The sequence below is a fragment of the Notamacropus eugenii genome, chromosome 3 (genome assembly GCF_028372415.1).
Source record: "Notamacropus eugenii isolate mMacEug1 chromosome 3, mMacEug1.pri_v2, whole genome shotgun sequence".
Classification (NCBI taxonomy): Eukaryota; Metazoa; Chordata; class Mammalia; order Diprotodontia; family Macropodidae; genus Notamacropus; species Notamacropus eugenii.
The window spans coordinates 35,470,527-35,542,615 of record NC_092874.1 but is presented as its reverse complement, the minus strand read 5'-3'; the positions used below and the strand labels follow the sequence as shown (position 1 = coordinate 35,542,615).

The window sequence follows — 72,089 nt, the reverse complement described above, 5'->3', positions numbered from 1 at the left end:
TGAACAGCTCGACACAAGTAACCACTCTGCTGTCCTGCATAATATAAGGATATTGATTCCCCTGCCTTCTGCACTGCACTTTCAAGCACTTTATACCTGTCAACTATGGGTTAACGAATTCCCTCTTTTAAAACAAATCCCTTTTCTTTTTCATTGCTATTTTGTGCAAATACAAAGAAAATTGGTCTGTTGCCATGTACCCAGGGGGCTCTCAATAAATATTAATTGGTGAGAGTAGCAGTGATGATTTCAAAGATAAAATAACCATATACATTTGAAAAACTTCATTTGTATGGAGAAACTCTGTGCTCAGAGATAGCTTCTCTTTATGGGATCACATCCGAGCGGGCTACCCCAACCTCAACGGAATAAATACCCAAAAGACAAGTTTTTAGTTATTGTACATCTTTCAAAATAGACAATTTTCTGTGCAATAGATTGTTACTGAAACCGTTTCTGTTTTTCGTTTGAGTGGCTAAACTGAAATGTAACACACAGAAGCCTTGTGCTCATCTTTTTGGCATTTGGCTGATGACAGTTATGTCGGTAATGCCAGCGTCTGTGAATTTAGAGCTGGAAGGTTAGGGATGATCTGCCAGGGCAACCTCCTCGCTTCAAAATGAGATATTCTAGGGGAAGAGAAATGAAATCAAAATCTTTCTACCTGAAGAAAAGGCTGGATAGTAAGTAAGTATCTTCATGTTGATGGAAGACTTCAAAACTCATCATGGGGGTGGCGCAATAGTGTGTCTTAGTGTGTCTTCACTATATTGGGATAGGATGGGACCTGGACCAGGGTTTGAATTGGTATAGGGAACTCCCAGGTGAGAGAACTGTCTCTACCAATGGAGGTCATTATCTTGTCTACAATTTATATTCTTAGATGAGATTAAGAGATTTGCCTAAAACCTTGGTTCTGCAACTATTCACTAGGCTAGCTATTCACTAGGCTGCACTGCCCCTCGTAGCAGACACCAGCTAAATATTTCTTACTATTTGCTCCTCTTGCTTAACTAGTTAGTTGAACTACTCATTGGCTAGCTGTTTTCATTGTCTCTTGAAGTAAAAATAAAAGGAAAAACTTACAATTATAGGAAGAATTCAGATTATATATGAAGTGACACGTATTGTGACACCATTTTATGAGACAGAAATGCAGAAGTGACTGTGGACTCTTGATGACTACGCCAGCAGAACACATGCTCTAATGATAGAACATGTATAAGATACATTGGAAACCTTAAGCACCATATAAATGCTAGCTATCAGTGTCATCCTCACCACCACCACGACCACCACTACCACTATGATTTCTAGGTCCTACCCATTTGTTAAGGTTTCACGTATAGTCCTGGTGATGAACTCTGCGTGTTTTGTCCAAAGATCAACCTAAATTTGGAGAGGCTCACCACTAGGTAGGCCACCAGAGGATAAAGAGGCATAAAGTGGTGACATGAAAGCAAACATGGATTTGGAGTCTGAAGACCTTGGTTTTACAACGACTCTGCTGTTTGCTGTGTTTGTGATTTTGTGAGCAGGTAAAGCAGTGGGTGTAAAGTCATACGACCTGGGTTCAAATTCTAGCTTTGTGTCTTAACATCTGTGTGACCTTGTTCAAGTCACTTAATCTTTTGGAGTTTCAGCCCCTTCATGTAAAATGAGGGGGATGGCCTAGCTGGTGTCTAAGAACACTTGCAGTCCTGTGATTCTGTGACCAAAGTTGGCGAGTTCATCCTAGTATCAAAAGACTATACCTACACAGAAGAAATCACAGATTCTCGTAGTATGTATTTAACTTGAACAAAATGTATGATATGATAAGCTTAATGATAGTGTTCTGGAAAGAGGATGGGGAGTTAGGGAGGGAATTAGAAAGGAAATGTGTGGGAAAGAAGTGGAGACTGGAGATTACCTATGATTTCTTACGGCTCCTCGTCGTCCTAAAATTCTGTTTATTAAAGGAATGTCCAAATAGACATTTAGGGCCAACACAAAGTTATGAGAATTGAGAAAAAAACCCCAAACCCAACAAACTATGGAGCTAATTGATGGGAAAAAGACATCTAATTCCTTAACTGAGCTGGTTTAACATTTTGGTTAAATCGTTGCTTGGGAAAGGAAAACATGCCTTTTGCCAAGTCCTTCACCTAGTTTAGAGGACAAGCTTTAGGTAAATGTTTATAATTTTATTAAGACCCTTGGAAAGAGCTAATGTCTTGGCTAAATCCTGACAACACACAGGCAGCCCCTGCTTTATGTGTGCCTGATTTACATATTTCCCTTGCATTAAAATAGGCACCCTGATTTCTTCTTCTCTTCGTAGGCCTTGCTTACCATTCAGAATTTCCCCGTCCCCCATCCCTTTCCTCTCTCTCTCCTGAACTGTTTTACACCATTTCCTGGGAATTTATCACAACCTTGTTTATGTCTCACCCTACCCCAGAGTAATGTGTTCAAGTAGCAGGTCTGGTAGTGGTAAGATAAAGCAGGAGGGGAGACACAATTTTCTTGTGTCTCCTACAGTTCCTCAACATCTATTTATTGTTGTGGCCATATTCCCATCCCCTATTCTAATCACCTCCTGTGGTATAGAGACCCTTCCATGCTTTACCCACAGTTCTACTTTTTACTCCAAGTCCTATGAAGATATGCTTAGCAGAGTTTGACAATAATTTTCTTCAAAAATGAAGAGGAACAGAATCTACACTGCTTCATGTCTTGCCTTCAGAACAGTCAAAAGTACTTTGTTGTTCTTTTAACACATTTCATCTCCCATCTCCATGTATTTGCCTAGGCTGTTCTCCATACTTGGAAGGTACTCTTTTGTCACCTCCCCCTTTGAGAATCTCTAGGTATTTTGTCCAGCTCAAATTCTATCTCCTATCCCCTACAAATTGCCTGGACCTCCTCCCTGCCCAAATTGTCCTGTATTTAGCTTAAAGTTTAAGTGTCTGTGTTATCTCAGGTTACAGAATTCGGCCTCTTTGAGAGTAGAGGCCAATGGCTTTTATTTTTGCATTCACTTTATAAATGCTTGTTGATGAGTTAGTTCATTGCTTCATTCCCTTGTCTTCAGTGTCTAGACATTATCTTGAGTGACTTTGAGAGATGAAAAGAAAATAAGAAGATGGGCATGGAGGGAATAAATGAGAGAGGAGAGAACTTTTCAGTTCAGTGACTTCTAGATTGCCACTAGAATTCAAAGAAAAAAAAAATTCCATATCCCAAATGCAATATGTTTCCATCAAGGACAGGCTCCTGGGGAGAAACTCTAAGAGTGGGTCCAGTTATGTTGAGCCTGGAGAAACACTGGTTGGAAGCTTTGTGTAGGGACAGCAGAAGAGGGAGCTAGAGGGGAGACAAGAGGTGACTGGGAGTTTCAAGGACCCCTAGGTGTCCTTGGTGTGGCCTGTGGAGGTAACTCCCCTTTCTCTCACTTTTTCTAACCAGCTTCTACAACACAGGTAGAATAAAACAATAAAACTAGTTCGCTAAGAACTTCTTTAGTTTTAAAATGGTCTTTGAGAATTCCTGTATATCTATATTCTCAATTCCATGACAAAGCTTGCCACTTAAAGAAGTCTATGTGGAATTATTTCTTTTTTTTTGAACTTAAAGATGTTGCATTTGGTGTACCATTTTATCATTTTAGAATGACTTTCAACATTTCTGGCTTTTCCTAAAAGTAGAATGTCTTAGAAATGTTGACAAGATTGAGTCCCCCCACTCCCCATCTCTCCTCCCTCCACCCCCAGGCAAAACATTTTATTTTAAAATTCTCTATTTCATCATCACACAAAACTTTTAAGTTATCAGAAGTAGATAACTTCATTTTCTTATAATAAAACTGATAAATACTTTTATAAGGAGAAAGTATATGAGGGGATGTTCATAAGCTCATAGAAAGTTGAAAACTGGAAGGGACCCAGAAATCACCTAGCTGACCTGTTTCACAGGCTGTCTTCCAACAGGTTGCATCCCATTCATAAATTAAAAAAAAAAAAGATACTCAATATCCCTTAAAAGATATAACAACAGAGATAGCCTTGCAAAATGACCTTCTGACCATTCAAATCAGGTGAAGCATAAAATAGGGAGATATGTTCACCACTGGGATGAAGAATATCCAACACAAGGTCTAAAATGAAGAGGGAATCCCTATGGATAGAGATATAAAGATATTCTTATTAGCAAATGACATCATGCTGCTTGCATCAGGCCCTGGATTATTTTAGAGCTTCTTGGAAGAATTTTTTTAACTGTTTAAAAGAGTTTGGCTTAACCATCCACACAGGAATAATTAAGTGGATGAAGAGTGTTTATTGTCCACATTGTGACATGAGATTAGATGAACAACCCATAGAGTTCATTCATCAGTGGATAGCTATTGGATGAATCATACAAATAAAAAAAGGATTAAGCTTAGATTTAAAAAAGAGGAGGAGAATAGGCAAGATTAACTTTGTTGTTTTACTCATGTCTGACTCTTTGTGGCCTCATTTGGGGTTTTCTTGGCAAAGATACTGGAGTGGCTTGCTTCTCCAGCTCATTTTACAGATGAGGAACTGAGCTTAAGTAACTTGACTAGGGTCACATAGCTAGTAAGTGTAGGAGGCCAAATTTGAACCCAGCAAGAGAAGTCTTTCTGACTCCATGCCCAGCCCTCTATCTGAGGTGCTACTTAGCTGGATTAACTTTGGGAAATTGCAAAGCTTTTTTATTGACACCAAATAACCCAGAAACAAAGGCCACTCACTTTAATACCAATATTCTGTTGGTGTTGTGTTACTATGGGTTATTACAGTGTGGGCAAAACTGAAAATGAGCATCACTCAGAAGGAAAAGGAAAAACAAATGGTTGATGTGAACAGGCTACATACAATACTAAGTCTGTTCCCAAAAGAGAACCATAGTGAAGGATACCATAAAGGAAATATATAGTCAAAAAGAAAATGAGGTGGTCTTGGTGATAGACACAACTGATGACCACAGCACATCAGTCAACAGTCAAGAAACGTTTCTTAAGTACTTGTTATGTACCAGGTACTGTTCTAGGCACTACAGTTACAACTAGAAAGATAGACTCTGTCCTCAAGGATGATGCATGTAAAAGGAAGCTGAAAAGGAAATGGTGGAGAGGAGAGGAGAATGTGCTCCACTAGTTTTCCTGTAATGTCAGAAGAAAGTGAGGAAGACCTCTACCATATTGGGTAGATCATCTCTGGTGAGCATTCGAGAAGGCATAAACAAAACTCATACAGAATAGATAGGCAGGAATGCCCTGATTTCATCAAGGGTGGTGGTGGTGGTGGTGGTGGGGATGGGAAGGTGGCGATATCTACTTTAGTGAAATCCCAGATCCACTGGAAAACCTTGTGTCTTGAAGACATTTCAAGGTTTGAGTAGTCAAAAAGGTGAAGTACATCCCCTTGGTCTTCATTATGTAAGATTTATGTGATGGCTTTGGGTCATCGCTGTCCACTGCAAGATTTGGATTAACTTCATTTTAGGGGGAATAAAGATCATTGACTGGAGCAACTTGTGATCATTAGTATGTGGTCGAGATGTAGAACACTTTCTGTTCCAGGACATTAACATCAAGCCGGCTGATGGTGTCCAAAATCAGGTCATGTAAAGGATCACAGAAATATTAGCTTCTTTTGGAGAGTGCATAGAGCACTGGACTTGGAATCAGGAAGACCTGATTAGTGTCTCTAAATGATTTCTTCTTCTTCCTGTAAATGTGTAACATGAGGGAACTGGAGTTTGTGACCCTAAAGTCCTTCTAGCTCCTGGATGCAGGATTTGATGTGAGCTCAAATCTGGCCTTAGACTTTTACTATCTGTATGACCCTGGGAAAGTCACTTAATCTGGCTTCCTCAGTTTTCTCAATTGTAAAATGGGGATAATAATAGAAATTATCTCAGTTTCATTCTGAGGATCAAATATGAGAATATGTGTATACCCTAGATGTGCACAGTACCTGGCATAATAGGTGCTTAATAAATGTGTGTTTCCTTCTAGCTCTAAATCTATGCTTCTGTGATTCTTACATTATGATACCTCACTTCTGTAAGGGCTGAGGGCCACCCAGGAACCCATGGACTAGCATAATTCTGTATATTGTGTCTATGTGGGAATTTTAGTCGTTACCCACATTTTTTTTCAGGCAACTGTGAGAGAATTTAAGGCAAAACTTCGTTTCCTACAATGCTTGGAAAGAGAGATTGGTTCAGAGTGAAGCATGGTCTCTAGGAGCTACTCTCTTAGCTCCTAGCATTGTAGGAAATGAGATCTTATAGATATCCCTTGTGCAATATTTTTCTGCGTTAGAGATTCCCTTTACCTGTGTAGATAGCTAGCTACCCTTCTGTAAGTTAGATGACCTTAGAGATCTGCTGTTCTGAAAATGTCATTACCTTATGGCCAACTTGATTGGAAGCTTCTTTGTATTCAGTTGGCTTGGTCCTTGGCTAAAGAAGAGCCTTTCAGGGAGCCATTCCTGAAAGACTTACCTGCCTGTGAGGTACTGTATCCCCTCTCTCAGTCTGTAGATTTACTTTTGGGGAATAAGCCTTCTTATTTATTAATTTTGTAGTAAGATGGTATACAGTGTCCAAATAATGGTGGTACTTCTTGGGAGCGCTATAGAGCATTTGGCATACCTTAAGTCGATTGAAAGAATCACAATGAATTCAGTTGTACCTGGCACAGCTGTTGCCTGCAACTCCAAACAGCTGCAACCACTCACTCCAGGTGTACCTTCCCCATGTCCATCGCACCTCTGGAAAAAATCAGGAAAGAAACTGTTAGAACTGTAGAGAAGTTCACAGAAAGGTTGACACCAAAGATGTGTTTTTCCTTTTCTTAATGTGCTAATTTTCTTTCCACATTTATAAACAGTGACTGGTATAAATTTTTGGCAGGATTGAGTGCTGGGTTTATTTGCATCCTTAGTGCCAGTTAAGCAAAGTTTTCCCAAAGAAGTTTAGAAGCATTTGTTGTTAGAGTCCATTGGCACAATGGCTTAAAGAGGTTAGGAGAGTTTGGGCATCACAGGTTGTCTTTTTTCTGTAGGAAAATCTTAGTAAAATTAAATATATATGTTTCTCTAAGCAGGTACAGCTGGAGACTGTATAATCTGTTTGGATGACACTGTATAAATAATTTGTACATCTTTTATCTGTTTGATAAACTAACACTTACTAGATATGTGATTCTGCACAAATCATTTAACCTCTCTCTGCCTCAGTTTCCTCAAATGTAAAATGGGGACAATGACAGAATCTACCTTCCAGACTTGTTGTGAGGATTAAATGATTTAATATTTCTAAAGCACTTAGCCCAGTACTTGGCATATTGTAGGCACTTAATATATGTCTGTTTCTTTCTTCTTGCCCCCATCTGTATGTGTCTAAATTTTAAGGAAATTTAAAAGAAGCAAACACAGGATGTTTAACATTCACCTGATATACTACAGTGTTATTAAAAAAATACTATATGCATCTTTTGGTCCTGTGATTACATTGTAGGGCATATACCCAAAGGATGTCAAAGACAGAGGAAAAGGTAAAATATATACCAAACTATGTGCAGGATAACTATTTTCAGTAGTAGGGACCCCCACCAATAATTGAGTGCCCATTGATTTGGGGATGATTAAACAAATTGTGGTATACTCCTGCAATGGAATATAATGAGAAGTGATGGTTTTTGAGAAATCTGTAGAAGTAAAGACATCAAAAGTTATGCAGAAAAAAATCATGGATTTGAAAACTATCTTGTCCAAATACCTACTTTTACAAATGAAGAAACCAAGATCCAGAAAGTAAGCTGGAAAAGAATAATGCTACATATGCTGACTAATATATGTCAGAAGAACACTAAAGTCAGTCTGTCAAATTAATTCTAATGACAAACTTCAGTCAGAGAGATGGAGAAACACTCATTCCTCTTCTCAGCAGAGACATGAAGAGACTATGGAGGTGAAGTTAACTATCAGCTCAAGTCACGCCATTTTTTTTTTTTAACTTCAATGTTCTTTTTTATCTTTCCATCCTTTGGTCTTTCTCTCTCTCCCTCCTCCCCTCCTGCCCTCTTTTTCTCCCCTTTTCCATTCTCTGAAATAATTTGATTATAAAATCAAATAGGGGATAGGAATAGATCTGAGGTTTCACTGATAAAGGGAATTCTTGGATAAAGAAAACTGGTCTCTCAATCCAAGTCAGTACCTTCTCTGCACCTTAGCCTCTTAGAGAGTTGTCTGAGAGGTCAAGTTGTTGTTATTCAGTTGTTTCAGTCATGTCCGACTCTTTGTGACTCCATGTGGAGTTTTCTCGGCAAAGATGCTGGAGGGGTTTGCCATTTCCTTCTGCAGCTCATTTTTAGATGAGAAACTTAGGCAAACAGAGTTAACTGACTTGCCCAGGGTCACACAGCTAATAAGTGTCAGAGGCTGGATTTGAACTCATGAAGAGAGTCGACTTGACTTCAAGCCTACTCTATCCATTGTGCTACCTAGTTACCTCGAGATGTCAAGAAACTGACCAAGCTTCTCTGTCCGTTTGGACCAGAGGAGAGATCTGAACATAGGTATTTCTGGCTGGAGGCCAGTTCTATTATCTACTATGCCATGCTACCTCTAGTAATACAACTTTAAAAATAAAAAATAAAAGACTGCTAGGTGAGTTTTTCAGTAATGCTCTAGGATATATTTTTATTTCATATTCTAGTTAGATTTAGTAATATCTCAAAGGTTCCTCATCAGACCTTTTTAAAGGTCTATCTTCAGTTTGATATAGGTACACATGAATGGGAGGAGAGAGCAACTAGGCCTAATGTCCACAGCAGAGAAGAACAATTACCAAAATTCATGAATTATCATCTATTTACCCTTCAAACAGACAATCTAATTGTTTGATGGACTAACAGATTGTGCCTTGATTACAGGGCATTAGTGGCTATTAATAAATGAAACTGTGTTTGGGTTTGACAAGTATGTTTGAATTTCACGGGCCTGGCATTTCACACTAGGGAATCAAATTCAGTCAACACTATAATCAAATTCATAAAGCTTGACTTAAACAAATTAACATTTAGCTTTTGTGATTGAAGTATAAACAAGAAGATAGCTCATGAATTTTTTCAGGTCAGATTTTTATTGCCCTCTTGCAAGATTTACAGAGCAAGGAGCTGATATAATGTGGTCTTTAAAATAGAAAGATCAAAACAGGACAAAATTAAAATGACCATAAGAAGGTGTTGCACATTAGAGGTCATTTTACAAAAGGGATCATCAGACCAATGTTAATTGTTCTTCCCTATTGTTGAAGGAGTTTGGTCTTCAACCATAATTCAGGTGTGAATTGTCACAATCTAAAGGCATATGTGGAATTAGGCAGGTGATGCCCAGCAAGGATGAGTGTTAATAACAATGGAAATCATTCAATCCAGAAATTCAACAATATTTATTAATCGCTTACGATTAAGTACAAGATCTCTCTCTCTCTCTCTCTCTCTGTCTCTCTTTCTCTGTCTCTCTCTCTCTCTGTCTCTCTGTCTTTCTCCTCTCTTTGTCTCTCCTCTCCTCTCTCTCCCTCTCCTCTCTCTCTGTCTTTCTCTCTCCCTTTCTCCCCTCTCTCTTCCCTCTCTCTGTCATTTATCACCCTAGAGTATTTTCTGGGGGAGATGTACTTTGGCTAAAAAAGAGTCACCATCATTTTATTTATAGCTTAGTAGGGGAAAGAGGGAGGTGGTGCAGCATAATGGATAGAGAATTAGACTTGGAACAAGGAAGACCCAGATTCAAGTCTATCTGTGACACATAGACTGTGTCACCCTAAGCAAGTCCTGGTCTTGCATTAGTAGAGTCAGTTTCCTAGACCACTGAATTCATGGATCTGGTCCATACAGTGAGGAGACTTAGACCCATAATTCACTATAATGCTTGGGAAATATATCAGAGAACTGCAAAAAAAAAAAAAAGTGAAGTAAGAGGGCAGAGATAATTTGACACTGATAGAAGATCAGGGAAGGATTCATGAAGTAGGTTGTGGGTGAATTGGGTTTTAAAGGATGAACAGGAATTCAGCAGGGAGGGAGATAGTGGGATCATGTCATGAATAGGAAACAGGAAAATAAAGGCACAAAGGGGGGATGATGCAGAGTGTATGTGGAGATTGACAGACAGGTAGTTCAGCTTGGCTGAATTGATATCCCCAGCACCTAACATAATGCATGGAACAAGATGAGTGTGTGATCAATGTTTGTTGTGACCAAGTAGTAAGAAGAAAGGCTACAAAGGGAGGATAGTACCTATAATGGTAGAGAATATATGCCAATTTAATGAACTTGACCTTTTACTCAGTCAATCATTCAACAAGCAGTTATTAAACACATACTTTTTGCCAGGCACTAGAGATCCAAAGATAAACATGAAATAGGTCCCACCTTCAAGGAGATTATCTCATTAAGCCATAGGGAGCTATTGAAAGGTTTTGAGAAGAGGAGTGATGGGATCCTAACTATGTATAAAGAAGATATCATTGGCATGAAGGATGAATTGGGAGGAGGAGAAAGCAGAGGTGGAAAGAATTAAGAAGCTATCGCAATGTCCCAGGTGAATGACAATGAACATCCAAGGGTAATGCTCATTGGAATAAAAAGGAAGGAAAAGAGGTACAAGAGGTATTATGGGGTTAGATTCAGAAGAACTTCACAGCTATTGGGTATGAGACTGGAGGAAATGTGGCTTAGGGAAAAATGTTGAAAATATTTCAATGTCAGAATGAAATATTTATAATAAGAACTTTCAGAGAAGGAAAAACAAAGTGGATTAGAATCTTGACTTAATTAATTATTCCTGAGTAATCTTAAAGAAGTAATTTCCCTGATCTGGAGCTCAGCTTCTTCCTTTACAAAATGAGGTCTCATGTTCCATGATCTTTTTGTTTTGTTCCTAATGTATATATACATATACATAATATACAACTCATCATCAAAACTGTAATGTTATTTTGTCAGTTTCTCTTTTAAGGGAAACTGACAAAATAACATTACAGTTTTGATAATAAGTTGGACAGATGATGTTGCCACTAACGTAAAAAGGCATAGAAATATCTAGATGAAATAAAAGTGTTGGAGGAAGACTTTTAAAGCATTAAGGAGATCAGGAAATGTTTGCTGGCAGAAGAGAAATTACTAGTGGAGAAAGAATATTGAATGAAAAGTGAGAGAAGGAAGTTTGGTGGAGCAAAGTCTTAGAGAAGACTAGAGGAATGGAAACCAAGGAACAAGAGAGGATTGATTTTGTCAACCAATCAGGATCCAGTCTCCTCTAAGATAAATGAGTTATGGATTGGAAGACAATGCAATTACTTTGGGCCAGGAACGATGATAAAATAATCATATTAGCTACCACATCATGCTTCCTATGTGCCGTGGGTGGCCATAACCAGCCATCCTGACCTATGTAACTGGATTCCAAGGACTCTGGAGAAGAGAGTAAGATTGGAGACTTTGCACAGCTCTGCCTCATTTAATCTAATTCACCTACAAGTCAAGACATCACTCTTCTGATGTCATCAAAGGATGAACAACTTTGTGTCATGCAGTGCGCTAAGTGCTATATGATCACTGTCACTTTTATCTTCACAGCAATCCTCAGAGGTAGACGATGTTACTATCTTCATTTTACAGGTAAGGAATTTGAGGCAGATGAAGTTAAATGACTTGCTCAGGGTAACACAGCTAGTAAGTATCTGGATTTTAACTCAGATCTTCTTGACTCCAGGCCCAGAACTCTGTTCACTGTACCACCCATTGGTTGGAGAGCCTGACTCAAAGAATAGTTCATGGGTCCAAGTCAATATGTCAGGGTAGGATAACTTAAGGATCTGTGCTTTCTCAGCCAGATGACTTGAGTTCATCAAGGATATCTAGGTGCTCTCTCCATCTTTTCTTTCTTAGCTTTGATATCACTCACTATTAACCATTTTTATTCTGTTCCTTCCAGAGCAAAAGTCATTCTCTTTGGATGACAAGAAAGAAGCTACCTAAGATTTAAGTAGTTCTGTCTTTTCTCTCATCAATTATGTTTGTTCCATCCACCTCAAACATAAAGGTCCCTTCTCTTCTTTGATTCTGCTTAGGCTTTAAATGTAGTTATAAAAAGTTCCTTTTAAAATTCAACCTTAATTTTCTTTGCCAGCCTCAATTAATTTTGAGCTTTAGCGTTTCCCCGTTTTATAGGACCTCACCCTGCTCTTACACTCACCCTCTATTGCATGGCCTGACTTCCATGTTTTATAATTGAAAAAAACTTTAAGCTAATTAGTGAGCTTTCTGTGTTTCTCTATTGGTTTCTTCAGACAAATTTCATTTTCCCACCTCTTTTGGAATTATTTCCCTTTGTGTCTTTAGAATTTCATTCCTGACAATTGTCCATCCTTCTAGGGCAAACTTTCTCTGTAGTATTTTAGTCCATGGGATCTTATTTCCTCTGAATCCCTTGAAATATGTTTCCTAAAATCTAGGTGAATATCATACGCCTAGATTTTCTCTCCTTCATCACAAAATTTAGGAGAGAGTGGTCATTTCCCCCAGCCTTTCCATTCTTTTCACTTGAGCAACTTCTTTTCCTTAATAGTGATAATCCAATCCAGAAGAGGAACCCTCTCCTCCCCCACCAGACCTAGGAGATTCCTCTGACTTTAAAGGCATAACTGATTATTCAAGTGATCAAAGTTTTGAAGTCTTTTATGTTTTTTATCTTTGTTGCCATCATGTAAATTACTCTGATTCTGCTTGTTTCATTCTACACCAATTTGTATAAATTTTCACAAATGTTTCTGATTTCTCATTATTATATTTCTTATGACATAAAATTAGTCCATCATATTCATTAACCAATGCCTAAATGATAGGCTGAACTTTTCTGACCCTTTCCTTTTTTTGCTCTTATATAAAGTGCTGGTGTAAATATTTTTCTACATATGGGATCTTTTCTTCAGCCTTGGACCTACTTGGTGTGTGTTTGGGGGTGGGGATGCACATCTAGTGGTAATATTGCTAGGTATGTGGCGCAGTTGATTGGCTTTCTTGGTAGACTTCCGTTTACCAGAAATATTGGACTAATTCATAGATCTGCACCCCCAATCAATATTTTTGTACATTTGTCTTCTGAAATCTACTTCAACATTTTCCATTTTTTCTTTTGTCATCGCTGTCAAACTGATAACCTGATTTGAATGGATTAGCTATAACATGATAAATCTTGGATCCTCTCTTCAAATAAAAATATATAAAACTTTTTGCATTAATCTTTCCTGAAAAAACAGTTAATAAGCATTTATTAAGCACTTACCATATTCCAGATATTGTGCTAGATTCTATTGTTGGAATCTGCTCTTTTATCTGTTCTGTAACCCTTTTTGGAAAGAAGCTTAAGCCATTTACATTTAGTGTTCTCAACATTAAATCAACCATTCCTTTTTAAACAGCATTTATAGTTAAATTTTTGTTCAGTTTCTTGGGACGGAAGAAGACTTCTGGAATTGATATTCAAAAATGGACCATGTCTTTACCATTTCACAATTAACTGAAAGACACTGACAATATATGATCTTATTATGTTTATGGTTTATTATGAAAGAAATGGATTTAGCACACTAAAGCACCATCTTAAATACCTTTTTTAAACAAGGTATCCACTATCATCAAAAATGGTAAAGATTCCTTAAAACATATTACAATGAAACTAACTGTATTTAATGACTTTCTGATCATAGAGATCAACAGAGGCACATAAAAGATACTGCTCACCAGAAATGATTTCTGCCATATTAAAGGAGATCCAGTGACTCATCAGCCTTCTGGACATCTTTGAAACATAAAACTTGAGCCCTGAGAAAGACCTTAAATATCATAGGATCATTTGATATTGTCTAATACAAAAGACAAGAGAGGTAAAGGAGATTTCCCCAAGGTCATACAGATAGTGACAAAGTTAGGATTCAAATCCGGTTCCTCTGCCTCTAAGCTTAGCATTTTTTTTTTTTTGGCTCTTGAATGAAGTCAGTGAATCTTTCAATAAGCATTTATTAAGTACCAATTAAAACCTGACTTTTGTCTTGCCACTGGACTTTGATGACTCAGGAAGAGAGAGTGAGGCTGACAACTTGATGCAACTCTGCCTCACTTAAATCCAGTTCACACCCAAGTCAGACATCACCCATGATACTGCTGGTCCTCTTCAAACACTGAGGGACAAACAACAACTAAGGGGCTGTGCTAAGAGCTGGAGGTGGAAAGAAAGTCAAATGACAGTCCCTGATCTCAAGGATCTAATAGGAGAGACCACATGCAAATCACTATAGATAAACAAATTCTGTGCAGGATAAATGGGAAATGAGCAGCAGAGGGAAGGCACTGAAATGAAAATGTTTTGGGCAAGACTTTGTCTAGAAGGTGAGATTTTAGCTGGGACTTGAAGGAATTTGGGACAGCCAAGAGGTGGAGATGAGGAAGGAGCATATTCTAGGTTTGGGAAATAGCCAATGAAAATCCCCAGAGAAGGGGCAGCTAGATGGAATAGTGGATAGAGCACAGGCCCTGGAGTTGGAAGGACCTGAGTTAAAATCTAGTTTCAGATACTTACTAACTGTGTGACTCTGGGCAAGTCACTTAACCATGATGGCCTCACCTCAAATGCCTGGAGATGGGAGATGGAGTCTCTTTATTTGAGGAACATCAAGAAGGCAAATGACTCTGAATTACAGTGAGGGTGGAGGAGTCATTGCAGAAGTTAGAGGGGTCAGGTTGTAAAGGTCTTTGAATGTTAGAGTCTGTCATATTTCCTCCTAGAGGTGAAATGGAAACACTAGCACTTATTGAAATGGGAAGAGGTGACATTTTCACATCTGAACATCACAAACATTTGACAGCTCAGAGGAAGATGGGCTGGAGCAGGGAAAGATTTGAGTCAGAGAAACCAACCAGTAGATGATTGCAATAGTGATGAGGTTCTATATCAGTGTGGTGGTACTGGCAGCGCCAAAGGAGAGAAAGGGGATGTACAGAGATATCATGAATGTAGAATTGACAGACTGAATATGAAGGGTACAAGAGAGTGAAGAGGTGAGGATGACACCTCAGTTGCAAGCCTGGATGACTGGACTGATAATCCTGGTCATGCCTTCAATGGTAATCAGGAAATTCTGAAGGGAGAAGGATTTGGAGGAAAGACAGACAGCTCAGTCTTGGACATTTTAAGTTTAAAATTGTGTATGATACGTTTAGTTTGAGATATCTAATGGGCAGTTAGAGATGCATGTACAGAGGTCAGGAGAGAGGTTAGGGCTGGATAAGTAGACCTGAGAATCATCAATATAGAGATGAGGATTGAACCCATGGGAACTGATGAGATCACTAAGTGAAGTAGTACAGAAGAGAAGAAGGTCAGGAAGGAGCCCTTGGTGACCCTAGTGGTTAGTGGATGTGACTTGGAAGAAGATCCAGAGACTGAGAAGGAGTAGACAGGTAGGAGGAGAAGCAGGATAGAGCAATGTCATGGAAACTTAGAGAAGAGAGTATCAAGTTTAAGGGCTGATCAGTAGTATCAAAGGTAGCAGAGAGGTCAAGGAGGATGAGGACTGAAAAAGGACCAATAGATTCAGCAATTAAGATATTTGTTAGCAAATGTGAAGAGTTTTGGTTGAGTGATGGAGTCCAAAGATGGACTATAGACAATTAAAATCAGAGTGAGAGAAATAAAAGTGGAAGACTATTGCAAATGGTCCTCTCAACACATTTTGCTTGGGCTAGAAGGTAGTTTTGGTGGATGCTTGAGGCCTCATCCAGTTCATAAAGTTTTATGAAATGAGAGTACTATAGTACAAGTAGAGTTATTAAAAAGAGAAAGGATAATAGTTTGCATGGTTGGCAAGGCCAAGAAAAAACCAGGTGGTACAGTGGTTAGAGCCCAAAACCTGGAGTCAGGAAGACCTGAGCTAAAACTGTGTGACCTTGGACAAGTCAAATAACCTGGCTACCTCAGTTTTATCACCTGCAAAATGGGGATAATACAAGGACATAAGATTCAGTCTGAGAAGGAGTAGATTGAAGGGTTCAGTCAAAGGATCACACCTGAAGACCTAGAGGTCTGCATGTGGCTTCATGGCTACAGGTTCCCTATCCCCTGGATAGTATACTTATAGACATACCATAGAAACATACCAACATATGTATATAGTTATATATGTCTGTAGTATATAAATATAGATAGAAACCTACACACACACGCACACACACACACACACACACATTTGAGATAGGGAAGAAGGAAGAAGAATGTCTGAGAAGGAGAAACTGAAAATTCAAGACAGGAGAATAAATGAAGCCACAGTGAAACAATTAACTAGTAGGTTATTTCTCTAGCTATTGAGGCTAATTTCTTAAGTCTTTTATAGTGTTGAACTCAAATATCACAGGGATTTCTAGGGTTTTATAAGAAAAAAAAGTTCCTTCTACCTCTCCCTCCAAATCCCCCAAACTAGGGAAAGGAGAGTAGAGCTCTGGAGATCCCTGCTCATTTGTGGATGGGACATTTCAGTTGTGCAGCAAAGCTAATACAGAATGAGCTCTAACGCAGCAGCACCAACCCAATGTGGTTTTGACTGGGATATGCCTAACCCTCTAATGACATCACACTGAGGTAGACTGATATTTTAAGGACACTGAGTGACATATATGTTTCATCACTCATCTGCCCACTTCTCCATTTATTAGTAGGCCCATATAACATATATATCACACATAAATGTGTGTGTGTGTATATATGTGTACCCCTACGTATATAAATACATACACATTTCCCACTATGGTGCCTGATTTATAATTTCCCAAGGGCAATATTTTTTACAGAGCCTGGCAAGATTTTTTGTTCTTCATTAGGTCCTTTATTAGCCCACTGCCAGAGCTCTGGATCTAACCACTGCCAGCGTTTCAGCAATTGTATTATCAGTAATAGCGTATTTCCTTGGGGAGATGTGACTCTGGCCTCCTGCAGGTGGAGGGTGGGAGAGAGGGAAGGGGAGGAGGAGGTGAGAAATGTCGTGTTCGCATCCCTCGGTGCTCTGGCTTTTGATACTCTCTGCACTGGACTTGGGAAGGCAAAGGGACCTCCCAAAGTCGTTTGGCAGTAGCAGGCACAGGAATAACTGCTTCGGTAAATCACCTCCTATTTATTTATTCTTATTTGTTCTGTTTATACTTAGATACACAAATGCTTTTTCCCCTGATAGAATGTTAGCTCCTTGAGGTCAGGGAATTATTTCATTTTTGTCACTGTATTCGTAGCACCTAGAACAGTGGAGCGGGCATGTTACGCAGGTTGTCTGATTAATTCATCTGTATACACCCTTGTGTGGGAATTATATGTGTACATACATATTATATTTGTGTTTGTATGTGTATGCATCATGTAGATTATACACATGTATATGTGTATCATTACATATGTATATGTGTATCATACTCGTGTGAGTATATGTGTGTGTGTGTGTGTGTGTGTGTGTGTGTGTGTGTGTGTGTGTGTGTAAAATAGCTAGGTGTCTTAGTGGATTCAGGAAGAATTGAGTTCAGACCTGTCCACAGACACTCCCTAGCTTTGTGATCCTGGGCAAGTGATTTAACCTTTATCTGTCTGCCTCAGTTTCCTCATCTTCCACAGTTGTGGGTTGTGAGGACCAGATGAGATACTTGTAAAGTATTTTGCAAACTGTTAAGTACTATAGAAGTGTAACTATTATTAAATCTCTTGCTCTCTGCATGTATATATACATATATACACACACATATGCACACAGGTATGTATATGTGTACATGCATGTGGGGTATACATGCATGCGTGTATAATGTATAGGTATATACGTATGTAAGCATGTGCGCACACACATACAAAGACACATTAAATAAGCAGGAAATAGATGTACTTGTTGGGAGTTTCGTGTAACTCTCACATCCTGCTTCTGGAAAAGCAGGTTCTGCCAGTCATGTGGACTTTTCTTAAGCTTTCAGGCTTTAACGAAAAAGAAATGACTCTCTAATCTGGGGATCTGGGCCACCTTGACATGAGTTCTCCACCACACAGAGGGGTGGTTCCTTCCTGTCTGTGTCAAAACCTCAGATGAAGAGGAAGTACCAAAGTCTGAAGTTTAATCATCATCATTGTTGCTTTCCCATTCAGGGGAAGGAGGGGACATTAAAGTAACAGGCTTCGGAGAGAGCTGGAGAGCTCATAGAATGACAGGGTCATGGGCCTGGGATGGGAGGGGGCTCAGAGGCTCTTAGTCCAACACCCTCATTTACAGATGACAAATCTGAGGCTAAGAGAGATGGGAAATCTCAATCCCAATCCTGTGACCCTCAAGAATTCACAAGAATTTGATGGGGGGAAGGGAGACCAAGGTTCTGTTCCTTCCCTCCTTGTCCTCTCAAACCTGTTCTGTCACACAGTCTTGGGTGGAACTGTTCTCTCATCCAAGCTTTCAGAGCTCAAATGCCTGGGGTCTGAGCTAGATAGCTATTTCATATATAAAGGTGTGACTGGACATATATGAATTGAAAGTCTTTGATTGACTGATTGATTCAATAGGTCTTATTTATACCTAGTTCATACTTTTAATTGACTGACTCATCCAAAAGTTTTATCACCTGAGAAAAGCATGGGGATAGAATATTTTGTTGCTTAAGGGAGGTGGAGTAATTGATTGACTGGTTCCATCAACTCCCATCATTATACAGAAACGAAGAAACTTTAGACCAAGACCTTTTTGGTATATGACAATGCTCCTAATATTTCAGGGGCCTTCACTGGTTTCTTCTTCTTAAGCAACGTTGAGTCTTTTGTATTCTTTTAATGTCTTAGTACAGTACGGCCAGATGAAACGATATTTGTGAAAGCACTCAGTATAGTGCCTGGAACATGGTAGGCAGTGTGTAAATGCTAATTCCCTCTCCTATTCCCTGTAACCCAATGGGAAGAGGGCTTTCTAGTTATCACTTCACACTAATGTCCATGTGGTACCAATTAAGTCATTTCCTTGCATCTGGCCTCATTTTCCTTATCTGTAAAAAATGAGAGGATTAGAGCTCTGACATTTTATAGTTTTATATATAATAGATGGGGATGTGTCACTTTGAGTTTCTAGTTCCCTCCATTACTTATGTGCACTTTGGCTTCCTAAGTCTCATCATCTAGATTTGCCTTCTAAAACAGGTAACACTTTTCTACGGTGAAATCAATAATTAAATCCAATAGACATTTATTAAGCATCTACTATATGCCAGGCATTGTGTTAGACACTGGTAGTAGAGGGATAGAAGGACAAAAACTAAACAGTTAACGATTGGTGACTTTTCAGGTTAAGTTGACTGGTTTTAGGCCTGGCATGACAATTCCCAACTAGTTCCACCTCATTCCGTTCATCTCTCCATTTCCTGCCCCACCCCTTCCAACTTTAGTTCTGAGAGCACTTATCAGATCAACGAACTATGCCATTCCTGGTAAGGGATTGTCAATCAATTGCCCTAAGAACCAATCACCATTCTATCTGACTTCTCAGTCCAAAACACATACCCCTGGTCACCACTCTTCTACACTCAGTCTTTCCCTATTAAAATATAGTTTCCTTGAAAAAAAGACCATCTTAGTTTTTCCATTTGTACTTTTAACCTTAGTTCAATGTCTGGTATACAGTTAAGTCCTTCTATAAATTCATTTTTGTTCATTCATTTCAATATAAAATACATACAAAATAATTTCAAGAGGGACAGTGTTCATAATTAGAGTGAGTGGAAATCAGGAAAGGTTTCATGGAGGAGATGAAACGCATCCTTGTACTTTGAAGGAAGTAAATTATTCTAGGAGAGAAAGAGAAAAGAAAGTGAACATTATTATTGATATGGTTATTCTTTCTGAGATAATGTTTTGAAAAGAGACCAAAATCAATGTCTAAAAGTCTAGATTATATTCACTATAACTTTCACCTCCTGGCAAATTTGTATTGTATTGTATCATATGGCATTCTATGGTGTTGCATTATAAGATTTCTTATTTTGCAGTGGTAGAAAGATCTGAGTTATCTGAAAAACTCTGAGAAGATACTGGAAATTCCATGTATGTTCACCGTTAAAAATAAAAAGGAGACAGGGAAAACTGAGAAAAGAGGAAAAGGGAAGAGAGGAAGAAAGGGGGAGGAGAGGAGGAAGAAAAGAGAAGGCATGAAAAAAGTGTGTGTGTGTGTGTGTGTGTGTGTGTGTGTGTGTGTGTGTGTGTGTGAGAGAGAGAGAGAGAGAGAGAGAGAGAGAGAGAGAGAGAAACTATATCGCTATGTCAATATATCACTATTTTGCTGTATCACTGCCAGGACCATACTCCCAAAAAATCATAGAAGTAGGAAAAGGTCTTATTTGTACACAAATATTTATGGCAGTTTTTTTTTTCCTGAAGGCAAAATACTCCTGTAAGCAAAAGGGATGCCCATGAATAGAAGAATGGTTAACTAAAGTGTGGTATACGAATGTGATGGAGTGCTTACTGTGCTTATAAGAAATGAGAAAATAGATGATTTCAAAGAAACAAGGACATATAACTGAGGCACAGTGAAGTGACCAGAATAATTTAAACTAATGATTTTGAGGACTTTCATAAACTGAAGGATGAAATAGCAGGATCAAAGCTCCAAGACTTCTGATCAATACAAACCCCATTCATAAATGCAGAGGAGAGAGGAAACATTTTGTCCTCATATCCTAACACAGAGGTGACAGATTTAGAATACAGAATGAGACACACAGCACATCATGCAACATCTATACATATAAATACACACACATATGTAAATATGCATGGACAAACAGATAAATAGATAGACAGATAGGTGGATAGATAGAATATAGGCAATGAAGGGATTTGTTTTACTTGACTATGTATATTTGTTACAAGAAATTTGTGTTTTTTCCCCCAATGAGATGGGAGGTGGGAGGGAGAAAAAAAAGATTTCTTTTTAATTAAAACAATTAAAAGTAGAGATGTTGGGGTGCTGCAGTTTGGATGGTTGTATGTACTTTCAGATGAGGTTATTATATTTTTATGTAATTGTTTTACATTTCTCTTGTTTTTATGAGACCTCATGAGTAGGAATAATCTGCAAATGTTTGTCATGTAAAAGAGAACAAGGGAGAAAGAGAAAAGGAGAGACAAGGAAAAAGAGAGAAAGAGAAAAAGGGGAGAGCAAAGAAAGGGAAAAGAGGACCAGAAACAGAATGGCAAATGAGAGAGGAGGAAAAAAAGACAAAAATCATTTCCAGGCTGGCTTTGCTGTTAGCCAGGCTTTTAGTGGAGTCTGTCTATTTGGTCTGAAATCGTGCTCCAGAGGGCCATCAGCTCACTCCACATATACAAGTGAATGGGCATATGGACCCTTACTGTGGGGTGTTTGAAATCAGAGGCCAAGAGGAGAACGGTTCTTCTTTTTTTGCTAATGCTCCCTTAATGCTCCAAGTCCCTTCAGTTTCCCAGTGAAAAAGATCGAAGGAGAGAAGGCATGTCAATATGTTCACACTAGCTTTGTCTTGAAGCCGGAGTGACATCCTCTACATGCAATGAGAAAAACTGAAAATAGCTCTTAGTTGACTAACTGAATATAATAACCAGAACAACATACTCTCAATCATAATGCAATTTTTGCAAAAGATTCTCCACCCTCCCTGCACAGCCAAGTTTCCCATCCAAGAACCCTGGAAGTGTGACCGTGTTGGAGTTGGTACAGCTGTCTAATTTCTAAGAAGTTGTGAGAATACAAGGAAGAGGGGTTTTATTCCAGACCCATTGTGTACACGAAAGCAGAAGTTCAATATAAGAAGGAAAAATACTTATCAAATACAGGAAAAATCTGATCACTCACTCAATTAGCAAGCATTTATTAATAACATACTTTATGGCAGGTACTGTGGTAGGTACTGGGGGTACAAATCCAACTTCAAGACAATTTCTGTTCTCAAGATTATATCATCCATCAATCAACAAATATTTACTAAGTTTAATGTATATATCAATATATGACCTTGGGCCTGGCACATTATAAACACTTAATAAATGCTTGTTGATTGATTTATTAACTTACTGGGAACAGTGCTAGATCCTGGGGATAAGAAGGCCAAAATGAGTTAGTCCTTGCTCTCAAGGAGTTTCCATTCTATCAACTGTTTGATCAACTCATGAAAATGTGTTAAGTACCTCCTATGTGTCAGGAACTATGCTAAGCACTGGGGTCCAAAAAGACAAAAAGAATCTCTACCCTCAAGAAGCCAGGAAGAGAATATAAATTTTATCAATTCAGCAAATCTACCTTTATTATGACTACTGTGAGCCTACCAAGTGCTCTGGTTTCAAGATCAGGCTGCCTCCAGGCACTGGGGATACCGAGACAAAAGAGAGATGGTCTATTGGGAAAGATAAAATGTACATACGTAAGAATATATGTGTATATCTGTATGTATGTACGTATATGCATATATGCATGTATGGATACTCACATATAGCATATAAAAGTAGCCTGATGGTATAGTGGATAGAGGCTTGAGTCAGGAAGATCTGAGTTTAAACTTGATTCAGACATTTACTAGCTGTGTGACAAAGGGCATATTACTTAGCCTCTCTCAGACTGTTTCCTCATCTGTAAAATGGGGATAATAATAGAACCCACTTCACAGGGCTGTTTGAGACAATATTTCTAAGGAGTTGGAGCTTTGCAAACCTTAAAGCTATAAATGCCTGCTCTTATGTATGTCTTCAAATTCAATGCAAAGTGATTTGAAAGGAAGAAAAGGAGGAGATTATGAAAGGCTTCCTATAAAGAGGTGGCCATTTGAATTTAGCGAGGAGCTGTCCAGCTGTTTCCTTTTCTCCTGGTCGACTGGAATAGAAACGGTCTTCCTCTTGATCCCTTTTCCCTGCAAGGAAAGAAGTGATAAGGTTGCTTACTCTTAGGACCAATTTTCCTACCACATGTCATTTACCCCACGTGCCACCAGATGGCTCATTGTAGAATGACCTCAGTTCCCTTAGTGAATTCCCAGCGGGCATAAGAGGTGAGAAAACAAATTGGAGCTTCCTGCTCTATCCTTTTTCATAGGCGGGCTCATTCATCCTACTTGGAGAGAAAGCAGGGCCCCACCCATCCAAGAGCCGAGACTTGTACTCCAGGACAAGAGAGAGTTGGAAGCTAGGCTGAAGTTTTCAGAGGGAGGGGGAGGGGGCAGTTAGTTCTAACTACCTTTAGCCTCAGGAGATCAGGTAATTAGAAGATTATTGGCAGCTCTTTCTTCAAGCGCATAAATTAAATCCAGAAAGGGCTTATTACATTTCAAGCAAATAAGTCTGCGGCTTGGTTTAGACAACAACTCGCTGTCAGTAGAGAATGGGTTGGATGATTGAGCAGTCTATCCTGAAGCACTGGATGATGGGCCTTGCAAAGAAAGCGAAGGCTTGGAAAAGTTGCAATCAAACTTTTTCTTCTTTCCTTTCCTTCCCTGGATCCTTGGAGGATGAGTCTTTTCAGAGAAAATTCTGGTCAGGCTGTGGAAAGGAGGTGTCATGGGGTTTCTTCCTGAGGTTGAAGTGAACTTTGTCACCCTGTTTAAATATTTAAAAACGTATAATTCTCATGATACTGGCAAATAGGTCATGAAATGCAAAAAAAAAAAAAATCTGAAAAGATTTTTCCTTTTGAAGGGAGGGCCCCATAGTTCTTTGGAATCATCAATTTGTTTTACTGTCCAAATGCTGGAGTCCCCCAAACCAAAGGTCAAGTAATAACTCCCTCGATCCATGGTTTGGGTGGGAGATTTTCCTGGGGAAACCAGAATTCACACTCACTATTAAAATAGATTTCCTTTGTTTTTATTTGACTCCCTCTTTTGGCTTTCAGAGCTCTGAGTTACAAGGGGTAAAAGAAGTTTTGGAAGGAGGTGAGGGAAGGAAGGGAGAAAGAAAAAATTGAATGAATGAGTGAAAACTTTAATTAAGTGCTATGAACCTAGCATTGTGCTATTTGTATCCCTGGGGATAGAAATTTATTACAGAAGATAGGCAATCCTTGCCTTCAAATAGCTTAAATTTAATAGGAAATGACAATTCATATAGGATAATGGCAGCTTGGAAAGTCACTGGAAGTGATGGGGGAGACTCAGGGGAGTTGATTGAAATGTTCTTCCTAGAAACAGTAGTAATATTGTTCCCAAAGTAAGAGGAGAAAAGGGTAGTGATTGCTGGATTCTCCAGCAGATTGGATGACAAGAAGGCAAAGACCAGAGTATGTGGCTGAAATGGGAAACAGTTGGGGCACTGCTAGATCTATGTAAGTTTGCCCTTACCCATCAGGACCACTAGGCCTCAGGTGAACTGAGTGTCTCTTGCCCTTCTGAGGTCCACTAAGTGATTTCAGTCCCATAAGCATTTGTTCTTGGGCAAAAACTCAAAAAAGCCAAGGTCTCCTACTGTATCTGGAGTCATCACCAGTCATCTTGACCTACGTCTTGCCCCTGGACTCTGATGACTCTGGAGGAAAGAGTGAGGCTGATGACTTTGCACAGCTCTGCCTCACTTATATCCCATTCACTTGCAAGTCAAGACATCACCCTCATGATGTCCTTAGTCTTCTTTGAGAACAAAGGGCTTGCAAGTGAATTGGATTTAATAATTGAAGATTAATAATTGGATGAATAATTTTATAATGTCAAGGATAAACAATACCAGCATGGTGCATGGGAAGGCATAGTAGTGCCTTAGATAGATCACTTTGGGGTCATTATCCTGGCTCTGCTCCTTATTAGCTATATAATCATAGGACAATAACTTAACCTCTCTGTTGTCTCATTTACAGAAGGAGGAGGTTGAACTGGATGACCAGCCCTATATCTTATCACACCCCAAGTTTGAGTCTCATTTCCATAGTTGGCTAGCTATGTGAAATGAACAATTTAACCATTTTGAGTTTCAGTTTGTTTTGGGGTGAAATAAGGAGGCTTCCTATCTCAAAGGACTATTGTAAGGACCAAAAGAGAAAATGATACATGAGGCATGTAGCACAAAATGTCATGTGTGTTGTTTCCCTCAGTAGTATGTGAGATACTTGAGATCAAGGACTATTTTACTTTTCTTTTTGTATCCCAGCATTTAGCCCATAGTAAGTGCTTAACAAATACTTTTTCATTCATTCATTCATTCATTCATTCATTCATTCATTCATTCATTCATTCATGTATTCATTCATGCATTCATTATGTTATAGTGAACAAAATCTACTCTATATTCTGAAAAGCTGTCTATGATGCCACAATTTTTTTTTACATTGGAAATTGCTAATATTAGTATCTTGCACAAGGATCAAGTCAATTCAACAAACATTATTTAAGTGCCTGTTTATTTTAATTTAATATTTTATTTTTTCATGTAAAAGAAATTTTAATATTCTTTATTCAAATTTTAATTTTCAAATTCTCTCTCACCATCCCCTCCCTTTCTTCACTGAGAAGACAAGCAATTTGACATAGGTTATACATATATGGTCATGCCAAACACATTTCCATGTAAATCAGGCTATGAAAAAAAAGACAAAAAAACCCAAGAAAAATAAAGGAAAAGTATCTTCATTCTGCACTCAGGCTTCACCAGTTTAAGTGCCTATTTAGAGGTAAATGAGTGTTGCAGTGGGGAGAGCTTTGGGCCTGGAGTCAGAAAGACCTGAGTTCAAATCCAGACTTAGACAGGTTTGAGCTGTGTGACTGAGCAAATTATTTAACCTCAGTCCTCCCCAGCTGTAAAATGCACGTAGTTATAGTATCTCTATTCTGGGGTTGTGAAGATCAAATGAGATAATATTTGTAAAGCACTTAGCCTAGTAGGTTAAGCACCTAGTAGGTGATTATTGACCCCTTGTCTCTCCCTCTCCCTGCCCCCACTACGTAACAGGCATGTACTAGCGATACAAAGGCAAAAATGAAACAGCCCCTGCCCTTAGAGAACTTGGATTGTACCTAGGGAATAGAACATCACACACACACACACACACACACACACACACACACACACACAGAGGGAAGTGAAGGCAAAGTATATGGAAAGTAATTTCAAGAGTTAAGAAGAACTATGAGTCAGAAATGGGACTCATGAGGAAAGGCCTCCTGTGGGGAGCTGCACTCAAGCTGGCTTTTTTACTTCTTTGTGGGAAAGCTAATGGACAAAACACACCCTGGGAATCTTTTACCCCTTTGGAATCCATATGAAATTTGGCAGAAGTTTCATATAAATACGATTGAGTTAAATGCTTTTTTGGGACATCAATGACTATTCCTTGAGCAACTATGATTTGCAAGGCATTATGGGAAAGTTGTGGACCTTGCAGACCTTGAATTCAGGAAGAGACTTGAGTTCAGATATTTTCTCCTATACTTACTAGCTGTGTGACTCTAGATAACTCACTGATTGTGAGTTATCCTCACAATCTAGGTGAGTTAACCTCACCTCTAAGATAAAAATGACAGTAGCCACATAGGGTTGTAGTAGGACCAAATGAGGAAACGTAAGTGAGCTTTGAAAACCTTTAAGTGCTATGGTAATTATCAGCTATCATCATCATCATCATCATCCCTATTTATTATTAAAAGAAAATTTCAAAAGAGAATAGGATGAGGAGGGGAGGGAGGTATCACACCTGTCCCATTCTCTCTGGCTCAACTCAAGATCAAGACCTGAAGCATGGACAAATCCATCAGTCAATCAGTCAATAAGCATTTATGAAGTGCCTACTATGTGCCAGGCACTGTGCTAACTGCTGGTGATACAAAGAAAGGCAAAAGATGGTCCCTGCCCTCAAAGAGTCTAAGTCTAATGGAGGAGAAAACATGTAAACAGCCATGTACAAACAAACTATATACAGGACGCTTGGGAGGTGATCAATGGAAGGAAAGCAGTAGAGTGGATTGTAGCTGATACTTGAACGAGCCTAAGGAGGTTGTAGAGCAGTGGCAAGTAGCCTGTTAGGCATGGGGAAAGCCAGTCAAAGATTCAGTTGTTACACATAGAGTCTAGAAAGGATTAGAGGTGAAAAGCAGGCCAGCTTGGTGATATAATCAGCCACAAAGAATCCACAGGGTCACGCAGAATCAATACTCTAAAGCCAGAAGCCACTTCAGACAAAGCAGAGAGTGGGTAAGAGTTTTTCATGCTGAACGTGAAGCGAAAATTTGAAATCGTTTAAATTGGGATGTTTTGGCCTAGCTTGGTCTCTCTGTCTCCCAGATGAGTTACTATTGTGAATAAATGAATGAAAAGCATTTATTCATCATCCTGTATGTGCCATGCACATGGAATACAAAAATAAAACAATCCCTTATTTCAAGTTTTCATTCTACTGAGGCTTCACATGCCAAGGCAAGTTTCTACTTTATCTTATAGAGGTTCTTGAACCAGAAAGAGCTGGGAGCCTTAGGAAGATTATTTTTGCAATTATGTGAAAGATGAGTTGGAGAGGAAAGAACCTGGAGGTAGGTAGACCAGTTAGGAGGCAATTATTATAATCTAGGTGAGAAGAAATGAAAATCTGGACTCTGGTGGTGACCAAGTGGGTAGATCAGAGGGTGTGGTTTCTAGAAATTTGTCAGTTATTTGCTCTGAATTCTCTCTTGGCTCACATTTCATAGAGTTGAGGTTGAAGCAACGCATACAGAAAGTGTTCAGATGAACTTGGAAAGAGGCTGTGTACTTGTTCTCCCAGGGTTGAGTCTACTTTACCAAGACGCTCTCCAGTTTGTTACTCATCTAGGAAGTAGATCCAGACAGACTTAGAGAAGACTATCCATCATCAGACTTTTCAGAAAATCTGCTCACTTCTCTTAACCTTATCTAAAGTCACTTGGATCTTTACATTTCTTTGCTTCTCCTTGGATAATATCTAGTAGTCACTAGATGCACCTAATTTCTTGATTGCATGAATGGTTTAGAATATTTGATAAGGCCTGAACCATAATGATTGGCATTGAAAAGACCTTTGGGTTCAAGGGGCAGTTTTGTGAGGCTCTGCTCCTATTACTCTAGTTCAGGAGCCCCCATTGTTGTGTTTCCCTTGAACAACTCACCTATTTAGTTCTTAGCAGAGGTATTAACTAAGATGAATACTACAAACACTGGTTATAAAAACATACCCCTCATAATCCTGGAGCAAACTCTCCCCAAAATATATACAATGTCCATGGGAAGAGTTGGCTTAAACTCAGAGCACTTTGGTAGTGAGGCATGAAGGATAACAGTATGGCAAAGGTACCTTACAACTGGCACTATAGGGCCTGAGAAACTTGTCTTTCTTTGTAAAGTCCTCAAGCAGTTCTCCCTGGGTTCCTGCTCATACTAGCTTGGTTATTCAGTTGGGTTCTTGAGGGTCTTCTCCTGTCCATAGCCTGATGTTCTTCTGTGTTTCCAGAGATCATGATCCTTGACCCCTGGCATTCTTTCTACCCTTGGGTGACTATCTCTGTAGCTGTGTCTGTGTTAACTGTATTTCTCAAACTCCCCATTACACGTGATGTCTCCTACTTGTCAAGTAGCTTCCCTTCAAAGTTACTTGGCTGATATGGGATGTGGGAAAGAGAAGAGAAATTCCTTCCTCCCCTCTTCAGGGATCTCCTGCAGAGGTAGCTCCCAGCTTGTAACTGCTCCAATTCTAGACCACTAACATTCTTCCAGGGCTCAGCTCTTTAGAACCCTCAGAGGCATGGTCAGTTGGTACAAATATAAACCTTATAAAGTGATCAGGATACAGATTATCAGCTTACCATTTTGCTAACATCTCATGTTTGCATTCTGGGTGTTCTGTGACTATTTCAACTGAGGTGAGGTAAACCCCCTCTCTTACACCATGATCTCAGATTTGGATAGGCTTCCAGAGGCCATCTAGTCCTTTTTCCACCTATATAGGAAACTACTGTCTATACCTCTGTAACAGGGGCTAAAAATCTTCCCCACCCATTAAGAGGCCTCAGATTGGGGCTATTAAGGGAATCGTGATTAGGGGAGGCTTGTTTTGTATGAAGGCCCACACCTTTTGTTAATTGCTAATAAGGCACTGGGTCATGAGGATCATGCCCCCTGCTCTGGAAAGTATATATATACTCTGAGGTGAGGTTTTGCTTTGAGACTTACTCATTGGAAGTATTCATTTGGCCAGACAAGACTCTGGGTAGCTGTTAAGGAGCCCCCTGGCTTTGAAAACCCAGCTGCTGGTTCTTCTCTCTCTGGTAACTATGTAAGTATGTAATGGCAGACAGTTGGATCTGTCTGTTGATCTGTGAGGAATGTACTGCTTATGGTCAGACAGTTAGAAGCCCTGTCTGTTGGTCTTTATTTCTCTGCTTATATTTTCTCTGTAGATGGTTGACTTCCTCAAAAGTTGCTTTCTTTCTAGAAAAGCAGATCTAAGAACCTGTGTAGCAGGCCCTTCTATTATGCTGGGGTCCTTGCTACAAACGCCAACAAAATGTAGTTCTGTCCTTAAATGTATACCTTCTGGAAGGGAGAAGCCACTGTTTCCAGATATGGTCTGAAAATGATCACACAACAGGTCTTTAACTTTCCATAGTCTAAATATTCTAAATGTATTCTAAGCTCTTTGGTGTGCCATGTTGAACTGTTGACTCATATTGACTTTCCAGTATACTAAAACTCTCAGATTTTTTTTAGGGGGGGATGAACTTTTATCTAGCCATGTTTTCTCCCATATTCTATTTTTTAAAGTTGTTTTGTTTAACCCTGTGTAAGACTTTGTATTTAGCTCTGTTCAATTTTACCTTATTAGATTTGGGTCATCAGTTTAGTTTGCCAACAGCTTTTGGACTCTGACTCACCCAACTTCATAGCTGTTTTCTGTACATTGGGTAAGCAAACCATCTAATTCTTCATCTAAATCACTGATTAACATATTAAATAGCACAAGTCCAAGCACAGATCTCTGGGCCATAGTATTGGAGGACTTTCTCCAAGATGACAAATCAATAAGGACTTCTCATTCAACAGTTTTTAACTCATCTAACTAAATTTATTATCTATGCATATCTCTCTACCTCATCTACAAGGAGAGAGGAAAGACTTTCTTAAATACTTTGCTGGAATCTAGGTAAACTAATTCCATCCAAGCTTTCCAGGCTAGGACATAAATCCCTCAAACTTTATTAGCTGGAGTGCCTCAGAGACTGCTTCTTTCTCTATGTTGAGTTCTTTCTAATCAGCTAGGATCACTTAGACTTCCATCTCTCCCCATGTCCTTTCTAAAGTTAGACTCCATGTCAAAGTAAATTATTGTAGTTTCTAATACAGAACCCCATGGAATTGCCTTCAGTTTGAGGGAGGCTCCCTAAAGTCCTTCTATGGAACTGTACTTATTTGGACAAAAAAAAAAAAGTTGATTTCTGTGCTCCCTAGAGGGCATTGGTAAGATTTGGTTGAAGTTTTGTTTAAAATCTGTAAAGAGTTCCTGGCACTGGATCAGGAAAGGGGCCCTTGAAGAAAAAAAATCAATGAACCAATCAATAGAATGAATAAATTGTTCCATTAGCTCTTTCCCAGTCTTTTGAATCTGGGTGATGGTTTATATGTGTTCTTTGTTGTGGTTTTTCATGGGAGTTAGAGAAAGCTGTTGCTTGTGTGTTTTGAAGACTCCTCATATCTAGTGGCTACTCTTAGACATGAGAGGTATTTAAAGGGCCTCTCAGATCAACTAGACTGTTTTTCTTCCCCGGCCCTGAGGAGAGTTTCTGCTACTTTTCTGGATGTGAAATTATATTCCAGCCAATGGACCTGCTACTTGATGGCTTCCCTTAGATCTATCACCAGAGTGACAGGAGTGTTAACAACTTTTCCCCTAGTATGTTGTTTAGTTACTTTTCACTACTATACTCTTGTGGGGGTACATCCCCACCAAACTCTTCACTTAACAGTGATATATGGAGTGGATACTTCTCTTGAAATAATGTTGGATGGTAAGGATGGAAGGAAGGAGGAAGGAGTGAGGAGGGAGGGAGGGAGGGAGAGAGGGAAGGAGAGAGAGAGAGAGAGAGAGAGAGAGAGAGAGAGAGAGAGAGAGAGAGAGAGAGAGAGAGATTTTGATTAGGTATCAAAGTCAAAAAAGTTTTCTATATTTGAAAAGAATAACTCTCCAAACACCATGAACCCTCCAGAGGACTATGTACTCTGGTTTTAATGTTGCTTTGAAAACCTCACTGAGTAAAGGTAGTTCGAACTTCTTAAAGCAAGGATAAAGTAAAAATGAGGTTAATTTCCCAAGGAGGAGAAACAAATAAGTACTGTTTTCTTACTGTGACCTAGCTTAGGTGCCAGAAATGTGAAAGAAAGATGCTTTTTTTTGTACACTCAGTTACTTTTTATGTATCTATCTATCCTATCTCTCTGTCTATCTTGTCTGTCTATCTATCTATCAATCCTTTTCTATCTATCTAGTCTGGAAATAGTTGTTTGCATGTTTTCTCTCCCATTACAAACAAGGAGCTCCTTGAGGGCAGGGACTACTATTTTCCTTTCTTTTTACCTTACTGTACAATGGCTAGCACATAGTAAGGGTTTAATAAAAGCTTGTTGGCTTAACTTGTCTTTATTTTTATACAAGAAGAAATGAATACTCAGAAAGGTTATGTGACTTGCCCATGGTCACGTAGGACATAAGGACATTAGGCAGGAATCCAATCCAGTCCTCCTGATGCAAGGTTTAGCACTAGCACCTTCACCATTCCACCTCTATGTACCAAATAAGTGATTGAATAGTAAATGCTCTGGCAATTCAGAGGTGGGCCAAGTTTATCAGAGAAGACTGGAGGAGGTGACCTCTCAGCTGGTCCCAAAGATGGATAGAATATAACAGGCAGAAAGGAGGGGGAGATGTTTCAGGCAGAGTGAGTAGGGGGCAATCTAAATGGCATTGGAATGGAAACGTACACATGGTATATGATGCAGACAACAAATGGACTAATTGACAGAGAAGTTATGTAGGGGAAGTAGTGGAAAGGATTAGATAGGGAAGCTGGGCTCATTTTCTAAGAATCTGAACTCTCCCCACAATCCAATTCAATCCAGTCCAGTCCAACAATCGTTTACTAAGTGCCTGAGAAGTGCCAGGCATTGTGATAAACACTGGGGATGGAATTAATAAAAAGAAGACAGTCTCTACCCTCAACGAGTTTATAATATATATATAAATACACAAAAGGAGGCAGGAAAACAGAGTCTGGGAGAGAGGAATGGGACACCAGAAATCACTCCATATGAGGGCAACTTGTTCCATGGAGTTGAAACCAGGTAGCACAGCAAATGCAAGGGAGAGTCCTCACCTTCATCTCTTGGGAGTCCTTAATTAGACACCTAGCTCAAGTACCCCCTCCTACATGATGCCTTTCCTGACCCACCCCAAATTCTTAACACTTCTCTCAGATCATTTTATATATGCATGTCATTTGGCCTTGCTGGTATAGTGTCTCTAGAACACTGGATATGGAATCAGGAAGACTTGAGTTCAAATTCAACCTTAGACACTTTTTATCTGTATTACCCTGGGTAAGTCACTTAATTTCTGTCTGCTTCAGTTTCCTCATCTATAAAATAGGGATAACAATAGCAATTATTGTTAATGTCCAAGATTGTTATGAGGATCAAATGGGATGATACTTAAAAAGCTCTTTGCAAACCTTAAAATTTTATATACATATTAGCTATCATTATCAGTATTATCAGTAGAAGTTGCAGGAGGAGGAAGAGAAAAAGAAGAGTAGTAGTGGATTAGAGTGTAAGCTTCTTGAAGGCAGAAGCTATTTATTTATTTTTTTCATATCCCTGGGGCTTGGCACACAGTAAGGACTTAATAATTACTTGTTGACTTGATTTGACTAGAAAGAAGCTAGAAGCCACAGAGGTGAAGAGAGCCTCTGGGTAGTGGAGGTGAGAAGATATTTGTGTTTTAGACACAGTGCAAAGGAATAAATGTAGGACATAGAAGGTTGGAAGATGGGATCTTTAAAAATGTGAGCATCAGTTACCAATGGAGTCTTTTCCATTGTGGAATTGTGAACCCATCCAATAAAACTTAATCCTATTGAAATGTATGCCTCTTACATATAAGCTTTACATGTTAGTGAACCAAATCAGCTTGAACTCACTGAGGTCATGCTAAACCAGTCCTTTGCTCTAAAGTTAAAACCTCTAAATAGATCCAAACAGCCTTTGTAATGCCCTTGAGTTCTCCATTTATTGTACTTAGCTTTCTCATTACTTAAATGCAAAAGACTAAAGTTGAAGAGGCCGAAACATACATTTGGAAATTTCAGAAAACATAATAGGCTGAGAGAGATAATGTAATACTTCTCCATGAATAGGGGAGTTTGAATGTCTTGATTACAGCTTTCCTGTTCATCCCTCACACATTCAAATCCAATATATGTGCTTTTATTAATGCGTGAGTGTAGCAATATGCATAAATGAATATTGATAAGGTAGGGCACTGTATATTTATGAGGTTTTATATGTTTTTCTCTTTATGTTTTATTTGTATTTATATCCAGTGCTACATCCTTTGTGCGTGTGTGTTTATAAGTCTAGTGGTTACACAAAGAAATAAGATTTTAATCGATTTCACAATATTCTGCAAATCCAGAAATACTACCATAGGTCTCACAGAATGTGTGTTGGGGACTTTGCATGTAGCCTTCCTTGTGTATGTTGTTGTAAATACCTGAGCACTCCAGCAAGATGCCATCAAGGCATGCTTCTGTGTAGCAATATGCAGTGAAATGGAGCACATGAAGCCAGGGATCTGAAGTCGTCATAGTAACAACTATTCACGCCCTATAACAACATGTGTGATATTCTCTTATATTGCATAAATCTGTAATGTTCATAACCTTGTGGCTATTTAGTGAACTTCAGTTGCCCTGAACATGGAAATCATTCATTTGTATGGTATGACTGGCAGTATTAAAAAGAGTAGGGAGAATGAAAAAAAAAAGTACAAGGCATGGGAACAAACAGTATAAAAAGGCAAAGAACGTTAAAAAAAAAAAAAAGCAATTCAGAGGAAGGAAGATGAAGGTATTACAACATCTTTCTGGACCAAAATACTTACTCAGATGTGTTTATTCCAGTACATTTCATGTATAAACAATGACAATAGAAGTGCTTTTGCATGAATTGGGACCAGAGCATTTGTGGGTAGTTTTCCAGTGGTAATTTTTTTTTAATTTTCTTTTTTTTAATTTTAGTTTTCAACATTCATTTCCACAAAATTTTGAGTTCCAAATTTTCTCCCCATTTCTCCCCTCCCCTCACCCCAAAATGCCAAACATTCTAATTATCCCTATCAACAATCTGCCCTCCCTTCTAACATCCCTCCCTTCCCTTATCCACATCTTCTCTTTTGTCCTGTAGGGCAAGATAAGTTTCTATACCCCATTACCTGTATTTCTTATTTCCCAGTTGTATGCAAGAACAATATTCAGCAGTTGTTCCTAAAACTTTGAGTTCCAACTTCTCTTCCTTCCTCCCTCCCCACTCATCCCCACTGGGAAGGCAAACAATTCAATATAGGCCATATATGTGTAGTTTTGCAAATGATTTCCATAATAGTCATGTTGAGCAAGACTAACTGTATTTCCCTCTATCCTATTCTGCCCCTCATTTCTTCTATCCTTTCTTTTGACCTTGTCCCTCCCCAAGAATGTTGACTTCTAATTGCTCCCTCCTCCCATTGCCCTCCCTTCCATCATCCCTCCCACCCTGCTTATCCCCTTCTCCCCCACTTTCCTGTATGGCAAGATAGGTTTTCATACCAAAATGAGTGTGCATTTTATTCCTTCCTTGAGTTGAATGTGACGAGAGTAAGCTTCATATTTTTTCTCTCACCTCCCCCCTTTTTCCCTCCATGGAAAAGTATTTTACTTGCCTCTTTTATGAGAGATAATTTGCCCCATTCCATCTCTCCCTTTCTCCTCCCAATATATTTCTCTCTCACCCCTTAATTTCATTTTTTTTAGATATGATCCCATCCTATTCAACTCACCCTGTGCTCTCTCTCTCTCTCTCTCTCTCTCTCTCTCTTTCTCTGTGTGTATGTGTGCGTGTGTGTATGTGTGTGTATGTAATCCCACCAACTACCCAGATACCAAAAAAAGTTTCAAGAGTTACAAATATTGTCTTTCCATGTAGGAATGTAAACAGTTCAACTTTAGTAAGTCCCTGATGATTACTCTTTCCTGTTTATGTTTTCATGCTTCTCTTGATTCTTATGTTTGAAAGTCAAATTTTCTTTTCAGCTCTAGTCTTCTCATCAAGAATGCTTCAAAGTCCTTTATTTCATTGAAAGATGAAAGTGTTATAATAAGTTTTGCTGGGTAGATGATTCTTGGTTTTAGTCCTAGTTCCTTTGACTTCTGGAATATCATATTCCATGCCCTTTGATCCCTTAATGTTGAAGCTGCTAGATCTCGTTATCCTGATTGTATTTCCACAATACTCAAATTGTTTCTTTCTAGCTGCTTGCAATATTTTCTCCTTGATGTAGGAACTCTGGAATTTGGCTATAATGTTCCTAGGAGTTTCTCTTTTTGGATCTCTTTCAGGAGGTGATCAGTGGATTCTTTCAATATTTATTTTGCCCCCTGGTTCTAGAATATAAGGGCAATTTTATTTGATAATTTAATGAAAGATGATGTCTAGACTCTTTTTTTGGTCATGGCTTTCAGGTGGTCCCATAATTTTTAAATTGTCTCTCCTGGATCTATTCTCCAGGTCAGTTGTTTTTCCAGTGAGATATTTCACATTATCTTCCATTTTTTCATTCTTTTGATTTTGTTTTGTGATTTCTTGGTTTCTCATAAAGTCATTAGCCTCCATCTGTTCCATTCTAATTTTGAAAGAACTATTTTCTTCAGTGAGCTTTTGAACCTCCTTTTCCATTTGGCTAATTCTGCTTTTGAAAGCATTCTTCTCCTCATTGGCTTTTTGGACCTCTTTTGCCAATTGAGTTAGTATTTTTAAAGGTGCTATTTTCCTCAGCATCTTTTTTGGGTCTCCTTTAGCATGTTGTTGACCACTTTTCATGCTTTTGTTGCATCTCTCTCATTTCTCTTCCCAGTTTTTCCTCCACCTCTCTTATTTGATTTTCAAAATCCTTTTTGAGCTCTTCCACGGCCTGAGACCATTGAATATTTATTTTTAATGTTTGGGATACAGAAGCCTTGACTTTTATGTCTTTCCCTGATAATAAGCTTTGTTCTTCTCATCTGAAAAGATGGGAGAAGATATCTGTTCACCAAGAAAGTAACATTCTATAATCTTATTTTTTCCCCTTTTTTGGGTATTTTTCCAACCAGTTACTTGACTTTTGGATCCTTTGTCAAAAGTAGGGTACACTCTGGGGTTCTGTAAGATCTCAGTTCCTCCAAAATGGCACAATGAAGTGTGTACACTGGCCTGGGAGCAACAAGAGATTTTTATGCCCAGAATCTTAGTAGAGTTTCCTCTTCACAACCACCTGGCCTCCAGTTCTGCCAAACCAGCACTGGGGGCTGAGATTCAGATAAGCTTCAGGGGCAGGCCTGCCATTCAGTGTGAGATAAAGATCAGCTGCTGTAGGGCCTCTATACAGGGCTGAGGTAAGAATCAGCCGCTCAGTGCTCCCAGGGATTTTACAATCCAACAATGGATGTGGGCTGCTGTAGGGGCTGCTGTGGAAGGTGCTGTCACCTGCGTGATGCAGCCTCTGCCGCTGCTGCCTGAGGCTGGAGCTATGGGAAGGCCCTTCTCCCTTTTTGGTCAGCTGAAAAAACCCTGTCACTGACCTTTGGAGCCTGTGGGTTGAGGGATCTGCAAACTGCTGCTACTGGTACTGGGGATTCCACCCCCGAGGCCTGCTCATGTCTTCCTCCCAGAGCCTTGTGGCCAAGGCTGGACTGGACTCTGCTCCACATCCCATGTGACAGATGTTTCCTGTCGGCTTTTCAGGTTGCCCTGAGCTGAAAATTTCCTCCACTCTGTTGTTCTCCACTTCTGCTGCTCTAGAATTTGTTGAGAGTCTTTCTTTACAGGTATTTTATGGGCTGTGTGGGAAGAGCTAGGATATGTATGTCTTTCTACTCTGCCATCTTGGCTCCCCATGGTAATTTTCTAATCTTAAATCTGGATAAGCCACTGCAATAGAATATCATGGAAAGATGCAGGAGTATCATCCCTGAACATAGTTAAGAGGAGCAGCAGAAATCATGTTCTTCCACATAGGTTTGTCTTTCACATGTTTGAGAGCAGGTGCAAAGACTAGTCTTTGAAAAATTTTAAAAACATAATTCAGATGTTGCTCTAGATCTTTCCAGCTCTTTTGTAGATCTCTGATTCTTAAAACTTTTGTGCCAGTGGATAAACAATAGTCCAGAGAATCTGTGAGGTCATGGGTGTAGCCCTTCCACAGTGCAGATCACCACCCATCTATACTTTGCCTTCCTGTTCACGTTTTGCCCATGACTTCTCAACACATGAAATAAAGTGAATAAAAGGAAAAATTGCTAGTTTTGTATAGGAGTATAAAGTCTTACAAAGGTATAAAACAAATCAAATGGTCTAAATCAGGAGTTTTTAACTGGTAGAGGAGGGATCCATGCACTTCCTTGGGGAAAAATAAATACATCTTAATTTTCACTAACCTTTGGTTTCTTTTATAATCATAGGCATTTTGCATTTAAAAATATTATTCTGAGTGGTCGTAGGTATCACAAGTCTGCCAAAGGGCTTTGATACCAAAAAAAAAAGTGCAGGAATTATAGTTTAGATGAAGGAATATCTAGCTTTTCTGGATCCTAGCCTGAAAGTGAAGGACTGGTAGAAGAGAAGGGTGAAAATGACATATGAGACTCTTTCTAAGCAGGAAATACCTTTGTAATGCTATTGACCCCATTCAACATAGAGCTCAATGGACCCTTGGAATTCAGTAGGACTTCACTTGACAATAGGTATGAAAATAAACCCAGATAACCTAAGTGGAACACACGTAGACATATAGTTACATGTGCCAGGGTAGGTTTCCACCTCTTTCTATAAGACAATGACAACAGGTGACTCTGACTCCACCATCCATGAACCAATTTTACAACTAATATATTTAGTCATTCAATCTCCACTTTGAAGGAAGGATATTTTCCTCATCTTTCCCCATTTTTTTTCACTCAAAAAGGAAAATAGAGATATGGGGACAGGTCTTTTCCATCACTTCTGGTAGTTTTCCTTAATCTTTGACAATCTTTCTCAATATCTACTACTACTTATTCAACATCTGCTTACTGGAATGACCTACAGATGAGTAGCAAGATTCATTGCAAGCTTGATCTCCCAAAATGGCTTCTTTCTTTAAGAAATATCTGCACATTCCTGAATCGGAATGACTTTGATGAAAATATCGCTTTATATTTTATTTAATGAAAGCTCTTACATCTATTATTTTGTTTACTCTTCACAATTATCTGAGGTTGATGGGATAGGCATGATTGTTCCCATTCTGCAGATGTCGAATGTGAGCCTCAGAGAAGTTAACTGACTTGACCAACTAGTTTATAGCAAATCCCAGACTAGAACCCAGGTTTCCTGAATCTGAATCCAGTTCTCTTACATGAATGCTATTTAGATGGAAAAACCCTTTGTGCCAGAAATTACCTAGGAATTTGACAGGTGCCTTGTATAAGGTAGAATTTTTGTGAGTGACAGAGACATAAAGAGATGTACTACAGGGATTTTCATGATGATAGAAATGCTATGTTTTCATTTGGGATGTTTTGTTTCTTGTCATTTTAGATCTGGGATTTAAATGCTCCAGTAGATATAGCTCATTGCTTACCTCTTTAGGAAGACCTAGTGTTTACATTTTTCACCTCTTCTAACACTAAAAATCACTTTAAAATGTATGGTTTGTCAGAATCACCACCTTCTGACCAGATCCCTTTAGATAGTTTTCCAGTTATCTACATCTAAAGATCTGCACTGAGTTCCCAGACAGAAATGTATAAGAAGCCTTAAGGTGTAAAGAATTTTTCTAGGAAATCATAGGGTAGTACTAAACCCCATTCATCATAAAGCAGGTTAATAACAGAGTGGGGCATTTCTGGGGATTCTACAGTGAAGGAGAGTTTCCCAGGGTGGGGACTACTTGGAGGGGTGACTGGATCGGAGTCTGCTCACCCAGTGAAACCATTTCATGAATTTATCTACATACAATTTCTAACAGTATTAAGAGAAAAAACAATCATGGCTTAGAGGCTAGTAAGCTGGCCCCAGAGTTAGGAAGATCTGGTTAAAATACTACCTCTGACACACATTGGTTGTGTCACACAGTGCAAGTATAATGTTAATGGGATATAAGGTCTTCCCTGCCCATTAATTGGCCTTACATGGAGCCCATCAAGGGAAGCTTCCTTGGGGGAAGCTTGCCTGTCAGAAGGTTTTCACACCTTTCCCCAATTTCTAATTAAGCACTGAGTCAGGAAGGTTGTTACTCCTTCTGGTTCTGAGCCTACTAGCTTAAAGTGCATATATTCTGAGAGGTGAAAATTTGCTTTGAGGGCTCACTTTTGAGAAAGATCTTATAATTCCCTGTCCAAGACTGAGTAGCTGTATGTTCAGATCCTTAGAGAGATGTAAAAGCTCTCTCAATCCAGGGATGTATGTAAAGTGTATAGTAATATTGCTTTGACTCATGTAGTAGAGCCCTATCTGTTGATCTTTATTTCTCTGCTTATTTTTTCTCTGTTTGTATTTTCTCTGAAGTTCAGGGTACTGACTTTTCCCCTGAACTAGTGAATGTGGGTAAAAAAGATTGTTCACCCCTTAAACAGCTATCTTTCCTAGTAAAGCAGATCTAAGAACCTGTGCTAGCAGCCATCCTGGGTATGCCAGTGTGGTTGACATTATAGCAAGTCACGCAAACTCTCAGTGTCCCACACTAAATAAATTGGAGACTATAAATTGTAGAACAGAGGCTGATGTACATTGATAGAAGGAATTTCATCAGGGGGAGTTCCTTGAACTGATGAAATCACAGATTTGATTCCCTCCTTGCTCCCTCCCAAAAACATTATAGTGGAGCATCAGTTCTCAGGGGCAATCTAAAAATAAGGAGAAAGAGAGAAGTAAGCAATCAGAGCATGGATCATCAGATAGTGTTAGAGTTATTGAGAGCAGAATGAGAATATGGAGTAAGAGATCTGTTTTCATGTCATTGACCCCTTTGGTAGTCTGGTGAATCCTATGAACCCCTTCTTAGAAAAAACATGTTTTCAAAAATATAAAATAAAACATATAGGATTACAAAAATAATTGTAGGTTAGCAAAAATAAACATGCAATTTATTTTTCCAATCTAAGTTCATGGACTTCCCATTCTGACAATGTTGCTGATTAAAATATACTAGAATACAGCCTGCAAGTTTAGGATTTACACAAAAGAAGGGAAGTAATGAATAGGATGAATAAATGTACAATATCACTTAGGTATAGGTAGGAAATTTATTCCTACTCACAAAGAGGAATGCTAAGCATAAAAGAATGATAAGGAATATAATAGAATGATTAGATCAGAATTCAGTATTATAACTTACAATTCCTAGTAAAAGTGACTTAGTAGGGATTTAATATTTAACTCCATCATAGTATAAAACAATATTGCATTACTGCTAGTCAGTCATTTTACATTTCACCTCAGCTTGGCACTGTCTAATGAAATGTGAAGCATTGGTCAACATTATTTTTTATTCTCTCAGATGCAGAAACTTTACTTGCCACCTACTACTGATACTGCCATAACAGCCAGCAACCATTTCTATGGATGCAGCTACCAACATGCTCATAGAATTATGAATCTTTAGAACTCACTAGGCTACTTCTAAGTCTGGACATATCCATCATATAAAGCTCATTCATCCTAAGACCAAGAAAGAATAAACACAGAATAGGCAGGGGCAACTATCTGCTCATGCAAGTCAGATTGGAGACTGGACTGTTACTCCTTCCCATCAGGCTTTGCATCCATAACAGAAGAAAGAAGCAAAGTCTAGTCCCTTAGCATAACCACTGAGTCAATAGCTCTCCTGGCTCAGAAACCAATTAAGGGAGTCTGTTATCCTCTATTGTAGACCCCTCAATGATTATCTATCTATCTGTGTATCTATCTATCTACCTACCTATCTATTTATCTATCTATCTATCCATCCATCCATCCATCTATCTATCTATCTGTCTATCTATCTATCTATCTATCTATCTATCTATCTATCTATCTATCTATCTATCTATCTATCTATCTATCATTGCTGTCCTTCATCTTTGAAGAGGACCAAAATGACATCACCATTGAAAAGTGAAATTTCAGTGTGTTCTGCTGTGGCTGATCAGACCAATATGAGCTCGAATGTTCTACCACAGATAGTCTGTATGAATATTTGGGGTGGTTAACCCAAATTTGTGCATCCTGCATTTACTTTGTGCTGTCTCAATTCTGCTTTACTCAAAGAGCACAGCACCTTTTCTTATGCAGGCACATCATACTGAGTTCTCCTGTGCCAGTGTCTTCCATGTTGCACAGTCAAATCCAAAGTTCTTGAGAGAGACCTTGGGAGTGTCCTTGCATCATTTCTTCTGGCCACCATGTGATCACCTGCCCCATGCTAGTTCACCATAAAATAGTCTTTTTGGCAAACATACATTTTGCATTCAAACAACATGGCCAGCCCATCAGAGTTGTGCTCTCTGAAGCATAGTTTGAATACTTTGCAGTTCAGCTTGAGCAAGTACTTCAGTGTCTGGTACTTTATCCTGCCAGGTGATCCTCAGAATCTTCCTAAGACAGTTCAAGTGGGAGTGATTCAGTTTCCTGGCATGGTGCTGGTAGACTGTCCATGTTTCATAAACATATAACAATGAGGTCAGCACAACGATTCTGTACACCTTCAGTTTAGTGGTCAGTCTAATACCTCTTCTCTCTCAAATCTTTCTTTGGAGCCTCCCAAACACTGAGCTAGCTCTAGCAATGCGTGCATCAACCTAATTGTCAATGTATACATCCCTGGAAAGTACACTACCAAGGTAAGTGAACTTATCCATAGCATTCAAAACTTCTCCATTTATTGTAAGGATGGTTCCATGTGTAGACGGTGTGGTAGTGACTGAACTCAACAGGTATCGCAAGTTGCAGCTGGATCTATCTATCTATCTATCTATCTATCTATCTATCTATCTATCTATCTATCTATCTATCCATATCTGAAAGGTGAACTCTCCTTTCCCCTGACTCTCCTACTAAGTTTCTACATGGTCACCTAGAAACAAGAATAACAACTGAACATATTCCATGGTGTCAGTTGGGAGGTGGGACAGAGTCCCTGCTACACTTAATAAGTTATAGGGTTTATAAAGAATGTATAGAGTAAGATGGAAATTATTTTAATTTTTTAAATTCCTATTGCTCTAAAGTGGTGATCCCATTGACCATAATGACACTTAAGCTTCAGTTGGTTGTACTGTAAGATATGCTATAGGCCCCACTAATATAGATGTACGTTAAGGCAGGCAGAGGGCTGCCTTGATACTAGGCTCCCAGAGCCTGCCTTAATAGGGGTGTTTTTATGTCCTAAAGGAGAGATGAATGGGAAGATACCAGCCCACCTTCTGACTTAGCTTTTGGGCTTTGTCTAAGCCTTAGGCAGGCCTACTTATCACCAGAGGGAAGTGCTTATGTTATCTCAGGGTGGGGTTTGCAGGAATTTAGATTGAATTGTATATGCTGGTCAAACTGGGAGTAGATTTATGCCTACTGAGTTGGGTGGGGGGCCATCTCCAGCTGTCTTGATCTATATCTTGCCACTGAACCCAGATGACTTGGGAGAAGAGAGTGAGGGTGAAGACTGCATAGCCCTCCCTCAGTTAAATCCAATTCACTTGCAAGTCATGACATCTCCTTCCTGATGTCATGGTCCTCTTTGAGAATGAAGGACAAACAACAGCTGAGTTGGGTTCTAGGGCCCTAATGTTCGCAACTCACTATAGGCAGCATGGCATAGCACAGTTGGTCTATGCCTCTCAATACTGGAAATGCAGGGGTTCAAATCCTACTTCTGACACTAGCCATGTCACCCAGAGAAAGTTGCTTACCATTCACTTGAGGCTCTATTTCCTCATCTGTAAAATGGGGACAAAAGTAGCAGCTGTCTCAAAAGACTGTTGTGAAGATCCAAGTAGAAAATTGGTGTAAAATTCTTTTATACCTTAAAGTGCTAAGTAGGTGTAAACTATTATGATTCTTTTTGGAAGGCACCCCATCCCCAAGAGCCTAGGACCACATGAGACACTTTGGAAGTGCTCCCTAAATGCTAGTTGATTGGTTGACAGCCTTTGGCTGCAGAGTGCTGTGGGAAGGCATCTTTGGAATTAAGAAAAACATGGTTTGGTGTGCTCATGATTGTAGGAGGGACTGTTATGAAATGAAGCCATTAAACTACATAGCATTTTATGTATGCATAGATATATGCATGTTGTATGTGTGTGTATAGTGACATAGCCAAATAGAAATCTTTCTTCACTATTTTTAAGGTTATAAACCTCTGATTGCCATATCAAAAAGATTATATGAGAATAGAGAGAGATATTTACTAGACCTGGATTTATACTCAGAACATCTTTACAGTAGAATTATTACCCAAACATCCCAATTAAATCCTGGTATTTTCCAAATCCACTAAATGCTTAATCCTGTTGTATTGGAATAATCATTTGTTCTCTCTCTCTCTCTCTCTCTCTCTCTCTCTCTCTCTCTCTCTCTCTCTCTCTCTCTCATTTACTTGAGTCTCTCATTCTCCCTTAACTGAGCATTTTAAAACAGTTGGTGGCAATTTTGATACTTCAGTGAATTTGTGATCTCCCTGATGTGGACATGTTTTCCATCTGTATGGAATACAGCTCATCCATACCTAAGCATCCTGGACTATTCTTGTCCACCATTTTTTTTCTTTAGATTCTCCACAGAAGAACTGCTAAATATTATGGGGGTGTTCCTTTATATCTCTTCATATTTTGTGAGTACCAGTGGAGAAGTCTAGCTTTCCATCTACTCTCTAATGTTCTAGCCACATGACTGGTCCACCTCTTTTCATCATATATTTTGTGAATCCAAGAATCAGAACCCAAGCTATCTCAGAAGCCATCTTAATGCATACTACAACAAGACTTCCCTCTTCACCAAGTCCTAAGGGTGCAAATAATGCTTTTGCTTGACATTATCAAGCTATTTGGAAGCCAAAATCTCCCAGGGCAGCCCATTTAACATTGTAAAGTTCTAAATATTAGGTAGTTTTTCCTTATATGAAGACATGAATGAACTCTAATTTTGTCAGTGTAAGGAATTCTCTCTATAGTAACTCTCTTTACTAATTCAGACTGTACTCATATGTGGCTAAGATAAGTCCTAGGGAGCTGTCTGAAGAACATAGAGACTAAGTGACTTCTCCCAGGTCAAAAGCCTGGTAAATATTAGAGGTAGGATATGAACATGAGTTTTTCTCTGTTTATTATGTCATGCTGCCTTATACTAAGCCTAAAATTGCTTCTGCAATTTTTAAAAAAAAAATCTATTTTGATAACTGTGTTTCAGTATGATTGGTTTTTTTTGGTAATCTTATGCACTTCATTCTATGCATTTAAAAGCATTATTCTGAGAAGACTCCACCAGGCTGCCAAAGGTATCCATGAAATAAGAAAAGATTAAGAACACTTGGTCTAGGGTCTAGGTTTTGCCTTCCAAGTCTCAACTTCTCGACTCTTTCTTAGAATTATTCTGGCTTCCCATTAAACCTCTGGAGCAAGGTAGACTCAGAATAACCAATGACCATCTCAAAGTTCCTTCTGACTGAGTCTACTTCTTAGCTTGACATTCTAGTACAGGGATGGGTTAAAACAACATCATTGTTGGAGGCAAGATACGAAATTCACCTGTATTTTTACCTCACTGAGGACTTCCACAAAGATGCTTTCTTATGCCACAGTATGGGGGAAAAGAGTTGTCTCCTTGTTGTGAGTCAGAAAGCCTAAGACTGTTGAAGAGTTCGTAAAAATATTGTTCTAGATAGAAGCTGCCCAAGTGGTAGGAGTCTGTGGATTTCTGGAGCACAAAGGCCCAAGTGCTATCCTTGCCAAAGACTATGAGGTCCATGTGGCCGGGGGTATTTTAAAGACATTTCATAATCCTGGGAGAACTTTTCCCCATCTGGATGCTTTTTGCTTAAAGTGACCAGCTGCTTAAAAAGAGTCAAACCATATGACATGGACACTTAAATACATATCAAGAAGCAAGAGGATCTTTATGAGCTTTCAGCTGCATCCCCATCCAGTGGAGAGACATGACACCTGATATTGGGGAAAGACTCTTACCTCACCTTTGTCCTCCCAAATTCTTTCACTTAGATATTGGGTGCGGTAGCTGTCTTCTTATGATGAGCTTCAAAACATGGGTTAAATTCTTTTAAAAAACATTATTTTATTTTTAATTTGTGTATTTATTAGGCATCTTTCCAGTCTTTTGGGGATGGAGGCTGTGGTAACTAGAATTGCCTGAAAAGAAGCATATTCCCTTGTCTTCCAATGCATGGAAGGAAGTGTTCCCAGAGCTCAGAGAGAAGGTTGCTGCCACTTTTTACAGAGGAGAGCTAAATGCAATCAATAAGCTTGCCTAGTTAAGTCATGAGTTATTTCCCAGTCACAGGAACATTTCACCTGGGATCAGTAGGAGCTTATTCAGAACAGGTGCTTTTTTAGAATCGTCATATATTGGGGGGAAAATAATCTCACTCTGTTCAATGATCCTTAGACTCACAGGGGTGGTCTAGGGGCAGAGCTTGATCCTGTCCTTGGAGATGAGAAGCAGTTGGGGACCTTCCATAAGGGTAGAAGGATGCCTAGGAGCTGAGCTGGGGAAAGTGTTGGAACCCTAGAAAGTACCTCGTCTTGGGAAAGGGTTGATCTTGTACTTTGTGCTTTCTCAAGGTGTTTCTTTGTTTTTATATTTATAATTAGCATGTTGAAAAAGATCATTTTTTTTTTTTTTTGCAGGGAGAGAGGAGCTGTGCATTGTGCATCACTTGGAGAGGCTCCTACATACTCCTTGAATGAATTTCCAAGGAGTCTCGGGGACACACTGAGGCACAGGTGGCAGGCAGGCAAGGTGATTGGGAAGAAGGTGAGTGCTGTCTGTGTGATGCCCGCTTGGCGTCCAGAGTGAAGCTATCCCAAGGTGCACCCGCTGCATCTGTTCTCCTGTGAAGTGCTGTTGAGTGGCAGATTTGGGATTATTTATACAGTGGAAAATAAATCAGAAAAGTTAATGAAGCTCTGGGAGGAGGAAGGTGAGGGAGGTGTGAATGCCACAAGTCAGAAAGGGAGCTGATTGGCACAGTAATGAAATAGTTCAGGGGGGCTTGGCACCTTGTGCCTTCTCACCTGTGAATAGGATGCTTGATGCTCTGGGAACTGGGTGGGGGGCTAGAGGTAGAGGTGGAGAAGTGAGCTAGCTGCCTCTACAACCTGAACCCACCCTCTGGAAAAAGTGTTGCATTGTATTATGCACATGTAACAGTGCAAAAAAAAAAAAAAAGTGGTGGTAGAATATATGGGAGAAGAAAGTATATTCCTCCTGTCTCAAGATTGTGCTGATATTTTATCAGGACTAGAAAGAGGAATTGCTCTATCTGTACCTGCCAGGAATGTTCCTCCGGGCCAATTTTTCCCCTTTCCCTAAGGCTCTCTGGTGCAACAATATTGGTAAAAGAAATAAATTCATTTACTGGATATGATACTTAATGCAGTCAGGAGTCTGGAGTCCATTTGTCTATCCGGAGTCAATGAAGAGGAAAGTGAAATTAATGTTTGGATGATGGGAAATCCAGAGCAGTTGTTATCCACTCTTCAAACAGATCATGTGACATATTTTGAGATCCCTATAATATTTTGCAAAAAAGATACTTTCAAACCTTAATTGTATTATAATAGTAGCTCACAGGTAGGGGAATGGGTCAATTTTCTTGTCTGATGTGAATTTTCAAAGGTGATATTAAAACATCACCTATTGTGATGTATGGGGCAAATAAAGAACTTGGAGGAGAAATAAGGACAGACTATGTGGAGTTTGTGCGTGTGTGTGTGTGTGTGTGTGTGTGTGTGTGTGTGTGTTTTACAGTCCCATTATGTCTCCCACATTAAATGATTTTGGCAGATAATTTCTTCTGTGAAGCATTTGGATGGGCAGAAGGCTATTAAGAGAGAATGATGCTGAAATATAGGCCTGGAAGATTCTTACAAAGTGTTTCTTTCACTCCTTCAAAGTATACGATGAAAAATGATGTGTCCAGAAGGGCTAAGTAAAATTGTAGCAATGTGTAAAATCTATACAAAATGCAAATATCAGTTTTCTGTTGGGTCAGGTACTGGTGATATTTTAGATTTCTTAGGCGATTAAAATACAATTAATTTAGTACTTACACTTTAAAATAATTAGGAAGAAAGAAAATATGGAGAGAAGTGAGCCTATTAGAGAGAAAGGAATCTCAAATAACTAAAACTCCATTATAAGATACCTTGATTCTCATTTCCTAATTATCAGGTATATACTTGTTATACATGTTCATTTACTTCTTGTCTCCCCAATTAGAATGTGAGATCCTGGAAGGCAAGAACTATTGTTATTTGTTTATTTTGTTTTGCCTTTCTCCGAATCCTTAGTACTTAGCACAGTTGTTGTTCAGTTGTGGCCAACTCTCCATGACTCTGTGGTCCATATTGCAGTCATCTGCTATTTCCTTCTCCATCTTATAGATGAGGAAACTGAGGTAAACAGGGTTAAATGACTTGCCCAGGGTTACACAACTAAGGTCTGAGGCTGGATTTGAACTCAGGTCTTCCTGACTCCAAGTCCAATGCTTTATCCACTGTGGTATCTAGCTGCCTCTGCCTGGCCCATAATAGGTGCTTGATACATGCTTATTGATTGACTTACTTGCTATGTACAGAAATGGCTGTTTTTAGGGGAAATCATGCCACGTACTCTCTGTTTTAGTTGACTTGGTCTATTTTGCCATTCACCATACACAACATTCCATCCCCTATCTCTGCTCATGGGTTGGTTGTCCCTCAAACTTAGAATGTGGTCCTTTCTTACCTCTCTTTTGGAGGGAATCCTTAGCACCCTTCAAGTTTCACACTCAAGCATTACCTCCTATAAGATTTCTTTCCTGATTGCCCTAGTTGGTTTTTTCTCATTCTTGAAATTATTTTGTATTTCTTTTAATGTGCTCTGGCTTTGTTTCTCTCCATATGTGCCATGTTCTTCCTGTAGAATGGATGCAAGCTCTCAGGAGGACTGCTTTGTTTTCTCTTTATGTCATCAGTGGCTGATATGGTCTGATGTCTATCCCATAGAAAATGTGCAGCCCAGTGTTGTGCTCCCTTAAATATTGTTAGTCTAGGCAGGAGAGGGGAACTTGTGACCTTGAAGCCACATATGGCCCTGTTGGTCCTCAAGTGTTGCCTATTCAGTCAAACAGTTGCACTTGAGTACCAAGAGAGCCATGTGTGGCCTCAGGGACACAGTTTGGATTCAAAGGGCTGTACTTGAGGACCAGGAGGGTCACATGTGACCTCAAGGCCCCTACCTCTGTTCTAGGGGATGAGGTTTTTAGTTTCAATCTAACTTCTGATTGCTGTTTCATTAATGAGGGGGAACAGGACCCACCCTTTATATCTAAGGTTTAACCGCTTTCCCACTAAATACCAGCTCCCCAAAGAACACAAATCCCAATTAGCCAAGAAACTCATTTATCCAAATCAGTAGCAATGCCTCCCCCCTTCACCCTCCCTCCTAAAATCAGAGCAAGTATACATATAAAAATATACACTAGACAATGCAGAGTAAAAGAGCTCTCCTACTGAGAAAGAGGTTACTCTCTAGTATGGTAAGCTGAGGGTAGAGTCATGACAGACACTGCCAGCTCCTCTCATGTCTTCCCAGAGTTTTTTTCTTTTAGCAACCTGAAGAGTCCTCATTCACAAACAGATAATGGGTTTGTATCTGTGATTCTGTTAAGCATCAGAGTCTCTCCCCCACAGGTCTTGATCACAAATGGATTTCACAACAATAGATTCATAATGCCAACTTCTTGGGAGATACATGATTTAGAAAAGTTTCTATTCATTGGCAAAGACAGAGGTTCTATTTTCCCCATCATACTAAATGTTATTCTGAACTTAGGTATTATCAAGTGAATGCATTGTAAACTGAAAGCTGATGGATCGGTATTCTTCTCCTTTCTTCTAGCTCAGGGCTCCTTAACATGGGGTCCTTGAACTTATTTAAAAAAAATAAAACAACATATTTTGGCTGGGCATGATGTCAGAATTCTGTAATCCCACTTATTGGGACATCGAGGCTGCTGGATCTCTTGAGCTCAGGAATTCTGAATTGTAGTGGCCTAAGCTATTGGGTGTCTGCACTAAGTCTGGCATCTATATGTAAGCCTCTAGCAGTCAGGAGCGACACCAAATTGCCTAAGAAAGAGCATGTCATAAAGGAAGCAGTTCCCTGCACCAATCAGGCCAACAATGGTAAAGCCCTTATGCTTCCAGCCTCGGTGAATTGGGGAGACATAGTCTTTAAATAAAGTTTTTTAATTAAAAAATATATTGATAACACTTTCAGTATGATTGGTTTCCTTTGTAATCTGATCAACTTTATGCATTTAAGAATATTCTTATGAGAAGGGATTCATAGGCTTCACCAGATTTCTGAAAGGGCCAATGATAACAAAACCTTAAGAAGCCCTGCTCTAGTTGCTATGAGAAGGTAGGGTTTCTCTGTGTCTGTATAACAACCCATCTGACAGCATATACTTCTAATGGTGGAGGCCAGGGGCAGGGATGTTATCAAGGCTCCAATGCTCATCCATGTGTAGTTTCTTCTGAATTAGCAAGTATCAGTGGCCAAGCTTTCATCATGTTAGCTTTCCTCTCTTGGACTACCTGCCTCTACTATTTGAGTCATGGGTTCTGAGTGAACTTTAGCCATGAGTATACCAATATTAGTCTTTGATTTTTCTCTGATAATCCTTTATGGTTGTAGGAATCCCTCTCCCTCCCCCCCAAAATAGGAGCTTCTGAGCCTTTAATTATTTCCAAGTTTTGGTTTTTTTGTATATTTCCACAGAGTCTGGTATACACAGTCATAGATTTAGAGCCTTTCTTGATGCATTCTCAGCTCCTGTCAGCTGTTTTGTTTTCCATCTCACACTATTAATTCAAACTGAGTTTATAGTCTACACCTGTACCCCCCTGCCTCAAACACTTCCTCCCACCATGGAAATTTGGCATCTAATCACTTACAAAGGTCATATATCAATATGTCCAAAGACAGGAGGATGGATACATCCATTTAGGGTCTTATCTAGCTTTAGGATTTTATGAATCTATCACTTGTGAATAATGTGTGACTCTCACAGAATAGCATCTGGATTTTAAAATTTAAATTTTTAAATTTTGAATTTTAAAGTTTAAAAATCATTCCCTCAATATTTTTTGGATCCATACTAGTGCTATTTTCCTAGTATTAGACTAGACTTTTGTTTCAAGGATTCATACTAGTATCTTTTCTGTTACCAGATACCAGTAAAAGATATACGAGATTTTGAAGGCAAAAGCAACATTTTAGCAAGAATTATAACAATAATAGTTTTCTATTTATCACAGTTTTTTTTTTCTTATTAAATCTTAAGATTATGGAAAAATAGATCTAAAAACTATTCAGGATCTTTTGCCTCCCCCTACCTCAATTCCATTATGAAGTGTATTTACATTGTAAATATACAGGACGATTTCTTTTTTTTTTTTTTTTATGACTTTCTTATTCTCTGCTTCTGTTGTTTACAATAGTTCCAAATGCCTCTTGTTTGGTTTTGAAGTTCATACAACAGACTATGAGCCAAACTTAGTGATTTACTGTTTTGAAAGAATCTCCCAAAATACACGTTTGTAATATGGCTTGCATTTTTGTCTCAGGTGTAAAATAATTGGTATTCCATCCACAATTTGTTTTTTTCAAGTTAAAGGTGGTGTGCATTATGGCTGTGTGTGTGTGTGTGTGTGTGTGTGTGTGTGTGTGTGTGTGTGTGTGTGTGTAGGTGGTGGGGGAAGGGAGTTGCTTTTCCCAAAGAGTGAATGGCTCTTCCTGGTTCAACGGCCAATCCTTTGACACCATCCCCAACTCAAACCCCTTCAAGAGACCAAGGGTCAACCAGGAACTTCTAGGCAAGAATATGTTTTAGCAAAGTTCCAGAACATATGTTCCACCCACTGGCAGTTGCCCAAGTTCATACCAGGCTCTGTGGGAATGATTCCAACATGACCCCCTACTCTACTGCTCAATGTCTTTGGAGAGACTCTCTCCTCATGGTAGTGCCCAGTAGATTGCCAGGTCAATAGTTCATGACACTAAAAGGGTTCTTTCCCACCAGCCATACAACTTGGAAGGATAAAGGCCCCAGTTATTTGACCAGCCACCAGCCAAGTGGTCAAGTTTCCCTCACAGTAATCCAAAACTGACTAAAATTTCATAATTCATTTAAAAATGAATCTATTTCACTGCGTGAATGCCTTTGATAATCAGCATAATAATATTTCCTTTTATTTGTGGTATGAGGTTTCCTGTAGCTCTTAGTACTTTAACTTTCCAGCAGCTTTTAGTATTTTAACTATATTAACTAAAATACTATAAAATCCTTTTGACGATGCAGGTTGGAGTTAGGGATTGTCTTTGTTTTATATGAGAAAAAATGGAATCTTAGAGGCATGATATGTCTAACATCACATGAAGTACTGGTAGGGAAACCAAAAGTGGAATCCCACTTCTTTTGTCTTTTATTACATCTATACAAAAGTTCATTTTGGGGGAAAAAGATCTCCTCTTAACTTATTCAACTCTCTAAGACAATCAATTCTTGAACAAATGCAGATCTGCATTCTTAAAAGGCATTTCCATACTGGGAACTCCCCACATCAATGAAATCAGAAGTTTGGATTCCCTTTCCCCTCTCAAAATAAAACCTGAGAACAAATGGTATTCTCTGTATGAAATACAACATTGTCAGTAAAAAAAAAACAAAAAACAGTGATATTGACTTTTACTCTAATTTCAAATTCCTTTGAAATCAAAATGTTTTAAAATTTCTTTTTAAAGTTTTGTAATAACTAGACCTAGAGTACAAAACTCTGCTGGGTACTTAGCTATTCTGCTGGGGGTCCTTACTATTCATCATAGTACAAACTCATACTTCACCCCCATCTTCCAGCCTCATGTTTCAGACTGTGTTTACAAATACATACAGTTAATAATATTTAAAAGTGCCTTACAAACACCCAACAAGAAAGCAATTCAACAGAGGAATCTTCTTCCCATTTTCCAACTCAGAAGTGGGTCCCTCTGAAGTCAAAGTACATCAAATGTTTTCTCGGAAAAATAGGTACTACAAACAAGAAAGATCCTCAAGGGAAACTTGAAAGTGTCTTTCAAAATTAGCCATCACAAAAAGCTCATTCTGTGTTAGGTTTAGAACAAGATCTCTGTCGCAAACTGCCTTTATACATGTGGCATCTTCAACTCAGAGTCTTTGGGATGACCTTCAAAGAATGATTTTGATAAGCCAAAGATTCTGATATCATTGCTATCACTGGTCTGGCCAAATCATACCAGATGTCCCTCTCATTTGGGGTTACTAGAAGGAACATGCTGGAAAAATTCACTATGTTGTTTTGGAGGGAGAAGTGACCTTTTGACAAATTAACATGTTAAGGTCAAGAACACTGTGTGACTCTTGAACTTGACTCTAGAGTAGATGTTCTTAATCTCTTTGTGTGTGTGTGTGTGTGTGTGTGTGTGTGTGTGTGTGTGTGTATTGTGGGCCCTTTTAGCAGTCTGGTGAAGTCTTTGGGTCTCTTCTCAGAAGAATGTTTTAAAACTTGTAAGACAATAAATAGAATTAAAAACAATTATATTGAAATAAAATGTATTTTTTTTTCCTTTCCAAAGTCATGGATCCCATAGAAATTTATCCGTGTTAAGAACCCATATTCTAAGGTGAGTTTATATGCTAATAGGTCTTAGAGTAAGGTAGGATTTTCAAGATCATTTATTCCAACTCCTGAATTTCCATATTAGGAGATTAAGACCAAGAGAAATAAAATGATTTGTCCATGGTCATTGTTTGGTCATTCACTCATGTCCAAATTTTCATGACCCCAAGGACCTTCTCACACCAATACTGTCCATGGGGTTTTTTTGACCAGGATGTCAGAATGGTTTGCCATTTACTTCTCCAGTAGATTAAGGATTAGCCAGAGGTTATGTGATTTACCCAGTCATACAACTAGTAAGTATCTGAGGATGGATTTGAATTCTGGTCTTCCTGACTCCAAAAACAGTGCTTTATGCATTGACTCATCTAGTTGCCAAGGTCATACAGATAATAAATATCAAGCTTCTTTCCAGTGGACTTGCCAATTTATAGTGGATATAAAAGCAATGAAATGACCATTGTGGGCACTAATAATATCTCTATAGTACTTTAAGTCCCACAAAGTGTTTTTCTCATAGCCCTGTGACCTAGCTAGTTATATATATGTGTATTCATTTTATGAATATGTATTCATTTTATATTTGAAGAAGTTGAAACTTGGGATCTTGAAACTGAGCAGTCTATTTGCCTAGAGTCCTCTATCTAGAATGAGTTAAGATTTGAATTACATTAAGCAAGCCATTGATAGAGTATCTGCTGTGTGCAAGGTGAGACAGAGTGGGGGAGGGAGATGGAAGGTCAGCTTTGGAGTCAGGAAGTCCTCAGTTCAAGGCTTGCCTCCTCACCATCCAGGCTATGTGATTCTGGATAGCACATCACTTAATCTCTCCCTGCTCCAGGAAGTGCCCTTAAAGTAGCTGTCACGGGCACATTGTCCAGATGCATTTGTGCAGGATGATTTGATCCTGGGAGCTGCCTCTACTGATTACTTCATAGGTCTGCGTCCCCTCAAAAGGCAAGGGAACTGTGCCTTGAATCTAGGTTTCTTATATTTCCAAATCCACACTCTAGCTATGACAGTATTTAAACCTGGTTGGTCCGGGGAAATGATGATGATGAGGAGGAGGAGAATAATAACTCTTTAAAACAATTAGGTGCAGAATAGTCACTGATCAGTATTAATGGAGGGAATTTACACACTAGGAATTCCCTATACCAAAGTAGCCATAAGTATGGACCCTCCAAATATATCTACGTACGATATTATATACATATATATTAATTGCCACGGTAACTCCTTTAGTAACACCACTTATGAACTCAATTAGACAGGTGATTAAAAGGTTACAGAAAAGCTACCAGGAGACTCTGGCTGTGCTTTCCTCTAGGGTTTTTCTCTACCTGTATAACAAAGTTAGGAAAGCCACTGATATATTTAATACAATTTATACACATCTGCTTGGACACTGCCATCTATTGTCAAATACTTTTCAGACTAATTTTTCATTTGAAAGCTGTTATCCCCTCTTCTCTCCCCTATTTCTTATTCTACTTTATTTGTACAGATCCACTCACTCCATTCCCCCTCACTACCACCCATCCCATGGTCGCAATGAGCCTGGTCCTCAAATTTACCTTTGCATTTTAATCTCCCACTATCATCTTATCTAACCCCTATTGCTCTAACCAAACTCAACTATTTTCCTGTTCCTGAACTTCTTTGTGGTTTCTTACCTCGGTGCCTTTGCATTTCTACCTGCAATGCCCTCTCCATCTTCTCTTTCAAAACCTGCCTATCTTTTAAGGGCCAGTTGAACTGTCACATCCAAGAATCCTCCTCTAATCTGAACTCTCATTCTTTTGAATTTCTATAGCACCTTGGACTTCTCTCGAGAATGAATGACTTCCTGCTCTGCATTGTACTTAATTATATGTATCCTATCTCCTCTACTAGAATGTAAGGCCCTTGAGGGAAGGGATGTTGTCCTTACTTTTGTATTACACTACAAAATCCAACATAAAGCTTTGCACATTGTAGACTCTTAACAAGTGTGTGAATAAGAATGTAAGGAAGGAAGGAAGGGAGAGAGGGAGGGAGAACAGAAGAGAGGTCAAAGGGAGAGAAAGGAAGGGAGGAAAGAAGGAAGGGAAGAAAGGAGGGAAGAGATAGGGAGAAAAGAAAAGAGGAAGGGAAGGGAGAAGGGAGGGATGAAGAGGAAAAGGAGAGAAGAAACAGAGGAAGGAAGAGAGGGAGAGGTAAGGCAAAAAAGAAAGAAGGAATGAAAGAAGGAAAGAAGAAAGGAAAGCCATGTAGCGAAAGGTAAGAGATTATTGTTCCTGGTTAGATAACTAACTTTCAAAGGCCATGACTTAAAGAACATTTTTGAAAGACCGCATCAATTTGGAAGTGCTAAAGTTTGTCTCAAATTAGGCTTAGTTGTACCTCCAAAAGGAAAAAACAGACAAATAGAAAACCTCTTTCAATCCTCCCTAATGTCTGAGATGAGCCCCCAGAATATATTGATCCAAACTTCAAATATTAAATGGTACATTTGCACAAGAGCAGTTAGCAAAAGCACGCACCTCCACTGCCTATTACTAGGTGATTATTAATCAAAGAACCCATGTGCCATGTCCCTGAAAAGGTCACGAGGTTGCTATTTCTTTTATGCCCTGGATCTTTTTTCTGGAACAATGTCAAGCTGCTAGTTATCTGGAGGAAATGAATGTGCTGCGGATATCTGTAGTACTGAATTAATTTTTTTTTTTTTTTAGTTTAAATTCTCATTTAAATAAGATTGAATTAAGTCTCTCATTATTCTATGGTATTATATCCTTTGATTAGAGGAACATAATAAGACTTTTTCCTCCTTTCCTTAGAGTTTTACTACTCAAATTAGATTAAAATATTAAAAATTACCTTTCTTTTGCCACTGTACAAGATGTCATCCATGTCCTTTTAAAAAGTCACTTTTACACATTTTGGTGAAGTATAATAGTGTGCTGTGGAAAGAGGACTGGACTGGAAGTCAGCAGGGACCTGGTTTCAAATCCTGCCCTTCTCATTTATTTCCTCTGGGAACTCAGAAAAAAATCACTTCTCCCCTCCAAACCCCAGTTTTTTTATCTATAAAGGAAGTATGTTGAACCGCCTGATCATTACTGTGGAAGAGACTGAAAGTCAAAATTTGTCCTCACAAAGTCAGGAGAAATGGAGGAATGAATGAGTGAATAAAAAACCATTTTTTCAGTACTTACTATATGAAGAGTACTATACTAAATGCTGGGGGTGAAATATGAAAGCAGAAATAGTTCCTTGTCTCAGGGACCTCCCATTCTAACGTGAGGCAGGCAGAGGAGGTTTTAGCTACAAGTCATATGGAAAGGTCCTATAGTCCTTAGGATGCAGAGACAAAACAGATGGGGATGGATATCCTTTCATGTCATCTCTGCTGATGAAAACGTTTGGTGGACCCCTTGCAGGTAATTCAGGAAAGAACATGGGCCAGAGTTGTCTAGGAGGGGTGGGCCTGGGTAGGGTGCACTTTGTATTGTTTGGGAGAACATCCCAAATCATATCATTTGGAGGATTTCTGTGTCTGAGTAGTTTTCCAAAATCTTTTCGCTCCAAACTTCATGATAATACACGCCAACTCTAAATCTTTTAGTCATTTTTCCCTTTTTTTTTATTCCCTATATATCACATGGTCATAGATTCAGAGCTAGAAAGAGAATTTAAAGATTGTTTACTCTCTATTTCATTTCTCAGATGAGGAAAATACTCCAGATAGGCTAAGTGATTATTCAATGCAACTGACATATTTAATATCAGAACTAGAATTCAAACTCAGGACCCTGGCTCTAGATCTTTCCATTCTGCTCTACCAAGTTAAGAAAACATTGGCATTTACCTGCCCAAAATTTATTTTTCCCCAGTACTTCAAGTGCCTAATTGCATTAGGCCTACTCTGTTATCCTTCAGTATCAGAAGTAATACACATACTAGAGCTCGTTTTTATGGCTGACGGTATTAACAAAGGATGTGAAAGTAATAATATTTGGATTTATATGACCCTTGCCACCTGAGTATTTCAATTTCACAGAAATTGGGACTTGTCCTGCGAGAGAAGAGGAAATTGCTTATTCTTGGAAATGCTTGACTAATTCAGCCTCTTTGGGACAATTTATAGTCTTCCAGGTCACTGAAGCAATGGTACTTTATAGAGCCTGATAGCTCATATTCATGAGATATAATTGTAATCACTTTATAACAGATTTTATTTTTAATTCCAGACTAGAGGAGACCAGCTCCCATTTTCTTGAAAGAATGACTGAGTCCCAAAATAAATTGATGACATACCTGTACAGAAGACAAAATATCAGATTTGCATCTCTTATGTTAGAGAGGAAGAACTAGGTTTGAATATCGCTTTTGCTATGGGATCTGGGGGGGGCGGAAAGTTGCTTAACCTCTAGGCTTCAGTTTGCTTATCTAAAAACCAACCAACCAAACAAACAAAAAAACAGATGAGCTTAGGCTTAATGACTACTATGGTCCCTTCCAGAGGGAAGTCAGTGATCCTATGAGTTATACTTGAGGAAATGAGGTTTCCAACATCTACTTATCTCTTCATTTTTTGACCCAAGTTTCCAAGTTTTTGTAAGGTAAGACATGGAGTATTTGTCTGTTGTCCAAGAACACAAATTTCAGCCTGGGAAGCCATCGATCAAAAGGTGCTATTTCTCCTGGTTGTTCCAAATGTCCTTTTTCTCTCTTTCTTTCCTTCTTTCCATTAGGCATGCAGGCATTATGGGGCCGTTGTTTTCCATTCTTCACAGTACAGAAATTGTGTTCAAGACAATAGGCTTGTTTCTAATTTGGTGTTTCAGAAAGCTTGGCAAAATAGAAATAAGATTGTATTCAAAAGTTGAAAAAGAGCATGTAAATAGCAATAACTGAAATTTGTGATTAAACAATTAACAAAAAAGAACCCTATGAAGTCATTAAAAGTATAAAGAGTGAGACGTTCCCTGCTTTGTCATTACTGGGTTTGAACTGTTATTACTGAACATTGATTGAACACCAACAATGCTCTCGCCATTCTGAGAAACATGAAATTGGAAATGGGCCCTTCCCAATGGTCTGCTGGTCTAAACAGACAAGTGCGTAAGGGAGAATAGGACGAGAAGACACTCAGGTCACAAGATAAATGAAGACAGGAAAGGGAAAATAGGGAAATCATCATTATTTTTTATCTTCGTCTATAGTCATGCTATAAAAATGATTTTTAATATTTTGTCTTCTGAGATAAAATGCGTGTGGCTCTTTATAGACCTTAAAGCACTGTAGGAATGCTAGCTATTATTAATGTTTTTATTATTTATTATTTTATTATTATTGTATTTTATTATTATTTATTATTTTATCATCATCATTATCATCCTTAGCTTTGTGACCTTGTACAGCATGGCACAGTGAAAGCATGTTGGATTTGGAGCTAGAGACTTTGGATTTACATGCGTATTCTGCTAGTTACTACTTATGTGAACTTGGATAAGTCACTTAATCACTTAGGTCCTCAGTTTCCTCTTCTATAAAATATGGGGATTAGACTAGATGTCTTATCTTCCTTCCAGGTTTAAGATTCATCCACAACTCTCTGTTTTGATGAGTAGATGGAATATTTAAGACTTCTACTTCTTCCCAAGGGAATAAGCATTGATAAAGTGCCTACTGCTGACCAAGAATTGTGCCAGATATTATCTCATTTGAACCTTATAATTATCTCTCAAGGGAGGTGTTCTACTATGCCCATTTTATAGTTGTGCAAACAGGTTAAGTGATTTGCCCAGGGTCATACATCCAGGAAGTGTTTGAGGTAGGATTTTAATTCAGGCCTTCTTGAGTCCTCTATCCAATGTGTTGATTCTATCTGATTCTAACCCTTTTAAGACTCCCTAGGACCAACTGGAAAAAGGGATGACAGGGGATGAGATGGATATAATGTCATGGAAACAATGAACATGAACTTGGACAGACTTTGAGAGATAATGGAGGATAGAAGGGACTGATGTCCTCTAGTCTATGGAGTCACGAAGAGACATGACTGAACAACTAAACACCAGCAACAAGAGGACCAAATGAGGAAGTAGGTAGCACGGCGTTTCATGGGCTTAGTTTATCAGTTCTTGTGTTTGGTCTCACTTGATCTTCAGAAGCTCTAAGCCTAAGATTTCCAGCTGCCATTGAGGAATGCTTCACCTTCCTTGGTGGCCTTTCTCCCCATTCACTCTATATTCTCTAGTGCAGCAAAGGGAAAACTATCTCTAGCTCACCTTTTGATTTGCCTCCTAAAGCATCCTCATTCCTGAAGAGCCACTTGTTTTGGGCTCTTCAAAGAGACAATGAAGAGATTTATGCCTCATACTCAACACATTTCAGTGGTAGGTTGCCATGTAGATTAACGCCTTTGTAGTATATTTTGCCAGGGATTTATATCTGTTCATATAGAACGATGTCTTTCCCCCAGGAATAATGCAGATCCAAGCTGGAGATTATAGTTTGTGTGAGCGTAGCTAAGCACAGATAAGGACATTCCCCCTTGTGAGAGATGAAACCAGTTAACGGAGAAGTAGAGAACAAAAGGCCCTTTCACATCAGGGGATAGAGCAGCAGCCCCATGGTAAACATTATCCAATCTCCAAAGAGCTTTTCTGTGACAAGGATCACTTTTGTAATGTGTGCTCTCCTGGCCTGTACACCTCCTGCTTCATTCTTTTACAAACACATGCACAGTTCACACCAGGAGTGGAGAGCCAAGAGATTATGTAGATGCCAAAGATGGAGAATTGGCAGTGGAGCCAGAAGCCGGGGATGCCAGGTGCCCCATGGAGGGACCCAACCCCACAGGTTCTTTCTCCATCACACCTGTGCTCTGTGCAAGGTGGAAGCCACAGGCAATGGGGCCCATAGTGCCAATGTTCAGCAGCCAGTGGGAGGGACCTGGGGTCAAAACCAAACAGCCTCTACACAAAGTACTTGAAATTAGAGCATACTTTGAAAGTATTAAAGAGGATTGTGTGAGTGCCTTCTCTAACCTCAGCATATACTGAAATTCCCAATGGCTTAAATTTTTTGGTGATGTTTCCCAACTCTCTCTTTTTCACCCAGTGACTCATATTTTAAGGCTTCTGAAATATCTGCTTCCAAAGTTACCCTGTAATGAAAAAAGGCTGTTATTTTAATCTTTAGAGGGGTTATCTGTGTTATTTTTGTATTGTATATTAGTTGTACCTACAATATACATGTCACATGCATCATGTGACACTTTTTTCCCTGGGGAAGGGACATAGATTTTATTAGATTCAGAGCTGATAGGGAATTTAAGAGATTACTAGTTCAACAGTTCTTGATGTAGGATCTGTGAACCTGGTTTTTAAAAATATTTTTGATGAATATTTCACTATGATTGATTTCTTTTGTAATACTATGCCTTTGATTTTATACTTAACAGCATTATTATGAGTAGGAGTCAACCGGCTTTCCCAGATTTCCAAAAAGGTCCAAGACATACGCAAAAAGGTAAAGAACCTTTGGTCTACTCAAACACCTTCATTTTCTAGGCGAGGAAACTGAGACTTGCTTAACACCTAACAGGCTTCAAAGAACTACAACTGACCTTAGAAGCTGCTTGACCTTGCCCATATTTTATAGATGAGAGAACAAAGACCCGGAGAGACTCTAAAATTTGCTCAAATTTGCTCTCAAGTGACAGACTTAAGACCTCAGATTTCAAATCTTCTCCCACTGCTAAGGTTCAACCTTGAATCTTATAAGTCTAAATCTGGTGTTGTTTGCAAAGCATCTCGTTATTTCAAGGCAATCATCTTATGAGCCTGTGCTCCTCCTCCAGCTGCTATTGGTGGGGGACACAGCATCAGTTCCTATCTCAGCTAGTGGAGAAGTAGAGCCATGTGACTAGAGCAACAGAAGTCCATTGGTGACTAGGTGACCTGCTTGGATGGATGTGAGCACAGGAGCTGGAAGCCTGAGTTCAGATCAGAATTCTAGCATGGGACCGCTCCAGGTAAAAGAGGGATTTTTTTGTTTGCCCAAGTAGAAACTGCATGGCGAAGTCTAGGGCTGAGGTCTAAGGAATCATGGCAGTCAATTCAATTCAGGGAATTCCTTATAAGCAATTTTCATATCTAAATGGGTTCTTATTTTTCCAGTTTCTAGGAAGAAAGTTAAAATAGTGACAAATCAGACTGTTTGAAGGATAAAGGTCACTTGTTACAGCTTATTACAATCATAAAAGTGGCTTAATATATGAATAAATGGAGAACTGTGAACTCCTCCCCATTTGGACTAATTGCTGTTAAAATAGATCTTTTTTCATCACTCATTTGAGAGACAACTGATCCATGACTGCCCTTATATAGACATATTTTTTTCTGCTAATAATGCTTTCTTTTTCTCAGGGAAAACTACTATAAATATGAATCCAATATCTACAGCCAAGTAATAATAAGAAAGGTTCACGCATTGTACTGTGATATAAACTGCTTAAAGATTTAAGCATAATTTATACTAAGGAAATGGGTAGTCATTACGCTGTATGTCACAGAATCAGCAAGAGTGGGCTCCTCATAACAAACCTCTGCACAGCTTTGCTGTTGAGTTTAGCCAGCACAGCTGGGTAAAGCAGGGATAGCAAGTGGAGTCTCTTATTAGCCCATCTAGTCTGCTAAGAGGTACCTGAGATGCAAAACTCAGGAGAACAATTCGTAGATCCTACAGATAATAGAACTTCCATCGTTACCTTGTGACATTCTATAATGTAGTCACTTTTAAAACTCTCTCTCTCTCTCTCTCTCTCTCTCTCTCTCTCTCTCTCTCTCTCTCTCTGTCTTTGTCTTTCTCTCACTGTCTCTTTCTATGTCTCTGTCTCTCTCTCTCTCTCTCACTCTGTCTCTCATTCTCTCTGTGTGTCTCTCTCTTTGTCTCTCACTCTCTTTCTATGTCTCTCTCTCTCTCTCTCTCTGTCTCTGTCTCTCTCTGTCTTCTCCTCTTTCTCCCACATCTCTGTATGTATGCATACATGAATGTATGTGTCTTTGTATGAATGAGCCTTTTCATCTATTTATATCTGAAAAATTCCTTCAAGATAAGGAAAGATTTTCAATGCTTCCCATAAACAGTATGTTTCCCTTTGTCTTCAAGCCTTTATTTAGTCATTCAGTCTGACTACATGAGTTTCTTTGTTTGCTCACATAGAAACTGGATGGCCAAGCCTAGTGCTGAGGCCTAAGGAATCAGACCATAGCACCCTAATGTTGTTCAGGGAGTTTTCTCAGCAAAGATACTGGAGGGATTTGTCATTTCCTTCTTCAGTGGATTAAGGATTTGCCTAGGTCATGCAGCTAGTAAGTGTCTGAAGCTGAATTTGGATTTAGGTCTTCCTGACTCCAGGTCTAGCTCTCTATCCACTGAGCTATCTAGCTGCCTCCAGTCACCAACCCTTAATCTTCATCGTCCTGAAAGGTTTTTTTTCTTTTAAACAAAACTTTATGACTCAAGCATCAGTTAAACTGTTACAAATAGATTTTCTATTCCAGCCTTATAACATCAACTGACAAATTCAGAATGATTCTCATGTATTGGGCTCCTTTTAGTGAACTCTTTCCTGGTAAGTGGGCTACAACTGTGGTATTATAGAGCATGCCACGTTTATCTAAAGGACCAATATGGGCTATGACGGAATAAATACTGCACCTGCACTTAAAGAACCTGGGGCCTTCTTTCTGTATAGCCTTGAAGAAGTCATTTACCCTCTACAGGCCTCAGTTTCTTCATTTGTAAAATGAGATTACCTATTCTTTAAGGTTTCCAGTTCTAGCTCATATGCTGTGGTCATAACTGGGCAGGCTTCAAGGGAGTCAGTGAGGTAAGCCTCCCCAGCCCCTTTCTAAATAGAGAGTGAAGTGTCTGGACAACGTATGGATTGGGCCCTCCCTGTGGCCCCCTTGTCTTCCTGTGTTGTTCTGGCATTGACTCAGGCTCGTGACCTCTTCCTGACAGTAGCAGTGAGGAATGATTGACTTTGAGGAACAGATTTGATTTTTAAAAGTTTGATACCAAGGAATACCAACGTACTTAGAGAGATGGAGATACCCAAATGGAAGTGGGAGGCTTGTGTTCTGGGAGAGGCCCAATCATCCAGTAATCCTCCAAAGGAGGGAATCTTGACTGGTGTCTGTGAACTAGATTTTAAAAAAAATAGTTTGATAACTGTATTTCAATATAATTGTTTTTCTTTGTAATCTTTTTCATTTTTATCTTATGTATTTGCACCTTTATCTTATGTGATTCTAGGGTTCGGAGAAGGGATCCACAGGCTGTTCAGTAGACTGCCAAAGGGGTCTGTGATACAAAAAAGAGGTCAAGAATCCCTGTTCTGAGGGGAGTCAGGGGCATCTGTGGGCTAGTGTAAGTCAAAAAGGCAGAGGAAAAACCCCATTAATCAACCAGCAAACATTTAGTAAGCTGCCTTTGGACTACTATGTCCCACCACTGTACTGGGCTCTGGAGACACAAAGCCAAATATAAAAGTCCTAGCCCTTGGGGGCTTTTATTTTGTTGGTGGAGACAATGTATATCTATGGAAATATATACACTACTTATTTAAAATGAGATGATTGTTTTTATCTATCCACCCACCCATCCATCCATCCATCCATCCATCCATCCATCCATCCATCCATCTGTCCGTCCACCCATCTATCTGTCCATTCATCAATTCATTGATCCATCTGTCCATTAATATATGTATGTATGTATGTGTGTATCTGTCTATGAAAGGCATTCTGTTCTGGTCCTGCTATGTCACCTGCCACTGGTGTAGAAAATGTCCGGTAAGGAGACTGAGCAGCCTAAGTAGAACATTGAATAGGGAGCTCTAGAACTGGAATCAGAAAGAATCAAGTTCAAATTTGGCCTCAGACACTTACTAGGTATATGATCTTTAGCAAGTCACTTAACTTTTGTCTGCCTTAGTTTCCTCAACTGCAAAATGGGGGTAATCATAGCACTTAACTTTCAGGATCTTTGTGAGAATCAAAAGAGGTAGCATCTGTAGAGTGCTTGGCATAATGCCTGGCACATAGTAGGTATTTAATAAATGCTTATTCCTGTCTTTTCCACCCACCTCCCATGTAGACTGACAAGTTTTCTGCAAGTTAGACTCATAGAGAGTTGCCTGGGGGCACTGAACATGTAAAATGACTTGACCAATGTCACAAAACCTGTGTGTGACAGAAGCAGATCTCAACACCAAGGCTCTCTACCCACTTCTCCATGTTTCATCACAAGTTAATGTTGTGATGATTAATGTTACCCTTCCAAAGGGATGCCATCTTAAAGAAACATATAAAGAAATTGGTGCATGCTATCTTCAGCAACAATTTTTGCCTCAGCCCCATTAAAATAATGGAACAGCTGCTGGCATGAGTAAAAACAAATCTGCAGAGGGCACAGTGCCAATGGTGAAGATGGCATTGTAATTTTTAGTTGCAAATCTTTCCTTATCTATAATATACTTCCTGTTAGGACTGGTTTGATTTATTCTTTGCCATCCCCTTGGACTGAGAAGGTATATTTTAGCAAGTGAGAAAAGTGAGTTTCCTCCAATCCCATCATGTTGTGTATGTGCCCCCTTTTCCTTTGAGGAATATCTCCTCCTTCTGCTGAAGTCTACAGGGTCCTAGTTTATGCTTTCCCTCAGCCTGTCTTTCATATCAATGCCCAGGAAAAAATGATCCTATCAAAGATTTAAATCTAAGTATGATTTAATCAGTAAAAACTTCCAAGGATATTTCCATTTTTACCAAGTGTCCCCTCCCAATCTTAATGATGGAATAGAAGGTTTTGCAGGTTACAGAATTTTCTGGAATCAGTCAGGAAATGGGAGGGGGCAGGCCAATAAATTCTTCTAAGAACCATTGAAATTAAACCCTTGTAGGTAAATGTTTCCCTAATCTGCCCAAAGAAATGTAGTGTAGCACTGGATGGAAATTTTTGTTTAATTTAGGGTGACATTGGGAACAGCTAAAAACAGCTTAATATCCAGGGGAACTCTTTGCTCATGGTCAGCACCTCCAGCAAGAATATTACCTTAGTGACTATAGTAGGGAAACGAGAACCTACTGTGTACATACTGCAGGCATACTTTTTTCTTCCACAAAATAGGATAAGCTCCTTAAAGAGGGCACGGAAAAATAGAAATGAAAGCAAACACCTTAAGAAATACTCTTCAATTTGGTTATTATTTCAGAGCCAGAAAGACCTGAGTTCAAGTCTGCTATCTGAAATACTGCTGGTATGACCCTGGGCAATTCCCTTAACTTGTCAGTGCTCCAGCAAAGATCCAAGACTCTATTACTGGACATGTGCTCATCTGCATTGGCACTAGGAGGTTCTTCCCTGGGACTTCTTTGCATCAGTAAAATCATACATCCAGGTCAAGAAACACTGTACTGATATTTATCTATACATATATACATACATACACATAGTATGTATATGTGTATGTGTATATCTATGTATGTATGTATGTGTTGTGAATATACACACATAGTAAAGTATATAGACATATGCATGTAGACACGTGTATATATTTTGTTAACATATATAATTTGTTTCTATATGTTTACATATCCATGTAGACATATATACACAATATGTTATTATTGTTATTAAGCAGTAAGAATTTCTTGTTCCTTTTCTGACTCTTCCTTTTCCCAGGAAAAAAAGACAAAAGCTTCTCTTATTCAAAGAATATCCCTAATGGGACATTTTCTTCTTTATGGAGGTGATGACCATGTTTCTTCCCACCCTAAAATAGTTTTTGAGCAAATGTCTTGACATGTCTTACCTTTGAGGTTATTCTGTAGTAGGTTTCATACAATTTAGATGAAAAAAATAGAAGTAAAATAAAAGTAGTTTTTTTCCTTCACCAGACATTTGCTGGGGCTTTTACAAGGTTCCAGACAAGGATCAGAAGGCATCTCTCAAGGCCCTGGTTTTATGTTGTGAGTTTTATACACCGTTCTATGTAAACACATCTTCTCCTGGTCTAAGGATGTAGTCTCTCTCTTAATGTAAACTTGTTTAGACAATATACCATACTGAGTTGGAAAGAGAAAAAGACTGGCAGACCTTTATTCAGTTATAGAAGTGGGAGGTCCAGTGGCCACAAGGAGCCAGGTAATTTTCTTAATGTCTTCATGGAAAGATGAAAAATGTACTAAAATTTGGGGTTATGTGTTGTTCAGTCATTTTCAGTTGTGTCCAACTCTTTGTGACCCTGTTGGCAAAAATACTGGGGTATCTTTGTCATTTCCTTCTCCAGCTCATTTTACAGATGAGGAAACTGAGGCAAACAGGGTTATGTGACTTGCCCAGGGTCACACAGCTGCTAGAAGTCTGTGGTTAGATTTGAACTCAGGTCTTCCTGACTCTAAACCTGGCATTCTGTGAACTGCATTAACCAGCAGTGGAGCTAGGTGACCTAATTTCAAATCCCAGGTCCTTTTATTAAAACCTATGTGACCTATGGTAATTCACTTATCTGGTGCAGGTCCCAGCTTCCTCTAGAAAATGTGGGAGTTAAATTTTGTACCCCAATCTATGATCCTATGATTTTTTCTACCTTCTAAACAAGGCATGAAATTCCTTAGCATTGGGGAAGGTCTCTTTTACCAGGTATTAACTCACCACCCCCTCAATGCTTATCTCAGGATCACCCCATTGAAGATGAAATTAACTTGACATAGAAAAAAAATTCATATTAGAGATGTCCAAAAATGGAAGGTCTTCAAGAGATAATTGAATGACCACTTAACAGATGTTTTGCATTAAATACTTCTTTTAAGGTATGGATAGGGCAAAATGGCTGCTGAGGTACTAAGCCTGCTATGAAATTACATGATTCCATATGAGTTCATAAAACTGAGGTAGACCCTGGGGCTTAGTCTTTCAGAGAGGCTGTAGAATTAGAGAGAGGGTCTGAACAGAGAAGAAAGGGGTTTCCAAAGTTAGCCATCCAAAGTTGTCTATTAATTCTTAGCTCATTAAAAGAAAATGAGGAAATATCAAATTAAATGTGGTGGTATGGCGGTAGTTGTCTTGAAAGTAAGGACAATATTCAAAGGGCTTAATAAGTAGTGAGTAATGTTCACATCCTAAAATTCACATTCACATTCACATTCTGAAATGAGTGCCTGTCTATCCAAGCAGAAGGGGAAAATCTCCTAATTAATTTTGAGGCTGTTATGATGTTTCAATTGATTCAGATCAGAAAAAGGAGAACAATTAAAAAGAATCAGAAAACAATATCCCTTTTAGTATTCTAAAGGGAAGACAAGAATTAAATAGGAATTTAATTGAAGTTCCCCGTCTACATGAAGGGATATGAGATGTTTGAAGAGACAGCATTGCCAGTGGTGAAAGACATTGCTGTTGCAACCGTGTGAAACTTATCAGAACCAGCTTGTAACTGGGGAGCTTGATGTTCTTCACTGGCATGATAGAGTGATGCTGGATGCCTAGGCATTGAAGCACATAGGTAAGGTCATAGACTGAAAGTTGGAATAGACCTTGGAGGTCATCTCTACATCCTTACTTTACAGAGGGAATGGCATCTCAATGAGGTGTGCCAAGAACATATAGCTGGTAAATAATGGAACAAGGATTCGAATTCAGGTCCTCCAACTTTACGTTCTTCACCTTCCCCACTGCACCGTGTTGCTTCCATGGCATTTTCATGAGTGGCAATATAAAGATGAAATTTGTCAGTGAAAACAAATAGCATGTAAACATTTTGTGAGCATAGACTGTTACATTTTGCCTTTGTGATCTAGGTACCTAACTTGCATGATGGCACATAGTAGGTGCTTTAAAAATACCTGAATAAATGCTTAGAATTGGACTCTAAAACCTGCAGTGTTCAAGAATGGTGAGGTTCAAGGTAAAAATATGGTGAGGGCGAGGTCATTAAAAGTTTTCCTGTTCCCTTGTCTACAAAATGGAAATATATAAATGATGGTTTTCTGGGTCTAGATTGCTAATAAACTTCATAGACCAGCTTAAACAGGGATTATCCTGTAGGTCGTCAAGTGCAGTCCTGTGAAGTTTGGATTCACTTAAAGGGCCATGCTTAAGGACCTAGAGGGCCACATGTGGTCTTGAGGCTGCAGATTCCCCATTCCTGGTAGTAGTCTAGTTGTATTTACTATAAAATCGTGAATGTGACTTCAAGACGTGGTATAGTTTTGACAAATGTAATCAATTGTGAGCAAAAGTTGCTAAACCAATCTTGCAAATGCTTTTCAAAAATTGTTGGGCATGAGAAAACTTACTTTGGCCCCCTCCTACTTATGGCTACTAACTCCTCATTCATGTTTTCCTCAAACATTTCTTGATTGTTTACTGTGTGTATAGCCTGCAGCAATGCTTTATGGACCTTTTCGTCCACCCGAGGGGAGACCTGCAGTAGGAACCTTAGTCCATGGTACAGTGCTCATATAGTCACATTCTCCATCTATCCCCTCCCCACAGAGCTTTATGGAAAGAGAAAAAAGAAAAAAAAACTAAAATGAGGGAAGAGGAGAAAAAGAGACCAGATCATGAAACAGAAAGCTCATTGAACTTGGAGCTAGCTAGGAAGGCTTGAGTTCCGCCTCTGGTTTTTCTATTTACTAATGTTTCTCCATCTATAAAATGGAAGCAATAATGCCCACACAACCTTCTGTACTGGGCTGCTGGGAGGTTCTAATATATGTGAAATTGCTTTATAACCTGAAAGCATGAGGTACATTTAAGCTATTATTAAATATACATAATACACACTGCCTGATTTCTTTCAAATGAGGCCAAAGGTTGATTTTTTTTTCTGTTTCTGGTAGATGTGAATATGCAATAAGGTTGAACTGGAGTGCTGACCTATGGGAGCCATCTCTGGGAGCAGACTCAGAGTTGTCTTTGAGTGCACGGAGCTGGTGACTCAGTGAATATTTGAAAGGTGTCCCCTCCCCCACCACACACACCTTCAATACCTTCTTATTGTATGTTGTGTCAGGACTATTTTCATTGGCTTCCAGTGAGGGAAGGGGGCAGGGTAGCTTGGTCTATCCCACAGCTGTTGATCTGCTGGTGTTCATTGGTAGATACATTGGTAGATAGTTCACCTGGTAGATAAAGCACATACTCTACATAGGGGAACTGGAGCCCAAGTGTTGGTCATCTATTTTCTGGCTTATTTTTGGCTAGTATTAGGTAAACGAGGATCTGTCCTGAGATGACTGTGTCTAAGGTCATTCAATTATGTGAGTCTGAAAGGTCTGGAGATCTTGGTTCCTGTTGGTCAGAGTTGATTTCTGGTAAGGGGGAGGAATTCCTGGCAAATATTCTAATGCTCTCAGAGAAGACAGCCACCAATGAGAGGGTGGCCCCAAGCCTGGCCTGTTTAGAAAGTGTAGAAATGAAATAAACCATAACAATGCCTACTAAGCAAGATAGAAAACCTCTTTATCTCCCCATGAGGTTTAAGGATCATCCTCCTGGGAAAGTATAACTGTAGTTCTAAGATACTGAGTCCTGGTTTAAGTTTCTCTGCCAATGTGCATTGTGAGTCTTTAGTCTTTTAAAAAAATATATTTAATTTAATTTTTTGTTGCATATTCTGAACTGTCTCCTTCCCTCTCCTCCCTCCCCACCCTGCACTAGAGAAGGCCACCATTTCACATATGTATGCATTCACACATGTGTATATGTACACATATATATGTCTTTATATACATTTGTGTGTGTATATATACAGTATGCACACGTGTATGTGTGTATATACCATAGTATACATCTATTTTTAAGTTCTTTCTCTAGAGGTGGATAGCATCTTCTTTCATAGTCCTCTGCAGTTTTAACTTAGTCATTCACAGTTATTCTTTGAACAGTATTGCTATAACTGTATACAACATTCCTTTGGTTCTACTTATTTCAGTCTTCATTATTTCATGCAAGTATTTCTGTGTTTCTTAAAAATCATCCTACTCATTCTTTCTAATGGCACAGTAGTATTGCATCACAACTTATTTAGCCGTTCACCAATGGATGGATATCCTCTCAATTTCCAGTTCTTTGCCACCATAAAGAGAGCTACTATAAATATTTTAGAACATACAGGTTCTTTTCCTTTTTCCTTGATCACCTTGGGAAATAGACCTAATAGTGGTATTGCTGGGTAAAAGGGTATACACAATTTTATAACACTTTGGGCATAATTCCAGATTGCTTTCCCAAATGGGTGAGTCAGTTCACAAATTGAATCTTTTGCCTTTTAATGTTTCATTTGGATGCAGAAAATGCATACCTTTTCTATATATGACATAATGTACACTGAGTACCTTTTTGATCTCTCTTTGGGGATGCCTAGACTCGAGCATAGATGGAGGGCATGTGTGTAATAAGTTATAGGGCTACTTTAGAAAAGCTTATTTTCTTATGCTTAATAAAGGATTGGGAGGAATGGGTAAGTTCTTGCCTTTGAGGTTTTCTCCAGCACTGTTCCTCTGAAAATACCTACCAGAGGAACACTGTGATTTTGAGTTAGATTGTACTCCACTTAGACAACACTGCATTTCTAGCCATAACAGTTAACAGTTTCTCCAGAACAAAAGTTACACTCAGTCTCTTCATAGACTCCTCAGTTGTCAGTCCAAGATTTCATTTATTCTTAAAAGCACAGTTAAAGGATTTTTAGCCTCTGTGGGAGAGGCTCTTGATGTTGGTGTTAGAATGGTGTATCTCAAGTGCCTTGGGTCACTGCTGGGGAAGCTAAATGGGACTGGTGGAGATGATACTTTGCTGAGATATATCTAAGACACGATATAGAAGCAATGATCCTTAGCCATGGAGGGTATTAGTTCAATCTCTTGAAGCATTTGGGCTTTTTCCCCAGCCTTTAAGAACTATTGAGATGCTATTGAGTAGCAAAGACACATGAAAGAGTTCTCAACATTTATGTGTTGGGTGGTGGGCAGAGGATTCTGGATTGCAGTTCGGGTCAGTGAGGTCATGTTTGCAGAAGGTAAAAGGTTTAGAATCAACACTTTTACTTTTCCCTTTACTGGGATCTTTATATGCTGGTGATGCAAAGACAAAAGTGAAATGGCCCCCATTTTCATGGGGTAAGTATGATAGGATTCATATCTACCAGTATTTCCCCATGACATGGTCTAGACCTATACCTCCTCTTTCCCTCTTGAGCTTAGTTTTACCCAAAAGGAGACAAGGAGTTCAGGGACCTGACTGGCCCTTGTATGCCCATGCCCTTGGTCTCCTAATGTGTTTCACCCATTCAGACCCAATCTGGCCCTTCTCATTTGGTAGATTTCTGAAGATCATGTGGGTCCTCACATCCCTTGCCCTATCATGCCATGATGACTAGACATGTTTTCATATGAAGAGCAGAGTAGCCATGTCCAGAAAAGTTGCACTATGGTGTCCATATTGTATACCCATTCTGTGTTAGAGTAAAGTAAAATAAAACTCCTTTTTGTTAACAGTTAATGACTGACAAGTGCTTCAGTGTACCCCAACATCAAAGCTGAATTACAGGCATGATGGTCTTAGGGGCACTTTCAGCAGGGACATAACACATACCTAGAAACCTAAGGACCAGAACTGAACCTATGATTTCATTCAAGTAAGGAACTTCCAGATGAGGGAAGCCCTCCCTGCCCCCTCTCCCCCACCCAGTGCAGGCTAGCACCATCTCTGCAACTTGGAGAAC

General features: G+C 39.1%; 1 long non-coding RNA gene across 1 annotated transcript; it reads left to right on the top strand.

Annotated features, from left to right (window-relative positions):
* The first annotated feature begins 28,833 nt into the window (after nt 1-28,833).
* On the top strand, nt 28,834-59,393 carry LOC140531113 (uncharacterized). Its single transcript, XR_011976281.1, has 3 exons — nt 28,834-28,948; nt 46,241-46,367; nt 59,195-59,393. It is a non-coding gene; the product is annotated as an uncharacterized lncRNA (long non-coding RNA).
* The last annotated feature ends 12,696 nt before the right edge of the window (nt 59,394-72,089 follow it).